Here is a 72,089-nt window from a genome sequence, read left to right as displayed (position 1 = left end):
TCAGTCCGAAGCTGAAAGGGGTAATAACTTCATTGAGCGCATTCAACACATACGCCAATAGGTCCATGATATATTGGACATATCCAATGCTAAGTACAAGCAGTGCCATGATCAACATTGAGTGTCGCACAAGTTCCAGGTGGGCGACAAAGTTTGGCTACATTTGTAGGATCGCCTTGTTGGACCCCACTGCAAGCTTCGCCCACTTCGATATGGGCCATACACCATCACCAAGTCCATCAGTGAAAATTCCTTCGAGTTCAACATCCCACCATTCCTTTCTCTGCACCGAGTGTCCAATGTAGATCGCCTTCGACCATACTTTCCACCATTGTTGGACACATCTGACATTGCAGATCAACTCACACCAACAGAGCTCAACCCAAACTACATGGAACATGCCAGAATTTATCAGATCATGGACACAAAAGTCAAGAATACTCGCAAATAGAGGATAAAGTTATATCGAGTTGTCAATGTAGGCTAACTCCTTACCCAGGGCAAGTGGTTCACCAGGGACTAAGTTCAATAAAATTTCCTCACCTCATGGAAGCTCTGCACGTAATGGGGACCATTTATTCCTAAGGGGGGGGGGGGGGGGGGGGGGCGAATGATCCAGGTGGATATTGGTGGCCACTTGCCTATTCCACCTAGACCCCCTAGTCAGTTTCATGTGTTTACTTGTTCATTTCAACGTTTACTATTTTTATCAGTTTTTCGGGTCCTGAACTTTCAGAGCAATTTTGGCCCCCTAAATGGAATTTTTTTTGGGTCTGCGGCAGACTTGTAACAATAATAGGGGGTCTATGGAAAAACCTATAGTACTCTGCGATACCTTTCCAACAAGGTATTGTATGTGCCAAACGGATATAATATGACCAAGTTACGACCTCAGGAAGTTCGTTGCCCAACTAACCCCAACGGGGCCCACAAACTCTTGGTGTTACATCTCCTGGAATTAGGGTTTTGGTTGTTTAGGGTTTTCTCATATTTTCCAATACTAAATAGGCCCTTGAGCCTCATTGTAACACAATTTAGAGGCATGTATCCACCACATCTCTTCTCAGAGATAACCTACCATCGCCTGAGCTATCTTATTTCCATTCTGTTTGTAAGCATAGTTCAATATTTTTCTATTAATGAAATGAAGTATTTTTCTGCTGCATCTCTATGTTTATGATTATATCTATAAGTTGTTGCATTCTTGTTTAAGTTCAGATCAATACAAAATTACACTTGTAGAAAATAATTGAAAATTTCCAAACCGTTTTCATGCGGTTTTGTTGTATTCTAGTAGATAGTGGGCATTGGTTGCCAGTATAAAGGACACAATGACTCACATGAACATACGAAACATAAGAATAAGAATAGAATAAAGGAAGGTATGTTGGCCAATTATGAAGGACTATGTCGGGTGTAGCCTTATGATGCAAAGTTCATTCTAGCTCTTGCTTTGCTTGAATAAACTCCTGATGAGCATTATGAATCACACTAGAAATTTCTTGATTTCCTTGAGTCGATACCATGTTTTGTAATTTATCTACTTAAGCATTTAAGTGCTTTTTAGAATTGATCAACTAATGTAGAATTTGTTGAAATGAAATAAGTGGATCATCAATTCTAGAAGGACTTTCAATGTTGATATTTTCTATTTCCCGAATCTTACATTCCTTCTAGATCTCCCTTTCTTGTTGTTGTCCTTGTCAAAGCATTCTATTTTTCAATTACTTTCTTTTGAATCTCTTCTTTTATGCTCTTACTGAATTTTCTAGGGCTTTGAATAATTGTCTGTCAGAAGCCTACCTCAAGTTAGTTATTAGAGAGGTTGGTTCTTGTTTTACCTCAGGATCAATATTTTTTGATGTATTCAGTTGGACTAATGGCTCTTGTTTTACCCTAAGAGTAGTGTTTCCATATTATTCTCCTACGTTGTTTTCTTTATTACATCACCCGAACTTGTATGTTCTCACGAGACCTGATCTGAACTTAAACAGGAATGCAAAAAATTATAGATATAACCATAAATACAAAGATATGACAGAAATAACACTTCGTTTCATTAATATCAAATACTGAAATATGATTACAAACAAAATGGAAATAAGACTAGCTCATGTGATGGTAGGTTATATATAAGAAGAGATGTAGCGCTACATGCCTCTGAACTATGTTACAAATAGGATTAGAGGCCTATTTATTATTAAGAAACAATGGAAAACCATAAACATCCAAAAACCTAACCCTAGGAGATGAGGCACCAAAACTATGGGCCCCATTTGGGTAAATTGGTACATCAACTTCTAGGGTCATAATTTTGGCATACGATCTCTGTTTGACGTGCAAAATACCTCATTAAAAATATATATATGAGGACTACAAATTTCGAGTGGCTAACATCAATTAATTATCCATGTTGGCCCCGATTTCCCAAAAAATTTCGTTAGGGCCTCAAAATGGCTCTAGAAGTTCAGGACCCGAAAAAGTGCCAAAAATAGTAAACTGTGCTACAATTAGGAAAACTGAAAAACTGAGAGAAATAGTGGTGGGGGTCCAAGTGGAATATGAGGGTGGCCACCAACATCCGCCTGGATCAAGACTTGTGTTGTATCATCCCGGTTAGTTGGAGTATTATCATGCTTCTCCCTTACTTCAACGATTGTTGTTAGAGATAAAGTAGGTGAATCGACGGCCCAGTCAATGTTGGGAGTCTGATCCTTTTAATTGCTAGGTTCAACCGATTGACCTTGCTACTGTGTCGGTGCTAAATTTCCATTTAAACTAATTTTGGTTGAATCAATGGTCAAGTGAATGTTGGGAGTCGAAGCCTTTTTCTTTCTACATTCAACCAACTAACCTTACTCCTACATGAGTGCTAAATTTCCATTTAATTTTATTTTAGTTCGGGTTAACTGTGGAAGCTCATTTATCTACTATTCTTCCATCACCTTTTGCTTAATATTTTCAATAAATATTTCTTTTTCTTGGCTCAAGGACTACAAAATATCTGGTCCTATGGATGAAGCTAGGAAATTCCATGACTTCGTAGGCTTATTGGATGACTTACCCTTTTCTTGTTTTCTCTTGATAAATTCTTAGGAGATTGGATATGGCTTTTAATGCTGATGCATATCATCTATTAGGATTACCACCAAAATTTCTAGCCAGTTTATAGAAGAAGTTGATGTTTGAGTCAAAGTAGAACTTCATGGCTCTCTGATTGATGTAGAAAATATTTGTAGATTTAAACTGCAGATTGTAATATGCTAAAACAATTGACTTGAATCTACTCTACTCATGAATGAAATGTTGGGATGGGGTCCCTGGGGCCAGCTTTGGGGAAAAAGCCCAAGTTTTGATGTAAAAAGATGTAAATTCTCCACGAATTGTGGACACAAAGTGCAAAATTAGTTAAGCGTCAAAAAGGGTTTTTACCCTCGTTTATGTAAACCCGAGTTAGTTTTTGAAGATCTACCCATGGTCCGTGGACCATGTGATTGTATAAATAGGTGTGTCTCAGAGAGTCTAAGGCCGATCAAATTATTTTGTTTATGGGTAGGACAGAAGGAGTCTAGAGAGTTAGTGCAGCAAAGTAAGTCTTAGAGGGAGGAAAGGTTATACAGTTGAGTGCACAGAGGCCTAGAGTAGTGTCCACAACTGAGTGCGTGGACCCCTACAGTTAAGTGCACAGGGAAGTATTGAGTCTGTAAACTTATACTGAAGATCAATAAAGAAGGTTGTTGTAGGAATTCCTGTGTTTTATCTCTATACGTTTGATTTAATGATTGCAATATATGTTGTAATGAATGATGTATTTATGACATAATGATGTATTGATGCACGAATTTATTGGATTCATCTTATTAACTAAACAAAATTAATGTTAAGTGATTATGCGAAGAATATATTGCCTTATGGTAAGTTTATTACACACTAAAGCAAGTCTATGTGGATTCCGATCTAAGATTAGTCTATGATGCACGTAAGTAGATAATCAATTTGTTAAAGGTATGCAGAAGCCAATCGTAGACCTTCGCGAAGGTCTAGAGGCTGATTGAGGGAAGTTACAGTGCTAAGCCTTAAGGGCTTAGAGATCTAAGCGAAGACAAACCTAGGTCATAGAAATACATCACACTGATATCTGGATGCAAAAGCTTGGTTCCAGCATCCCCCCATACTGCTTTGGGTAAGACTTTAGTCCACGCTACACAGATTGATGCCGAAAGGGCCAATAGTCTAGGGTTTTGTTTGGAAAAACTAACTCTAAACCTAGGTTAGGACCCACTAAGCCAAAAAATAGTTCTGTTGAAGGGACGAGGATCTACATAAAGAGATGTGTGATGTCGCATCATTGGAATTCGACCAAGAAGGAAATTGAGAAGTGGTTGGATAAAAAAATCCACGAATTCGTGACACAAGAGAACAAAAATCATGCATGAAGAAAGAGCAGTGGTTGGACAGATATTTGTACACAGAAATACAAAATTTTTTATTTTTCACCTTCCTGCTTGAACTACATGAGTGGATAGCTGAATTGGCAAGCGACCAAGGAAGTTGGAGGCTTAACGGTCCAATAGTGTGGATTCTAGAGCTAGTGTGGAGTTTGGAAGCCTCTGAAGATAAGATCGTGCACACTATTGACCATTGGATTGATCGGGTTATAGGAGGATTTGTTGCAGAGTTTGCGATCGACACCTCAGTCAGTTACTGTGAAGTAGAGCGATGCTTCTTCAAGGGACCGCGAAGTAAGTATTTGAGATCTTTGAATACCTGGATTAAGATTCTCTTGTGTGAAAAATGAGTTATGCCATTGCCTTGATGTTTGAATCTACGTGAAGTGGACGAAGCTTTAGAAACCAAGAAAAGGTAGGTCCTGAATATAGCCCGTTGATTGGACCTCCTTCAAGTGACGACAAAGGAGTGGTGCAGGTCTTGCCGCGGAGCGTTGTCCAGTTGATAAGTCAGGGTTTTCCGTGGATACATCATCCATCCACATCACCTCCACCTTCACCTCCACAACATACACCTTCACCCACACTGCCACCACCACCACCGCCATTCAACATGTTGAATACAATGAAGTTGCCAATTTTCAAGGGATTAGGAAGTGAGGATCCAGATTAGTTTTGGTTTGTTACAAAGGATATGTGGACAACACAAAAAATTATGGATGATAATATAAATAAGGCATAGTTGGTTACCGCTTTACAAGATCATGCTCTGACATGGTACATTAAGTATTGCACTAATAATCCGTTGGCATCATTAGCAAACACTCAGGCCACTTTGAACAAAGAATTCGGTAAGTCCAAGTCTGACTCACAATCAGTAATTGGATTTAAGGAAATCACGATGAGGGCCGGTGAAACGCCCTGGGAGTTGGATCAAAGATTGAAGTGCATTATCCGTGAAGCTAATATGCATCTCACAGATAGCCAGCACCGCGAGTGGTTTATAGCCTCGCTCATGCCCCACTTAAGGATTGCTTTATCGTAGCAAAAGATAGGAACTCAGGTGGAAGCTCTGTAAATCATGATGAGATTGCACAAAACACCTATTCAAGACACATCTTTGGGAGTCAAACAAATTCACTTGTAGTTGCAAAACTTCTGCTTGGAATTACATAGCTTAACAAAAGAAAAGGAGGCCAGGCTAGAGGTGCACAAGGAAGTTTGGTGCCTCAAGTGTAAGAGCCATGGGCATGATAAATATCATTGCCCTGTCTTCGCGAATTATATCATGGGGGGGACCAATGCCCCTCAGGCAAGAAGCTCCAACAGGACTAAGTACGGGGCACACGCTATGATGTACTATTTGTCAGGTGGCTAGAAAACATGTAATAGATAACTATCATTTGCTGCAAAAGTTTGTACAAACATCACAACATTTTTTTTGCAATTTCTACAAATCAGTGGGCCATGATGAGCACCAATGTCGTAGCTACGAGCTGAAGATGGAAAGAACACCTACATATTGAATGCAAGCAGAAACTTGGCCTTCGGATCAGGCCGTTGGGGGAGCGTGTGGAGGATATCAAGGGAGCAGACGAGGCCGAGGAGGAGGAGCACCTGGTAGAGGCCGTGGATAGGTCATTTGCTACAATTTTGGGACACCAAGACACTACACACGAGAGTGTACGATTCAAACATGCCCGTCATGTCAATACTACACTCAGCTTGAACACACGATCGAAGAATGTTCTGTGCTGATGGATAAGATGTAGGAGAAGAAGGTGTAGCCTTAGCACGCTACCCAGAACTTTCAAATGATGAGGCTGAGCCCCGAGAGGGAGATATAAATGTGAATATCATCTAGAGAAGCGAAATAACGACTGGTGATGATAAAGGAAAACAACCTGAGGAAAGTGGGTGGGTCCATAAGGCCTCTAAAAAGGAGACTGGTTTTGATCTAGAGCACACGAAGGAAACATTTATGGAGGTGAAGAAAAGCTTCGTTGAGGCCTCTACCTTAGGAAGTTATGACAAACTATCAGAAGCCGGCGAGCCTACAGAGGTTGAGCCCTCTATGCTTACTACCTTCTTGGAGACCTTTATGAAACTATTATGCGATAGCAAGGTTGTGAAAGGGCTACAAGAATTAATAAACAAGTGTGATAGTGAGGAAAATTCTCTTGAGGGACACCACATAGTCTATAAGATTGGTAAACATAAGGCAAGAACAAGGGTGTGAGATGAGGCTCACTGCCAAATAGGAGACTATGAGATGGACCATGTTATTTTGGATCTGGGATCTGATGCGAATGTTTTTCCTAAACAGGTGTGGGAGAGAATGGGGAGACCTGTGCTATAATGGTCTCCAATTTAGTTGAGGACAACGAACCAACTGAAGATTATACCTATGGGACGTCTACACGGAATTATCATAGATATAGAAGGTTCGAGCGCGTTGGCTGATTTTGAAGTGATAGAAATTGTTGATGACAATAATCCATACCCCGCGCTCCTTGTAATTGATTGGGATATTGATATGAATGGGGTATCAATTTAAAGAAGCGGACAATGTCATTTGAAAGGAAATCACTCTGTGTTGTAGCACCATTGGACCCTGTAGAAGGACCGCGCTATACTGAACCAGTCCGCGACTATGAGGACAGTGATGATGATTTAGATCAAATCTATAAAATTACAATGCGAGACCAAGACTAGATTAATTCGACAGCTGATGGATGGATTGCATGGGACGTGAAAGATACTGTACCTCAGACTCAGATGAAGAATTAGAGCATTGGCAGAATAGGCTGCATGAAGTATCTGCACTACGTTGCAGCATGATGACTAAATCATTGCATTGTGTGTCATCGGAGGTAAGGAATTTACCTTATTATGATGGTTTAACTGATGTAGATAATTTTTTGGATGCCTTTGAAAGAGAAGTACCTGAGGATCATCACTTTCAAGCACTGAATTTGGTGTTGCATGCTATTCCTGCACACTGGTGGGGTACACACAAGGAAAACTTCGATGAATGGAGCGATTATAGGAGAATGATGAGGTTGCGATTTGGTCGCCTGAAAGTTTGGGTGATTGAGAAATATGATGGGAGCAATGATTCGCGTGATCATTTAGCAAAATGGACTAAGGTTTATGGAATAGAGCCACAACTAGAATGGGTACATTTATTCTGTCACACTTTGGATATAATCCCTATGAATTGGTACCTGGAAACGAAGCTCCGCCATGGCACCGCGAAGTGGGATATATTAAGGGAAGGATTCTTAATGACCTTCAGTTTTGAAGATGGGTTCGAAAGCATTGATGAAGCTCTATAGGAGGTTAAGGCAGTGATCTTCACAATCCCACAGGATCCTTTGGAATTGGTTTAGCCAAATTGGAGCGCCTAGCTGCGCCATGCGCTGGAATGCTATAATGTGACTACTGAAGGGGAGGATGAGGATCCAAGGAATATCAATATCCCAGAAGTGGAAGGCCACCGTGAGGTCAAAGGTTCGCTGAAAGAAAACCCGGATATCACTGCACCATTGAAGACTATGCAAGTAAACATAGGTATTGAAGCGGAGCCAAAATTTGTGAAGCCAAAATGTGTGAAGATCGAAGATTATTGGAATGATGACACAGTGGATAAAGTTGCTGAGCTACTCCGTGAATACTAGGATCTTTTTCCTACAAAATTTTCGGACTTGAAAGGCATCATAAGCGACTTGGGTGTGATGAAAATTACTTTAAATCCAGTCGCAAAACCTATTAAGCAGAGGCCATATCACCTTAATCCTAAATATAAGGAAAAGGTTTGCTTGGAGTTGGATAAGATGCTAGAAGAAGGCATCATCAAACCAATCAGAGAATCTGATTGGGTGAGCTTGATGGTGGTCCAAGAAAAGAAATAGAAGGGAGAAATATAAATTTGCGTATATATCAGGAAGCTTAATGATGCTTGTGTCCATGATCCTTTTCCGACACCGTTTACTAACGAGGTGTTGGAAAATGTTGGAGGACAGGAGGCCTACTCATTCACTGATGGGTTCTCTGGGTACCATCAGATTAAGATTGCGCTAGAAGATAGGAGGAAAACAACCTTCATGATAGAATGGGGTTTTTTTAGTACACGGTGATGCCATTCAGACTCAAGAATGCATCGGCAATATTCTCTCGCATAGTCATTGCAGTGTTCAAAGAGTTTATTCACAAATTCTTGGAGGTATATTTTGATGACTAGAAAATCTTTGGGTTAGTAAAGCACCACATAGCCAGTCTTTGGTTCTGTGTCGAAGGTATTAGATCGCACTTAACTTGAAGAAGTGCTTATTCTGTGTCCCCTTTGGAATTTTTCTCAGTCATGTGGTGTGAAAGCAAGGATTAATGGAGGATCCTACCAAGATCATGGTAATAGTCAATTTGAGGCCTTAAGGAGTGTCAAACAACTGCACGAACCACTGGGCCATACTAGGTATTTTCAAAAATTCATCAAAGCTTATGCTTAGATTACTGTGCATATGGAGAAGCTACTGAAGAAGGATGCTACATTTTGTTGGGATGAAGAATCTCAACACAATATGGATGTCTTGAAGGAAAATATGGTCACCGCGCCGATCCTGGTCCTCCCAGATTGGAATAAGGAATTCTGTGTACACGTTGATGCTTTGTGTATTATGTTGGGAGTAGTGATAAGATAGGATGGCGAAGGAGAGATGGATCACCCTATAGCCTTTGCGAGAAGGAAATTATCAAAGGCTGAGTAGAACTACTCAATGACAGAGCACGAGGGATTGGCTATGGTGTACGCACTCCAAAAATTCAGACACTATTTGCTGGGCAGACATTTCAAGATGTACATAGACCACTTCGCCTTGAAGTACCTAGTCAATAAGCCTATTTTGGGGGGGAAGATATGTAGATGGCTACTGCTGTTTCGAGAATATGACTTTGAGGTAGTCGTGAATCCATGAAGGTTGAATGCAAGACGTGACCATTTTTCGTGGATTGAAATGGGGGAGGAGCCTACTAATTTGGAGGAAGGGTTGCCCAACGTACAGCTCTTCACAGTGTGCGTAGTGGATAACCACTTTACAAATACTATCCACTTTTTGACCATAGGAATGGCTCCAGAAGGATACACTAGTTAGCAGAAGAAAGAGTTAGTAGTATGCGCAACCAATTTCTAGGTAATTGCTGGACATTTATATAATATGGGTTCCAATGAGATGCTCCGACAGTATGTACCCAATTTCGAAAGAAAAAGCATCGGTATAGAGGCTCATGGAGGGGCTGCAGGAGGACATTATGCAGGAAAGGAAACGACGCAGAAGCTTTTGTGCACAGGTTGTGGTGACCTATGCGGCATAAATATTCTAAAGCATATTGTAGGGCACGCGATGCATGTGATAGAATGGGCATACCATCGCGAAGTGACGAGCTGCCATTAAAACCTCAGGTGTCATTGCAACCATTCAAAAAATGGGTAATTAACTTTGTGGGACCAATTTAGCCCTCGGGTAAGAAGATGGGAGCATGCTATATCATCACCATGACAAAATACCTAACCAGATGAGCGAAGGCACAACTTGTGAAGGATTGTACAAGAGCCACAATAGCTAAATTCTTGTTTGAGTATGTGTTAACTAGGTTTGGTTGCCAAAAAATGTTGATGAGTGATTGCAGTACACACTTCCTCAAAAAAATGATCAGCGCATTGACAACAGAGTTCCAAGTGTATCATCAGAAGAGTACACTTGTTGGGGCCATATGTCATCAAAGAAATCATAGATGGGGGCACGGTTAAGCTCGTAAAGCTGAATGGAGAACCTTTTCTGGGAAGGGTGAATGGAAGCCGGTTGAAGCCATATGCAGGAGAACCGGCTCAATGGCTACATGATGATTGAACAATCTTAGTGCTCTAGGAAGCTGTAAGGGTGCGCGGGAGTATAAACTACACTACCCAGTTTTGGGGACTATATGACAGGGGAGCTGCACGAAATAGGGTGATGTCACAGTACTAGAAGCCGGGCAAAGGGAGCTACACTATGGAGGGAGATATCGTGTAGCACAGCCAGAAAATGACCGTTAGAATCACTGTTCATGATTTGACAGCCAGGAGATGGTTAAGAGGAGCGGGTGGGCAGCATTTAAGGCTGAAATCTTTAAAGATCTGCTGCCAAATCAACATTAATGGATGAATTTTGGGGGGGAATAGTCGAATTTGAATTCAAATTCCCCTATAAATTACGCATTCCAATCCAGCAGAGAACAATTTTCGCCCTTAGAATTTTCAAGTTGTGTTGTCCATCACTTATGAATCACAAGTTCTTTGAAGCTTTGATTGCAAGCCCTGCGTTCAATAAATTGCCTGAGTTAGATAGGAAATTCTTTTGCGACATCATGTCAAGACCAAGTCCTGTTGAGATTGCAAGCACTGGAGGAACTGTCGCCTCCGAAGGAGCTACTCCAGAGGTTGTGAGCATGGAGGCTCCAACCCCTGTGCCTATGGCACCGAGGTAGCCTAGGCCGAAGCCTACACTAGTGCGGGAGCCCCAAAAACCGAAGAAAGACAAGCAGAAACAGTCAGTGCCAGTGTGCGAGTCACCTAGGAAGTATTCTATTGCCTAGACGTAGAAGAAGGATAAGCAACTTGAGAAGGTTGTAAATTTTGAGGCTAAAGAGGGAGCTGAAAATATAGATTCTGAGGGTGTGGAGCCCATCACCAAGTTGCCAGAATATATCCCTCTGCGTTAAGGGAAGATGAAGTTCACAAGGGACCCAGAATCAGAGAAATTCGTTATTCACACGCCTATGTTGTCGGAAAAGATAACCTTTGAAGGTCCGCACCTGGCGTGGGTTCCCCTTTTAAAAATGGAAGATTGGGACTTGGCTGACCATGAGAGGTTCCCCCACCTTGCGATGAAGAATTATATGAGGTGAGTGTATTAAAAAGACTCAGTGGTCACTGAGTTGGAGTCAGTTCAATGGCTCTGCGGAGTAGAGAAATCCGGGTTGTTGAACCTACTGTGGGTGCCCCACTACCATCGCTCTAACATTAATACCACCTATAGACAACAACTTCTTACTTTGGTGCACGATGGGTGCTTATGGCTTGGTGTGCCTATCTCCATCACGGATATGATCATCCACAAGATCACACACCTGCTGCATGAGGGTTTAATCTGGCCAAGGAATTTGGCGAAAAGACAAGCGAAAGGGACTTGGTGGAGAGGATGAAAAAGAAATTCGAGCTTATCAAGAAACTGTGCAGCTACTCCATAACCTCCATCAATGATCCCACGGTGAATATTTCCACCCAGATACTAGCCATCAAAGTTATGAGGAAGTGTTGCATAGACAAGGTTCTGACACCTGTGGTGTTGTTGGCTACACAATGCGCGAAGGGCGTGTAGTTTAACTAGTCACGATACTTATGTAGTGAGTTCCTTGCAAATTGTTGTGAGGCCCAAGATGAGAGAAAGACCTTCTACTATGTGTGGTTGTTGCTCTCCATTGTGCTTGTTGCTTGGGATCTGCCGGAGGACAACCAGTTTCCTCCCGTGGAGGCCGAATTGCTGGAAGCTGCACAATTTGCCTCCCTCTGGGCCATGAAGGACCCCGCATAGTTACTAAAACAAAAAATTTATGGATATTGATGGAGTCGAGCTTCCGCATGGCCATCAAATAGCGCCCACGATTGTCCCCAATTGTGTATGAACAATTGTCTGAATATGTTGAGTTCAAGGCAGAATTCCACCACATTTACATCTAGGCACAGAAGGACCCGCAACAAAAGTGGTTCGATTTTCCGTATCCTATCACTGATGATGCCATACAGGAAGTAATCAAGCGCTAGCGAGCAGATTGGCATACTTCGTCTAATTTGGTTGCATGTACTAGCAAAGGCACGGGGAGCTCAACAAAGAAAATGCAGAAGGATGCAGTGAAGCAGGCATCACATAAATTGGCTACGCAGCGAAAAAAGGAGGCTGAAGAGAAGGCCTGAATGGAAAAGCAGTGCGCTGCAAAGGAAAATTCTGAACAAGAGCAGCGCGACTTCAAGCAAATCTCCTTCACCTGAAACCGAGGAGGAAGAGAAGTCAGCGCAGGGCAGTGGAGGCAATAAGGGGTAGAGCACCCCATTTCGGGTAAGGAAGCATAGAGAACAGCAGTAGGAGGGGTATCAAAAGAAGATAAAGGTGACTAAACCACAAGTGGATCCCATTACACTGTCAGAGGGCGATCTCGACGAGATCGGGGACAAAGTGCGTGACACTAAAGTTGAACTATTGCAACAATTTGAGCAAAAAAACATGTAGTCATTAGATAATATTTAGAAGTATCTATGCGAACTGTAGATCTAGACCAACAGAATACAGGTGGGCGCAGGCCAAGTCAGCGCTGCACAAACGAGCCTAGCACAAGGGACAGGTCAAACTGCCGAGTTGGTCAGGAAAGTAGACCTTAAGACAGTTGCGCTGCTAGAAGGTCCCTAAACATGGAATCAGTCGATGACAAGATCATTGTTAGCACCCTGAAGAACATCGACCTCAATATCGTAGTGCTCCCCAACGAATATCTTCACGCACTACAGACAGGTGGAACAAAAAAATTGAGGGCGCGGGAGCAACACACTCTCAGTTTAATTAGCGAGTATAGGGTGAACAATGAACAAATGTTCATCGAGAAGACGCAGGCCCTGAAGGAAAGGGATACAATCCAGGCACAGAGTGCCCAGTTGGCGACAACAATTGCAGAGCCGTGTTGAATAGTACTGGAGTTGCACATCCCCGAGGATGCGAAACTAGAGGCTAAGATCTGAAAATGCGCTGCGGGAATCTGCGATGAAAAGGTATAGGTGGCCAGAGTTCAATTTGAACTCAATATGAAAATCATGGATCTGGAATTCATGTCACAACCTTCGACTCCACCCGAGGTCAGGGAACAACGCAGTGCTGCCATCAAGGAAGGGATATCTACTATGGATGTCATGGTCGTTGATTGCACAACTTTGTTTGAACAGGCCATGGAAGTGGTGACGACCCTACAGGAATATCCCACCCTATAGATATTGAGTACAGAGATCCATGAGCTCTAGCAGCAGTACGAGGAGGTTAGGGCGATAGTGCGCTCCATTGCTACAACGTAGTGCCTCACCAAGTTGCAAGAGGCAAAGGAGCTCCTTGCACAAGTAGAAGCAATGCAAAGAAAAGAGGCAGTGCTTAAGGTATGGTTGGGTCCTTGGTTGGATGAAGCCTACCAAGTATCAGCCTACATTCAGGAAAAACTGATGAACTTGCAGTTCACACAGCAGAAGATCAAGCGAGCCGATGAAGGACCAACTACAGAGCAGTTGGTCAAACAAGTGAAGCAGGTAGCCACATAGAGTGTGGTTGAAGTAGTAGTTGTGCAGGCGGATCTGGGGGATCTTCGCAGCAAGATCATCGCGCGAGTCGAGTGACTCGAGGGTGAGTCATGACCTTTGTGTTGGGGGCCTATTCACATGGGGTCCCTGGGGTCAGTTTTGGGGTAAAATCCCAAGTTTTGATGTGAAAAGATGTAAAGTCTCCACGAATTGTGGACGCAGAGTGTAAAGTTAGTTAAGAGTCACAAAGGGTTTTTACCCTCGTTTATGTAAACTTGAGTCAGTTTTTGAAGATCTACCCATGGTCCATGGACCATGGGAATGTATAAATAGGTGTGTCTTAGAGAGTCTAAGGGAAAACGAAGTATTTTGTCTATGGGTACGACGGAATGAGTCTAGAGAGTTAGTGCAGGAAAGTAAGTCTTAGAGGGAGGAAAGGCTCTACAGCTGAGTGCACAGAGGCCTAGAGTATTGTCCGCAGCTGAGTGCGCGGACCCCTATAGCTAACTGCGTAGGGAAGTATTGAGTCTACAAACTTATATTGAAGGTCAAAAAAGAAGGTTGTTGCAGAAATTCTTGTGCTTTATCTCTATACTTTTGTTCTTTATGATTGCGATATATGCTGTAATGAATGATGTCTTTATAATGATGTATTGATGCGTGAATTTACTGGATCTGTCTTATTAACTGAACACAATTAATGTTAAGTGATTACGCGAAGAATATATTTCCTTCTGTTAAGTTTATTACGCACTAAAGCAAGTCTATGTGGATTCTGATCTAAGATTAGTCTATGATGCACGTAAGTAGATAATCTAGTTGTTAAAGGTCTGCAGAAGCTAATCGTAGACCTTTGCGGAGGTCTAGAGGCCAATTGAGGGAAATTACAATGCTAAGCCTTAAGGTCTTAGAGATATGCCCGAAGGCAGATCTGGGTCATAAAAAGACATCACACTAATCTCTGGATTTGGAAACTTGGTTCCAACATCCCCCCATACTACTTCAGGTGAGACTTCAGTCTGCGCTATGCGGATTTATGCCGAAAGTGCTAGTAGTGTAGGGTTTTGTTTGGTGCAACTAACTCTAAACCTGGGTCAGGACCCACTAAGGCAACTGGAAACAATAAATGATTGATGAAATCATGAAGCATATAAGAGAAAGAATTCAATCACACATAAAACAACAATTTTTTGGGGAAAGCCACAACTAAAAACCCCTTCTATCTCTATATTGCATTAGTCAAAGAATCCAGATGAATACAATATGCTATTCTCAAGCTTGAGCTCAAGCTGCACAATTATTTTTTTCCTCTACCTGACTGACTGCCTTTGGCCAATACAACCAAATTTCCAAGCTTCCAAGCTCCTAATTCCTTACTCTCACAAGCTCCATGCACAAATTTGTGCTTCCTATTGCTTGGTCTCACCAACTCGTGCTCGCCAAAACAATATGAAGCACAAGTTTATGCGTGGATCTTGTGAGGGAAAGGAATTAGGAGCTTGTAGGCTTGGAAATTTGGCCGAGTATTGGCCAAAGGAAGTCTGTCATGAAAAGGATAGAAAATACTTATGCAGGTTGAGCTCAAGGTTGAGCATAACATATTGTATTCATCCAGATTCTTCGACTAATGCAATATACAAATAACATGGGATTTTAGCTGTGGATTTCCCCATAAAATTATTGTATTATGTGTGCTTGAATTCTTTATATTATATTATTTGTGATTTCATCAATTGTTTATTATTTCTGTTTATGAGTAGAGTAGATTCAAGTCAATTGTTTTAGCATATTACAATATGCAATTTGAATCTACAAGGATTTTCTACATGGCTTCAGAGCTAGATTTGTAGAAATTTCTACATGGTATCGGAGATGAAATCACACTAGAAGAAAATGATTCGAAGTATCCTTGCATATTGATGGAGCTCTAGTTCAGGGCAGATCTAGAATACCATATGTGCAGAATTATTAATGGAGCTAGAAGCCTGCTAGTGGGAAAATCAGTGAGCCAATGTTTAGTGACACAAATGGAGTTGTGATCATTAATATTGGTAGATTGAGGAGCAGATAGATTTTCAACATGGAGATCGAAACTCAGAGGGAGTCTAGTTTTATAGGGAGAAACCCTATGGAAGCTAGTACTTCAGGATCTGTGGAGATTAGAATCATTATTGTAGTGGTTGTAGCAGCAGTACGGAAGAAGCAACACAGCAGTAGAAAAAACAATATGAGTAGATCATATTTAGCTCATGCATGCAAAGCCTTGAGGAGAAAGGAAAAGCTTAGAGACTTGGTGGTTAAGAGGGAGCATAAATTACCTCTCAACATGCAACCTCAGAAGCAGCCTCAACAAGTTGTGGAGCAACCACAATTTGAGAAGAAGAAAGGATACTGGGTGGAACCATCCACTCAAGAAGAGACCTCTAGTAGGGGGGAATTTTGATCGAAGTGGGCAGAGGGACCACTTGCAACCATACCTCCAGGTGAGAGGTGGTGTGATGTGAAGAAATAGTACCAAGGGTGTAGAAATTTGGGCATGATCCATTGAGGTGTTTTTTGTCTCATGGATCATTACCTTGCTATGGGACCCCACAATATTTAATAGCAGGAGGATCAATTTTGGTCAGATATTGAGGAGTGCAGAGAAGATTTGACAACAAAGTAGGAGGCTCAGTAGCAGAGTAAGCAACAAAACAATTTTTCCCAGTAGACAGTTGCATACACAATTGACTCGGTTTATTTTGTTTGGATGCCTTTTGGTTATAGATGTTATAGTAGCAACATCAACAGTGACAAGTGTTGCATGTAGAACATTACAAAGGTACTAGATTGGGATAGTTGTGAATTCATTTCTTGTTGAGAGGGAGTGTTGAAACTAACAACAAGAAATGTTAAAAATAGCATCAATAAAGATGCTAATTTAATTTTTCCTAAATTAGGAATAAAATTGTACTTCCACATCCCATGACAACTTGTAATAGTTAACTAAGTTAGGTCAGTTAATTTGAGTGGGGGGTTTAAAGAGAGTCATGTAGGGTGTCTCCTACAATTAGGAGCACTATTTGAGTTTATTTTGAGTTGTAACCTATAGTAGTGGGGTGTAACCTACAGTCGAGTGTGGTGTTGATTGATGTACAATGGGGTGCTTCCTCCTGAATAATGGGGTGTAACATGCAGTAGTGGGGTGCAACCTATAGTAGTAGGGTGCTGCCTGCAATGATCAACCAGTGAACTAAAGATTCACTCTTAATCAACTTATGCATGTCAGATTATAGAAAGACTTGGTTTAGATTGAAGTTCAGGAAAAATGTATTATCAATAGTAAAATCAATAGACGATTATATAGTTGATGGTACACTGTTCTTGAACTTCAATCTCAACTGGGTCTTTCTATGATCTAACAAGCATGAGTTAATTATGAGTCAATCTTCAATTTACCGGTTGATCATTGCAGGAAACATCCCACTACTGCAGGATGCACCCCAGTACTGTAGGTTACACCCTACTGTTTGACATGAAGCACCCCATTGTACATCATGCAACACCACACACCCCACTACTGTAGGTTACACCCCACTACTCCAGGTTACACCCCACTACTCTAGGTTACCCTCCAATACTATAGGTTACACCCCACCACTGCAAGTTACAACTCAAAATAAACTCAACTAGTGCTCCTAATTGTAGGAGACACCCGACATGACTCTAGTTCGACACCAACTTGAATTAATTGAGCTAACTAAGTCAAAATAAATTAGTTAACTATTACAAGTTGTCATGAGATGTGGAATTACAATTTTATTCCCAATTTAGGACAAATTAAATTAGGATATTTCTTGATTCTATTTTTAACATTTTTTGTTGCTATTTTCAACAATTGGAGCCATCTTAGAAGACTTTGTAACTTGTATTGAAAGATAAAATTTAAATGCCCTAGTATATAGTTCTTCTTCCCTACCTTATTCCTGCTCATGGGGTAACAATATGTTTGGTGGTGCTTCCCAAGCCTGAGGTGAAAATTTTAAAATCTTGTCAACCTATCAACTCAGTTATGTGAATATCAAATATGGGCTGATACACCAGCTCTTGGGGGTCTACATCTCAAGACTTGATATAACGTAACCTTGGTATTTTCTAGCCACAATTGAGTGTATGATGAAGGAGGTAACATTATTCGGATGTGTTGCGGTAACCTCCACATATTAGACACTTTTTTTACCTTTAACAACCAATTTTGAAAAATTTTATGGGGCTTAGTGACTTAGGTTTGCCTGAACAACTATGAGAGAAAAATTAGAAATTGTTCATTAAAGGAACTCACCTCTTGGTAAATTATGTTTCCCTAACTGGTAATATTTCTTTCATTTCTAAAAAAATCAACAAGGAGGGAAACCAAATGAATTTACCAAAATTATGGCATTCATAAGAATTATTTTGGACCATGTTAGCGATGTGCTCTACGCAGTTATAAGCTTTACCCGACCTAACTATCTCTCTAGTTTCTTCCAACATAGAGAGCTTCACATCGGAGGGCCTCCTAGAAAGCATGAGACATAGTGCAAAAATAATACATGCCCATTTGGTCACTGTATTCTAAACTTGATTAATTATTAATCTTTTATAATTCTTAGCAGTATTTCCTCTAGCAAATTCATGAAGCCAAGAATTGATAGCACCAGTGGTTTTCAGGATTTTCTCTCCTTTATGAGGGAGAGCTGTGATATTATATGCAACAATAACAGAATTGGAACTAGTTTTTCCAGCCAGAGGAAGCCATTATGAAAGCTACTAATGTGGAATTTCATAGCTTCCTCTTTAAGATCTTGCATGTTTGCAATCAAAGGAGCTTTAATTATATGTTAGAAACCAGTTTTTTTGAGTATTGATGTTTCTAGAATCCATTTATTACCAATTTTAACCCAACTTCGAAAAGCTTTGTTATGCTTCTCCCAAGAAGGCTCAAATATCTTTTCTTGTTTTATGTTATGGAGTCGGATCTCCAATTCTGTTGCAGATTTCTGGTTGAATCTTACTTTGGTTCTTGGCTCCACTGTAAATTATTCATCCTCGAATAGAACCCGTGCCTTAGCCATTCTGAAATATTTTTGAAATTCTTCAATTCCTAGACAGTCAAGCAATTCAGAGTAGTCTGAAATAACAAGACTTTGCAAGTCTGATATTTCTGTAAGATATAAATATGTATTCGGGGAAACTTCCATATCAGTAATTGACAAGTCTGTCAATTTTATCGAGTTAATAGGAATAGAACTAAATGTGTCGTAATTTCTATCTGATGCCACCTTCCTCAAACATCTTGTCACATGCTGATTTAATTTTTCCGTACAATTTGGTTCATGTGAACCACGTGGCTTCCATGCTTCTGAAAATTCGATGGTTGCTTTCATTATAAATTGAATTGATGGATGCCATGGTCCTAACTGCGAGTGACCCTAGGAAGGATTGTTTTCCATGCACTGATTGGACCTATCCACTTGATTGATATGCTTCCATGTTGTCTATTATTATTTCCCATGACACAATCATATGTGTTTTATCTCTCCTCATTAATTCTCCTATTCGATTCAAGTTCGTTTATATTTTTTTTTATCATTTCTTTGGCAAAATTAGTCGAGAATGCATCAATTACTATCAATTTGTTTAGCCCACAGAAATTGATGCATGTTCTCAATTAGGCAGGGTCATGATTTTTTATTTGCACGACCATTGGACTTTCCCATTCTGACTTGTCAATATGGTAGATCACACTAGCTTCTAAAACCCACCCATCTCTTTCTATACATTGGGCTTGTAGTCTAGAAGATATTGCACTTTGGTTACTATTAGGAAGGACAAAATAACTCACATTAACATATGCAACATAAGAATAAAGGAAGAGACACAATGTAGTAGAGAACCAAAAAAGAAGTATATTATATTATGATGTCTTGAGAATCCAATAAGAAATAATACATTGATACATCCATTATCATATATATACTTAGTCAAGATGGTTATAACAATCTAACTATCAAAACTTACTAAACCTATATGACTTAAAATCTCGATTGACTAGAGAATCGATAGACTTTATAATGAATATTCTTGACTCGACTGAGCTAGTTGAATTATTTAACCTATCCAAATTAGACTCTCGACTAAATAGAGAATCGACTCAATTTACAATGCAAATTCCCAACTCGACTGGGCTAGTAGACTAAGTTAACTAGCCCCTCCAATAGGCTCATTTCTCTTTAAATAATAAATCAAATGTCATTGTTGATCCCGTGCCACTAGATTTGCATATGCAATGAGAAAATTAAAATGACAAGTAGAAATTAATCAACTCATAGATCGATACATCTTTAGAACTACTAAACACAATTTTTACTCACTAGTAACGATTATCCATGCCCTAGTCGAATCATTTTTTGCGCCATGTCATTTATTCTATGCATTTGAAAAGTGCCTTCACTTGTTTGTATGGATATGATTGTGGATTTGAGAAATAAAAATTACATTTTTAATATAAACTTTCATGGAATCTTTATGCTTTTAATTATTTTTTTATTTTAATTTATCTATATTTAAACTAAGATGCAGGAGCTAGCAACTATGTAGCACTTGTTTTGGAAATGATTTTGTTATGAATATAAAATTGTTCATATCTTTTTTGGTTCCCATATGATATGTTTGAAGAATTTATTTATTTATTTTTGACACAAATGATATTTTTTTGTATGGATATGATTGTGGATTTGAGAAATAACAATTACATTTTTAATATAAACTTTTCATGGAATCTTTATGCTTTTAATTATTTTTTATTTTAATTTATCTATATTTAAACTAAGACGCAGGAGCTAGAAACTATGTAGCACTTATTTTGGAAATGATTTTGTTATGAATATAAAATTGTTCATATCTTTTTTTGTTCTCATATGATATGTTTGAAGAATTTATTTATTTATTTTTGACACAAATGATTAGGCTGATATTAAGTCTACGCCGCTGTGTAGTAGAAAAAAACTCAGACAAAATTCGACAATAGAGAACATGAAAAAACACCTCAGACCTTCTTCTAAAAAACTATTGCAAACATACAATCTAAGAGCTATATTTTTTTTAGGAAGAAAAAAGCCATCTTTGTATTAAAGAAAATGAGTGTTTACAATATATGTCAAGTAGATCATAGTTCCCAAAAAAATTGTCCACATAAAACATATTGACCATATTTACATTTATATCAAAAACAACTTCCACATGTGCGACAACATTTTCATTATAGTCCCCGTACCCCAGAAAAGACAAACTTTACAAAAAATAACTAGTCCTCAAGTAGGGAAGTCAATAGACATGTTTGACGAGGCTCCAAAATTGTCACTTACTTGATCTTCTTGATTTTGCTGAGCTTGGAGATCAACAATAATGTGATGTAATGCTTCATTCTCATCTTGAAGCTATTGTACACAGGTTTTGAGTTGCTCCACTTCGTTCATGAGAAAGTGAATTGAGTTATAAATATTTTGGATATGCTCATGGACATCATCATCTACTTCATGTTGGGAAACTAGAGGGTGAAGACAAGATTCATAGATTTTGGAACCTCCTAGAACTATAGGGGTAGATCCAAAATGGTCCATGTGTCTTGTTGCATTGAGGAAGGAGCACGAAGTCAAGGAGCGTGATATTTTGGAAAAAAATGAGTGAGATTGCAATTGAAAATCGAGGGAAGGGGTAACTTGACAATCAGAGAGTGCAAATGGAGGAGGGTTGCGTAGGAGGAGGAGACAGGGGAGACTGAGAAAGAAAATATATATAAGGAAGACACTAAATTATCCACTCTTTAGAGCTTCAACCAAGTGCGTAAGGCACATCTATCCAATTGAGGAAAACCTAGTGCTCCAAGGGGAGAATTTAAATTAGAGCAATGAAGTCCTCACATGGCTATAATATTGAAGGGGAAAATTTCCCACACTTGAGAAATCGATTCAACCTTGAATTTCAATGAATTTCCCAACTTTGTGAGCCTCCTATGAGCTTGAGTAAATATAATTTTTTAGAAAAGAAGCATCGTTCGTATAAAAGATCGACATACTTGGAGATGGAGGGTGCATGCCAAGCATGCACACTATCTTATATATTATCCTTGATGATGATGCTATGACGCCAAGGGATATGAAGTTTCCATTCATAGCATGATGGTCCTCACATGGCTATAATTTGGAAGGGAAAAATTTCCCACGCTTGAAAAATCGATTCAACCTGCAATTGCAATGAATATCCCATCCTTGCAACCCTCTTGTTAGCTCATGTGAATATTAAATTTCTAGAAAAGCACCATCATTCGTACAAAGATAGACCTTCTTGGAGAGGGAGGGTGCATGTTGAGCATGCATACTACCCTCTAGATCAACCTTGACGATGATGCTATGACACCATGGGATATGAAGTTACCATCTGTAGCATGATGGGATGGGATTTCAATAAAGGAGGCTCCTTACATTGCCTATTTATTGTGAACTGTACTTAGTTGCGTATCTTTGATTACATATGATTTAAAATTTCAATTAGGTTGTAGGACTATTATTATTTGGTTGGATCCATACGTTACAGTTCTTAGAATTCCAAGTCATGACACTGAGAGATCCAGTTTGGGGAAAAATTTTGGTTTTCAATTTAAAAAAAAAAAACTTTTCCTAGACTATTGTAGCCAACAGTTTAGGATTTTTGAAGCTATGCAAACTTGTCATCAAGATAACTATTCTATTACATATCTCGATTGTGACTTAACTCGTCAAACTGTGGAACACATCTTCAAAACAAGCTGGATTGAGTCCTGGATTTCCATTTAGAAAAATCGAGAGATTTATCAAGGTTAATAACCCACAAAGCACACTTGCCACATTTGAGGAATATCGAGAAGAAATTAGGTTCAAGAGTCTTGTTATGCATAACATAAAGCAAGGTTTATCCTTCTTCCAAATATTGGAGAGATCGACGAATCATATTAGTCAAAGCACAACAATCAACCAAATTTATGGTATGCAGGACCCCCAGGCTCGTTGAATTTTAATGTAGGAGGGGGTTTCAGCATTAAATGGTTTGGAAAAAGTCGATAGTATGAAATATCAATAGTTGATATCAAAAGCGGGACACCCTCCCTCGGACACATTTTAAAAACCACTACAGGGGGCTCTTGGTTAGCTGTTTTTGGTTTTCATAAACCACTTTTGGCTTTTTTCATTTCCGAGCTTGCATTCCCTCCACCTTTGGTTTTTATCATTTCTTTTAAAACATGGTTATATATATTCCAAAATGGTTCAAAAGCCAAAAATCACATGTTTTCTAAAGTTTTGAAAGGGGGGATTTCATATTTTTAAAAATGGATAATTTTAGTATTATATGTGTGTGTGTGTGTGTGTATTATTGAAATTGATTAAAATTTTGTAATTAAAAGAAATTCATTATTTTTTTGATTTTTGTTTTTTTAAAATTAGCAAATACGTTATTATTATGACGTCGATTCCTACACCATAGTGCATCGCAATTATGGAAAATTTATAGAATTAAAAACAAGTCATCGGTACACTGACTTGAACTCTAGTTGGTCATCCAACGAAAGTGCGCATGTCTTGTGATGTTTTTTCTTTTCTTCTGACAATGGTTATGCTGAAAGATAATGTAGAGGATATGGAAATATTGTCAGATGAAAAAACCTCGTGTCAGTAGAACGACCTGACTTTTCCTTGGTCATCTCACAAAGATGTGTAGGTTTTTGTGATGATGGCCATTCACTAGTTGTTGCTAGATCGATGTAATGTTTGTTAAATTTACAACAATTATGGAAAGGGATTTTGATGAAAACATACAACTTTGATGGCCAAGGTTCTGATAATGGTTTGTGTCACAATTTTGATGAAAAGTTGGGATGTCCAAATTTCGACCGCACCATCTGTGATATTTACTGGAATCAAGAATTGTCGTAAATTTTAATGACAGGGGGTCGAAAGAATGACCAAAGGTCATCAAAATTGAGTGAATTTGTAGTAGTGAGTTATAATTAGCTCCATGTACTTTATTTCATCTTTCCTTCATTGATTTTATGCGCTTATGCCATTTTTGAAGTTTTATATAGAATATAAGTATTCTTGTATAAATACATGATTCCCTATAGAATAGACCCCAAGTCAATGTGTTATTCTTTAAGAACTCACATTTTTTATTTTCTGTTAGGTCCCTATAATACTAGTGTTGCCCCCTATTGTTATTTTTGTGCCCATGCAACCCCCATATTGTTATTATTGTTCCCCATAGAAGCCCACTATTTTTATTGTTGTACCCTTACATTATTATTGTTATGTAGGCTCTGATTATATTGCGACTCCATAGACTCCTATATATACGAAGGATATCTTATAATTTGTATCATCCAAGAATTGTTCATTTATATGATGTAAAGGAGGTTCCCCCTCAAAGAGGCTATTTCTTAAGTCGTTGATCTATCTTTTCCTCTGTTTTGTGAGATGGTATCATAAAATTTGGTAACGGAGCTTTGGATTCTAGGGTTTCACTGCTTCAAACATGTAATCTTGAAATTTTCACTATAAATTTTTATATCAAGCTTTAGAAGCTCAAATTTCAACCATGTGGAGCCAAAATCTTGGTGAACTTTGTATAACAATTTCAAATCCAGGTTTGCTACATTTTTTGAGATATGGTATGAAGAAGTTAGGGTTTTTTCATGATCCAAAATTCAGTCTCATACAAGTGACCTAGGAAAAATAATCATAAATTTCTTCGCAAGCATCAAATTTTAATTCCATAAAATGTGGCTAAAATCAAATAGATTGCAGTTTTTTGTGTATCAATTTCAGAACTGAAGGTTGAAAGAATGACATGTGGCCTCCCATACAAGTTTTCTCTACTAAACCATTCCATAATCAGGTCATCGTGGGAGATTTGAAATAACTTGATATTGAAGAATCCAATCTTGGTATGACTTATGGCGTTGGGAAGAAGACTCAAATTTCTACCACAAAACGGAATTTCAGACCTTCGGAGGCTGAAATTTCAGAGATACAATAGTTTCAATATCAAGCTCCAAAAATCAAGAAGAAAAAGGTGTGTATTTTTTTAAATTTTCATAAGTTTTGTTTGAAAAATTAGTCTGAAGTAATTCAAAGGACATAGCAAAGAATATATATAATTATTTGGTTCCAGTATGCCTAGAAAAAAAATGGATACTCCTAGTAAGAAACTAGAAAGATCTTCTATGATACATGAAGAAGAGGCATAAATGCAACATGATATATCAAAATTACGAGACCAAGTGCAACAATTTTCACTATCGCAAAGGGTAACCAAAAATGAATTGGAAGCGATGATGAATGTTAATATGGATAGTTTAGAAGTAAAAATAAAAAGGGACATGGAAGGTTTGAAGGATGGTTTAAAAGCATACATGGAAGCAATGGTGAATGTCAAGATGTAATGGTTGACAAAGTTGCTGCAAGAAAGGCTTCCCAGTGGTGACAATGTAATCCATGAAAATGATGATGAGGATAAAAGGAATATGAATTATTATTTTAGAGACTCTAATTTTGGGTTTAAGACCCAACAAATTCCAAAGGTTGATATGAGGAAGTTTGATGGCAAGGATCCGATAACATGGATACTATAGATGGAGTAATATTTTGATCTCCATGATGTGCAACACACACAAAATTTACACATTGAATCTTTATATTTAGAAAACAATCAGTGTGTATGGTTTCAATATCTTTGTTCTCGTAAACCACTTGTCACTTGGTCAATGTTTACAAAGGAAATGATAACACATTATGAGGATACAAAGAGCAACACCTTCTTTAGCCAATTGATAAATCTCAGACAAAATGGTTCAATGGCAGAGCACATTGAGGACTTCCAAAAACTGAATATTAGGGTAACTAATAGTTCATAGGAGCATAGGATTGATGTCTTCATAGGGAATTTAAAGGATAAAATCCATCATGAGGATTGCCTTTGGGAACTTGATTCATTGGAGAAGGCATTCAGGGTAGAAAGAAAAGTTGAAAGTGAAATTATGGCAAGAAGGAAATCTACCACTCAAAGATATAAAGATGGAAGTGTTTATTCTCCTAACCTTCCACAACCTATAAGGTTGACACCACAAAAATTAGAGAAAAAAAGAGAAAAAGGGGTTTGTTACAGTTGTGATAGAAAATACATTATAGGTCATAATTGTGCTGAGAAGAAATTATTTTACATAGATTGTGAATAGGAGGAAGAAAAGGAACAAGAAGCATCAAAATAGGAGGATATACACCAGGAACCAAACCCAGAGAAAGAATAAATGAATCCAACCATATCTTGTAGTTCATTTGCAAGAACTACCACTCATAAAACTCTCAATATAGAAGGATATATCAAGAAGAAAAAGGTAATAATGCTTATTGATACGGGTAGTACCCATAATTTTAATCAGTGTAAGATAGCCAATGAATTGAATTGCTTTCTATATCTAAGACCAAAGTGTCAAGTAATGGTTTCAAATGGAGTAGCTATGAATTTCTATGGAAAGTGCCATAATATCAAGCTAACCATGTGGGAATATGTATTGAATAGTACAATGCTTTGCATTCCAATGAGTGGTGCTAATGTTGTATTAGGAGTCCAATGGTTACAATCTTTGAGGATGATAGCTTTTAATTTTCAAGAACTTTTCTTGAATTTTTTTTGGGAAGGAAAGTAAGTTGAATTATGTGATGTTACAGGGAAACCAGGGAAGAAAATTAGCTCTAATGGAATGACAAATATTCTGAAGAAAGAACAACGATACGTAATTGCACAATTATGCTAACTAGAGGTTCAAACATCGAAATAATCTATTTCAACAGATCTCGAAAAAGTCTTGGATAATCATTCCAAGGTATTTGAGAATCCAAAATGTCTCCCACCTATTCATAATCATGATCATGCTATTCATTTGATTCCAAGAAGTGTTCCTCCAAACATCGTTCCTTACAGAGATCCCAATACCCAAAAGAGTGAAATTGAATGTATGGTTGTAGAAATGTTAGAGGCTGATATAATTCGACCTAGTCAAATTTCTTTCTCTACTCCAGTAGTATTGGTGTATAAGAAGGATGGATCATGGCATATGTGTCTGAATTATAGGAAGCTAAGCAAACTCATTATTAAAAATAAATTTCCCATTCCTGTCATTGATGAATTGTTGGATGAATTACATGGAGAAATTTACTTCTCCAAGATGAATCTTCATTCATGATATCATCAAATTAGAATGAAGACTAAATAGATTATGAAAACAACATTCATAACTCATGGAGGTTATTATGAATTTTTAGTCATGCCTTTTGGCCTTATTATCGCACCTTCCACATTTCAAGGTTTGATGAATTCCATTTCCAAACCCTTCCTTAGAAAAATAGTGTTAGTATTTTTTTATGATATACTAATCTACAACAAGTCTTGGAAGGATCATGTTCAACATATTGACAGGGTGCTCAAACTATTGGAGGAGAAGCAATTATATGAAAAAGCCTCCAAATGTTTGTTTGGAGTACAAGAGTTGAAATATTTGGGTCATATTGTATTTCATGAGCGTGTTAAGGTAGACCCTAATGAAATTAAATCCATTAAGGAATGGAAAATCTCCACAAACCAAAAGCATCTTTGAGGATTTCTCAGGTTGACAAGGTATTATTTCAAGTTTGATAAGAATTATGGGAGAATAGTAACACCTCTAAAAACATTACTAAAGAAAGATGCATTTTTTTGGACTCTAGAAGCAACTAAGGCCTTTGAACATCTTAAAGAGGAAATGTACCAAGCAACAATCTTAGCTATGTTAGACTTCACAAAAAACTTTATTATGGAATGTGATGCCTGAGGAAATGGAATCTGTGTTGTTTTAATGAAAGAAGGAATACCCATTGTTTTTGAAAGTTGTCCAATCAAGGGAAATTATTTAAACAAACCTATTTATGAGAAGGAAATGTTGGAAATACTACATGCACTAAATAAATGGCGACCTTACCTAATGGGAAGGCACTTCAAGGTAAAAACAAATCATGATAGTCTTAAATAATTTTTGGAACAAAGATTATGTTCAGAACAACAACAAAAATGGGTCACATCGATGTTGGGTTGTGACTTTGAAATCATATACAAGGAAGGAAAACAAAATCTTGTTGCAGATGCACTCCTAAGAAATGATGAGGATGTGGAAGCATTGCTTTGTGTCATTTCTATTATCCAACTTGATTGGATAACTGAAGCAAGGGATGAATGAAATAATGATGAAGAGGTGTGGACACTCATTCAAAAGTTACAACAAGATCCCAATGCATATGATGCATTTATTTGGAAAAATGATTCATTATGGTACAAATATCACTTATATCTTCATAGAATTCCCAACTCAAACAAAATATTATTTTGGAATTTCATGCTGCCCCCTTAGGAGGTCACTCAAGTTTTTAAAAACATACCACAGGGTCATGAAGGAATTTTTTTAGGGCAACCTTAAATATGATATTCAAAAGTTTGTGGAAGAATGTTTTCTTTTCCAACAAAATAAAGTTCAAACAATTAAGACCCTAGGTTTGTTACAACCTTTATCCATTCCAAGTCAGTGTTGGGAGGAGGTCTCAACGAATTTTATCATAGGTTTATCCAAGTCTAGAGGAAAGAGTTTCATCACAGTAGTAGTTGATAGAATTACCAAGTATGCACACTTTTATGCATTATGTCATCCTGTTAAACCCAATAGAGTTGCTACTACGTTTATGGAAACAATTCAAAAGCTACATGGAAACCAAAAGATTATTGTAAGTAAGAGAGATCCCATTTTCACTATAAATTTTTGGAAGAAATTATTTTCTTGTCTTGGTAGTCAATTAGCTCATAGCTCATCTTATCATCTTCAATCTGAAGGGAAAACTAAGACAGTGAAAAAATGTTTGGAAGAATATATTCATTTCTTTGTATCTGATAAACAAACATAATGGGTCAAGTGGCTACCTCTGGTTGAATAGTGGTATAACACTTCCTTCCATACCACAACAAAAATGACACCTTTCATTGAACTTTATGGATATCATACACCATCCATCACATAACATTTAAGATAAAATTCTAAGGTTCAAGTAGTGGAAGATCACATAGAGCATCAACAACAAGTTCTCCAACTCTTAAAGGATAGCCTCACTCTAGTGAAAAATTGAATGAAACAACAAGAAGATCAACATCGCAATGAAATAAGTTTTGTTGTAGGTGACTGGGTATTTTTATGGCTAGAACCATGCAAAAAAATGTCCCTCAATCAAGCTAAGAAGGATGATAAATTATCACCCAAGTACTATGGTCCTTACAAGGTGTTGCAAAACATTGGTACTATGTCATACAAATTGGAGCTTCCTGCATCTTCTCGAGTACACCCATATTTCCATGTTTGATGCTTAAAGAAGGTTATTGGTGACAAGTTCGCAGTTCAAACACAATTTCCAAAACTTGAAGAAGAAGGAAAAATCATATTTGAGCCTAAAGCAGTCATGAGAACAAGAACCCAATAGCTATGAAATCGATTAATTTGAAAGTATCTCATTAAGTGGAAGAACTTACCCGCTGAAGATTCCACATGGGAGGATGATAATTTTATACAAAAGCATCCATAACTACTTAAGCATTGAGGATTTTTTTTTGAAGGAGAGGGGCATGTGAGTTCCCTATAATACTAGTGTAGCCCCCTTATTATTATTGTTAGTGTAGCCCCTTGTTGTTATTGTTGTGCCCCATAGAAGCCCACTATTGCTATTGTTGTGCCCTTACATTATTATTGTTATGTAGGCTTTGATTACATTGTGACCCCTTGGACTCATATATATACCAAGGAGGTCTTATCATTTGTATCATCCAAGAATTGTTCATTTATATGATGTGAAGGAGGTTTTCCCCTCAAAGAGGCTATTTCTCAAGTAATTGATTTATCTTTTCTTATGTTTTGTGAGCTAGTTGCATAACTTTTTCAACAAATCTTACTTAGTCAGTATAACATGGTTAAGTGAATTGAGAGGAAATGAAGAATATGTTTTCACATTTGTACAATTGCCTATGGGATCATATATTGGCTTATTTCCTTTTTTCTGAATGTAATACTTTACTTGCAACATAATATTGTTTTCCTTGCAACATTGTGTACTTCCTTGAGTTCCATTAGAGTAGTTTGAGCTATTGCAATATTTATTTCCATCATTTTTACTTTTATAGCTTTGTTTCCTTCTACACCTTTAATTTTGCAATTTCAATTCCAACACTTAGATTCTTGAGTCATATCTCCTGGAAGGCTAGACCAATTAAAGTGATAACTGATTAAGTTTACCACTTTGTTTGCTTGATCAAGAAAGTCATAGTTCTCATAGATTAGTGTGCATTAAAAGAAAGGAAAAACTGTAAATTGCAAACATAATGCATGATGCCTCTTACATTTTCACGAACCTTGGCTTTGCTTATTAAAGTTGAGACCCTCTGGGCTACAATATTGTTTCAAGAATACTGAGGGCCATCACCTATCACATATATTCTTACCAAAGGTTAAGAAATAACTAGATAAGCTAAAAAATAAGATGAGGAGAAAAGAGACAATACCTCTAGAGACCAACCAAAAAGATTCAAAGTTGAAACCTTGAATACAATATTTTCAAGGAGTAAGGACATTAAATATTCGAATATTGTTGATCTGTATGGGTATGTTAAGAATATAACTTCTCTAAATGTTGATGTAAAAGGTATCTAGAATACCAAAATACTTAACAAACTAGACTAGTTAAAAAATAAACTTGGAAATTTGATCAACACCATTTGTGGGCTTGAGCTTGGAAGTGAGGAGACAAAGGATGCATGGAAGAATAAAATGGTTGAGGAAGAGAATTAGGGATGGGAAATGAAAGGGGAAAAATAATTAGAAGAAGTTGGTAGGGCCATCAATGGATGTGAAACTCACCCTTTCTACACCAAAGTGAAGTCACACTCTACATTTGAAGATTTTCCTTTGTTATTCTAGGTCAAACTATTGAGTTTTTTTTTTTGTATTATGTAATCATTCCGTGGGATCATTTCTCTTGGAGATTGCCCACTTGAGGAGGAAAGTGAAAATATCTCTCTATTTTTTATTTATTAAAGATATCTTTCTTAGGGTTTATCTCCATTTTTCTTGTGCTCCTAGGCTTTTCACTTATGTGAATTACATTAAAAGTGGTGTCAAGATTCTTTATTGGGCATGCAGTGTGAGAATTTTTAGGCAAAAATTAGGATCAACTTTTTTCTTTTTTGTTTTCTAATTTTTTATGGAAAAGAAGAGGATGAAATCATTCAGGTTAATTTTTGAAAATTTACATGTAGAATTCAGATAATCCAATCTGATAACTAAATTCCTATAGAAAAAGTACCCAAAAAAATAAAAAAAATCCTTGTATAATCATAAATACGTATTAGGGGAAATTTTAGGTCTAAAATGGGCCTCCTAAGGAAAATAATAAAATATTAGTTAAAATAATAGAATAAAAGTTATGAATTTTTAAAGAAAAAGAAAGGAAATTACTTTTTTAAGTTCAATTGTATATTCGACTTATCTCCTTGAAGCTTTACTCAAATGTCAAATGTAAACATCCATTGGATGTGAAATTAAATTCCACATCCAATTCATACCCACTCTGCATACTTTTGAGTAGACCCACATAAAAAAATTGAAAATACATGACAAATTGTGTTCACTCTGCATACTTTTGAGTAGACCCGCATTGAAAAATTGAAAATACATGAAAAAATGTGTTCATGTGTTTTCGTTTTTCTTCACTGTGAGTCTACTCGAAAGTATTTAGAGTGGGTATGCGTTGGATGTGGAATTTAATTATGCATGCAACGAGTGTCTACACTTAAAATTTGAGTAAACCTATAAGGAGATAAGATGGAAATATAATTAAAAAAGTATCTTTCTTATTTTCCCATGAAAATATTCTCCCATGGGGATGAAATCACACCATCTTGAATCCTATTGGTTCTTTTAAAGTTGATTTTGTCAGTACATTTTTTTGTAGGCTCATTTTTTACCTCAAAATTCCCCTAACAGATAACATCATTCTAGTCTATGTTGTGATAACATTCTCCCAATATTCTAAATATTAGAGCACTTGGAATACTAGAAATTGGAAAATTTGGATGAATGATGTTTATCTATTACTAGTTTTCCTTCAACAATGTTTCCTTTGGTGAAATTTTAAAATCATACAACTTTTCAATTAGAATAGGTGGAAACACCTTGATTTTTATTCAATGGTGTGGTATATATCCATAATTTTTGGTAAAGAATAGATATTTACCTTTTAAGTTGGAAGAAATGCTCCCATAGGTTCCCTCTACATCTTCAAGGGTGTGTCCCATAAGAAAGAACTGAAAATCAATAGTGACGAAGACACCAAATATAGTTGAAAGTGATTAGACCATGAATAAATGATGATTCTTATGAACACTTGTTTTATTGTTATAAAAAAAAATGTGGAGGACAAAAAACATCATATTTTTTGGTCTTCCATGAGATAGAACACCCTTCTTATACACTTTACAATTTTAGTAAATTGAGGTGTCAAGTGATTCATCAAAAAATATATTTTCCTAAACTTCAAATCTCATAAACGATATCGTAATACATATCAAGGCATGGAGCTTCATGACTTTCCAATTAATTATAAAGTAATGTAATGTTGAATTTGATTCCATCTATATAAATGGTATGGAGGAATGAGAAAAATATCATGCCTTATCTACATATATTAGCATAAATATTAATGAAGAACTATTTTTTTTGTTGGGAAAAATACGGACAGGGAGGGTGAATCAATATTTCCAAATCAATAAAATTTTTAAGTTAATTTCATGATTTCTGTATGCAACTTTACATAAGGGAACCCACGTGTGTACGCGACTATTCTTAAGACAACTAGCCTATATCCAGTAAACTTACCTTGCAGTGAATTCATCTTCTATTTATTTTGGTACAGTGCACTAATACTTCATTAAACATTAAATAGACAATAACCATGTGCAGTAAGAACAAAATAAACCATCACACATAAGTAACACACATGAACACTAGGATTTAAGGTGGAAACCCAATGCAGGAAAACACCACCTGTTGTTGTTGTCTCTATCTTCTTTTTAATATAAAGAAAATATTTTACATTATTGAACTAGCACAGACTCGTACCAGTATGTAGGCACCCACCCAGAGAAGGCTACAACCTTCGCTCATTCTCCTCCTCCCACTGGAAGGGAGCTCCACCCCCTTTAATCTTGTACTGGTGTAAACTTATACTAGTATGTAGGGACCAACCTGTAGAAGCTTACAACCTTCGCTCGTTCCTCAACTACTACTAGAAGGGAGCTCTAACCCCCTGAACTAATTTACTAGCTACCAATGGAAGGAATCTCCAACTCCCCCATCTCCAGGGAGCACATTTCATACATTTTCGTACTGGATCCACCTGCTAAAACAAATCATAACTTGTAGGCCAAATTTCATCAAATTTTCAGACTGGACCCACTACCAAAATTTAATCTCAAAACAAATCATCAAACTGAAACTTATCCCTGTAACTCAACCATTGACCCAACCAATCACTGAACCAAAATAACAAACCAATCACTGAAACCAAATCACTGACTCGACCAATCAATTAGATCAATCAGATCACTGTAACCAGAATACTAAACATCATACTTCACATTACATAAATTAGATTTTGTTACAACAAACCCTAATCAACCATCTGTCAAAATATGTATGCTACGCTGTAGTAGCAAACCCGAATCTGTACACACCTTTCATTAAGCATATCCACATATAGATCTTCAACCACTGAAACCTAAAAACTAGATCATTGTCACTCTGAAACAAACATTGAATCATACACAGATTTACTGCAACATTCTGAAAGAACCACATAACCTTCATTGATCTTCAATCATAATCAGCAAGTAACTTCAACATTATTCAATCAATCAATCCACAATAAAAAATCACTATTTAAACCTAGATCATCAAGAAGAATTCATTGACAGATAACAGAAACACATAATTACTGATTAAACTTACCAGGCGTCATTTTCATCAAAACCCTGCTTTTTGTACACGCTTTCTTCAAAGAATATCCGCGTGTGTACGCGCTTTTCAGGAAGAAAACCCGCGTGTAGGTGACTTACCAGAACCACCCTAGCGTGTGTACGCACCTTGCGGGCTATAAAACCTATGTATAAATCTGTAAATTCATACTAAAATCTTCACTGCAACAAAAAACTTCTAACATACCCATATCTCGATATACATAGAAAAAACACGCGTTAAGACACTATCAACACAAATCATAGAATCTTGTAATCATGATGTTCATCTCAGATCTATTGGATTTGATCCATCATCAAACTCCTGGGTGCATACTTAGTTTAGATCAAGCAAAGCATCAATAGCCCATTACATGCATATTTGCTTCATATCTAACTATTCATAATATTTCCATCACTTGCACACATGCTGTCACTTTGATCTTCATATCATTATATAGTTGATCCCTTATCCAATACCATAGGTAAAAACCATACTCCAGTAGATGGTGTTCTTAAACAAGATCAAAACATCTATTTCTAGGCTCAATACCACAGGGAAATACCATGGTAAGGACCCTTGGTATTTAGAATACCATGGTGTGGAAAATGTACACGCCTTTGCTTCTTCATACTCACATGTATACACGTATTTGCTTAATAGAACCCACATATTCTTCTTGAAATTTCAACTTTATCATACCTCTACCTCTGAATTGTTATCCCTTTGTCAAAACACTCTGTCATATCTGTAAAGCACTTTGTCACATCCTGTTTACATCTTCAACAAATAGGTTTCCATCAAGTAGGTTGCCATTCATTAGGTAATTTTCCATGAAGGACAACACATAATTCATAATGCCAAAAATTTTGTTACCACAACAAGTTTTACCTTGACTTGCAACCTTGAAATTGAAATATTTTTATCTAATTTATATTGGATAATACTCAAATACTCCTTTAGACATAATTGAAACATAATCATGAGGTCATAGTGGCAATATCTTCCACACTAGTGATATTATTATTTTTTCTCAATCTAGCTCATGCCTTTTATTCCAACTTTTTTGTGGTTACCAACTTCATATGTGATTTTAACATAGTATATTCACTACATTCACTAAATTCGACGATATTTGAAAGTACTAAAACTTAAAAATAAGTATTCCAAATATTTCTCATTAATGGTTGTGATATTAATGAGAAATTGAAAATTTTGAGACCCTCATTTATTTCTTTTAGCAAATAGATTTGTGTGTAAGTCAATGATAACAATCTTAGATTAGAAGAAGCATAATACCCTAGTTTTGACCCTTTGTTCTTGTTAGATCAAATTATGTATAAATTGTAACTAAGTGTCTATAAATATGAAAATAGTCTTATGATTTTACACAAAATGACCTTGTGTGTAAATGATATAAATATGTTGTATGTATTTCTAGTATGGAGTTGAAGGCATAGGTTCGGCTAGTGAATAATTAGACATGTAATTGTGGTAAATATTATTTCTTTATACCATGTGGCAAACCATCCATGGTATGATCAAGATATGTAAATATTATTATGAAAAATTAATATAATGTTCCAAGATGGCCATAGAGAGTAGAAGAGGGACTATGAATCCATTTAAAGGGAATAAAAAATGGGGCCTATAGTAGTAGCAACAATCATATGTTGCCTAAGAAACCCTACATTTTATCATGTGCTTCATCAAAACCTCAACCACATTCTTCTCATTAGAATCCAATTGTTGAATGCATGGTGGTTGGTGAGGAAGTATCCCTCACATACTTATGAATTCATTGGGGCTAGGTTCAGTCACCATGGTTAAGTGTAAGAGACTCCATCCTCATGGAAATTTCAACCTCGTCTACTATCATGCACTATACTATTCCCATGTTGTTACATACCCTAGTTAATATTCCCTCATTAAAAATAATTGTAATCAATTAAAAAGGCTAACAGAAAGGGATCCATATTATAGTTTCTTGGGAGGAATATTTCTTGAGGAATTGGTGATTTTAAATGTATCATCCATGGGTTATATGAGAATTTTAATGGGATAACTATGCAATAAATTTAACTGAAAAAGAAAAGGATAGACCTACGTGTCCTTTAGCTCTAACAACAAGCAAATAGGACAAAACATTGAATAACAGGATGGGTTTCACTATCCAAGGAGGTTTATTGCGTGGAGCCTTGAAAAACGATGGACAATATCTTTGTTGGGCATGCATGAAAGAAATTCAATATGCCAGAACTCATTCACATATGCACATTAGAGAGGTAGAGAAATAACTCTCTCATGCTTGTGCAGTGGAATGAATGCACATTGGTAAGTGTTGGAAGAAATTCCTCCAGCAGATGGAGGTGTGAATAGAAAACAATGATCAACATCATAGTGATTGAGCTATGAAAAGGAGGGGAAAACTGAGGAACCATCAAAGAGGCTTGTTGGGTTGAAAAATTATAGAGAGTAGTGGATTTCCTAAAGGCTGAAGAACCCACTGGAATCTTAAGGATTGATGAACCTACAAGATTGGGAAGAGATAATCAAGTATTTGTGAGATCTGGTTAACCACTAGGAGTTTCCTTGGGTTGAAGCTATGGTGCTTGATTCAATGGTGAAGTACCTAGAGAGGTGATCTATTATCCATCAGTATATCCACTAGTGGACCTTCCCTTGATTTGGATTATCTTCTCTTGAAAGTGAGCTGAGACTCTCATATCTTGACTTGGAAGTTAATCTTGTATGAAAAGTATGGAAAGACTAAGTGGAAGATTTTGTAGTTGGTGGATGAAGGAAGAGTGACCTTGTGTCATCCTATTTTAGATGCTAGTATTGGTTGATTTTCCTCTCAAAATCACTCCACGTCAAGCACTAGAATTTGGCTCGAGGGTGGCAACTGCAAGTAAATGTGGTTGTAGCTTGTCTAAGGTTGGGTGGAGAGTTAGATTCCCAATGTAAGTTTCCAGATCTATTTATAAGATAAGTATACTCTTATGACCTTATGCATGTGGTTATCATATCTCTGTATATTGTGTTGAAATAATGTCGTTACAATATTGAGGAGTGTTGTTTCCCTACATGAATGAGGAATGTAAGTAACTTGTGTAAAGATGTTAACAAATGGTTCATTTCTTATGGATGTTATGAACTTGAATTTAACCTAAGATTGCCTAAGCATGAAGATATGGAAATATCTATTAATGAATCATTTTCACTAACATATTGGTATATTTGGTCATTTTGCTAATGAACTATTCAGGTTAACACTAAGCAGTGAGACTTTCTGCGTAGAAGTGTTCCTGGAGGTTTTCCTTAGGAAATGGTTTATTCTTGTATCTATCTTAAGTCTGCAAATTTGTCTAAAGGACATGTATATGAAGAGGTAGTCAACTTCTATTAATTAATTGAATGATTATATGAAAATGATGAAGCCAGTAGGCCTTGGTTTATAAATTGTAAGCTTAAGAGGGTTAGAAATAGTATGTATATATGAACGTATGTGTATAGTGGCTTAAAAGCCATGGTCATGTCTTAGTAAAGCTCTGAAGGGGTATCCCTGAAAGTCCTGCATATACCCTTATACGTTTATAAGCTATGCATCAAAGGCCTGGGCGAAAGGGCCTTATACATGAATTAATAGTTACAAGGCACAAGGCTGAAATTCTTAAGTTTGATGCACATGAATTCGTAAGGAAATGGTTTAACCTTCTTCAACCTTGTGACTAGGCATGGTGAACAAGCTCTTAAACAAGGAGATACCCAAGTCATTGATGGACAAGCATTTATGGCCATTAGATGACCTCGACACTTTGTAATCGAAAGTCTTGAGGGGAGTCCCAAGGAAAAATCACATGATTTTATCCTCAAGGTGACTTGGCATAGTGGGTCTGATTGAATTCCTAGTGCAAAATGATGAAGGGAAGACCCCCAATTAAATAATATGGGAAACCTCTGCAGTGGGACCCATAGTTACGTGGCACATGACATCGAGAATGTGACAAGGGATAACGTCACATCAACATTTAGGACCAGTGATGTCACCCTGGAGTCCAGACCTTGAAGATTTGGACAAAGGGCATGGTAAAACCTGTCGATATCTATTTCCCAGGGTAACTTGGTTTGTGGGGCCCGTTTAGTGGGGATGAGGGCTGTGTGGTGTGAACATGTTCATTTATCAGTCAAGGGGGAGGCTAAGGCTTAATGTGGAGTATATGTTTCCACGTAGCCCAAAAGGTCATTCCTGGTAGTTTCAACAAGGAATAATATTGAAACTTGTTAGGATTTATTTCTTAGGGTGATGTGGCCATCAAAGGCCCACACCTGCATACATCGTATATGTGTTGTAGGTTGGTCGTGTGGACAATAGAAATAGGGTTATACATAACTTGGTATGAGCTGGTAGGCATTTTTCACTTGGTATGACATAGTGTATGAATTGGATAGCCACATGGGTGCCATGTGGGGACCACATGTGTTCCATGTGGAAAGTTAAATGATGTGGTATTATTTGATAAACTAGTTTTAAACAACCATATATGTTGATTTAGGAATCATATCAAGGAAAATTTTATATCATTTGAAAGATCTCGATGGGCAGAACGTGGTGAATTTATCCATATTGAGTTTTAATGAAGTCGAATAAAGTCAAAAAATTTAGACCCTATTTCCATAACTGAACTTTGGAGGTTGGGTTAGCTTAGTAACTACCTCCTTCTACCCTTAGTTAGGGCTAGGGTTAGTAGGGGTATGTTACAGGGTGGTATTAAATATTCCAGGTTCAACACTTAGATTGGATGGGCTCTATCACAGAACTAATAGAGTGAAGGTTCAATACTAGACCTTTGGAGATCAACTGAGGCCTTAAATCTTTGGGATAAGAATTGGAAACCTCATGGTTGTGTGAAATAATTGTATGAACTTATTTTGTGTATTGATTTTGATGTATACACATAGTGATTCGAACTTATACAGGAATGCAACAGATTACAGATATAACCATAAATACAAAGATGCAACAAAAATAACACTTCATTTTATTAATATCAAAATACTAAAATATGCTTACAAATAAAATGGAAATAAACTAGCTCGGGTGATGGTAGCTTATCTCTGAGAAGAGATGTGATGGCTACATGCCTCTGAACTATGTTACAATGAGGCTCAAGGGCCTATTTATTTTTGAACAACAAGGGAAAACTCTAAACAACAAAAACCATAAACCCAGGAGATGGAACGCCAAGAGTTTGTGGGCCCTGTTGGGGTTAGTTGGGTAGTAAACTTCTCGGGGTCGTAACTTGGTCATATTATCTCCATTTTCCATGTACGATACCTTGTTGGAAAGGTCTCTCTAAGTACTACAATATTTGTGGTAGGACCTTGCCAATGAAAATGGGCCTACAACGGACCTCAAAAAAATGCTGTTTAGGGGGTCAAAACTACTCTGGAAGTTTAGGACCCAAAAAACTGCTAAAAATAGTAAATGCGGAAATAAACAAGGAAACAGATGAAACTAACTGAAGGTCTAGGTGGAATATATGGGTGGGCACCAATATCCACCTAGATCAATCCTCCCTCCTTAGGAAGCAATGGGCCCCATTGCGTACAAAGCCTCCATGAGGTGAGGAAATTTCTGTTGAACTTGGTCCCTGGTGAACCACTTTCCCTGGTGAAGGATTTGGCCTGCTTTGCCAACTCAATGTAGCTGGATGCTCTACTAGAAAGTGTTCTTGATCTGCATGTCCATGATATAATCTATTGTGGCATGTTCCATGCAGTCTAGGTTTAGCTCTATTGGTGTGAGTTGTTCTGCAATGTCGGATGTGTCCAAAAATGGTGGAAAGTATGGCTGAAGGCGGTGTACATTGAAGACTGGGTGAAGAACAAGGAACAATGGGATGTTGTTCTCAAAGGAATTATCCCATACAACCTTGGTGATGGTGTATGGCCCATATCAAAGTGGGTGAAGCTTGCGGTAGGATATAGTGAGGCGCTCCTTCTGCAAATGTAGCCAAACTTTGTCACCCACCTGGAACTTGTGTGACACTCGATGTTGATCATGGCACTTCTTGTACTTAACATTGGCTCTTTCCAATATATCATGGACCTGATGGTAGATGTGTTGAATGCAGTCAATGAAGTTATTGTCCCTATCGGCTTAACACTAGATGTGAGCCGAATCTTCCTGAGTAGATGCAAATGGTATGGCTACATTAATGGGACATAATGGCTAAAATCCCAACCCTACTTGAAAGGGGCTATGGCCCGTTGAGCTATGGAGAGATCTGTTGTAGTTATACTAGACATAGGGAATGCTTTCATCCTATGTGTGTGGATGCTTTGAGTTGTACAAGCGCAAAATGTGTATGATCATCCTGTTGAAGACCTCTGTTTGGCCATTAGTTTAGGGGTGGAACATCATGGACTTAGTAAGTTTGGTATCCAAAATCGACCAGAGACTTGACCAAAATTCACTCAAGAATCTGCTATCCCAAGCTGAGATAATGGATTGTGGGATCCCAAAGTGTACCCACACTCTCTCAAAGAAGAGCCTAGCAGTGGCCTCTATTGTGATACTCTTCTTGTAGGCTGTTGTGATGGGAATCTTAGAGAATATATCGACGACCATGAAAACATAGTTGTTGTTGTGCTTAGTAGAAGGAATTCCCAACATGTAATCCATGGAGATGAATTCCCAAGGTCGACTAGGAGTAGGAAGAGGAGTATATAGTCCTTACTTCTTGATGGTTAGTTTGGAAATAGTGTAGGCGGTGTAGGATCTAATATACTTCCCAACATCCTGATGAATTTTTGGCAGTAAAAATACTTCTTCAATAGTGCCATTGTTTTCTCTACTCCAAAATGTCCAGCGACCCGAATGTAGTGAACCTCCCAAATGATCTTTGCACGCTCCCTTGAAGGAACACATATGTGTCCCAAGTGGCATAAAAGTGCATCCTAGAGGTGAAAATTTAGAACTTTCTTACCTTCCAGGATTTTCTGGTATGTGCTGCCGAATTCTGGATCACTCTTGTAAAAGTGTGGCCACCTCAAAGGATTGTGCCTAGAGGAGTCAAGCATGTTAGGTTGTGTTATATTCTTTCCACGACTAGCCCACATAGTTAAATGAGGGGTTAGAGGGGGGGCAGAGCCCCCCCTTTGTTGCACTGATTGTGTAGCGGGGGGGTCACAGGGGGCTTGAGTGGTGCAGGTAACCCCACTCTATGGGGTCCAGGGCAGCGCCCTGGAAAATTTTGGTTTTAGAAGATATGTTAGGTTGGGTGGACCCACCTATGGTTTTGTGCATGATTTTCGCACATGTTTTTGGACGCGATGGTTTTTGGTCCATGGTTTTGGATGCGATGGTTTTTGGTCCATGGTATTGGATGCTTCGGCATGTATAAATATGTATTATAACATTGAAAGGGACTTAATGAAAAATCAAGCTGGTAGTCCCGGTTTTGGGATCCAGGGGAAAATCTCTGTGTATATGTGTTTTATGTGTTATGTTCTCGCATTGTTTATTTTCTGTGTTTTAGAATTCGTATGCAGGTAATTTATGTACGGGGTTAAAACCTACATTTGGTATCAGAGATATTTTGGATTCAAGGGGACACCTTTGCTACTGAGGGGTTTCGCTCAAGCCTGTGGGAGACCTTGTTCATTGGGAGATCTATGAGATCGATTCTGATGGTGAAAAAATATGGCGAGCAGTGGAAAGATAGAGATCAAGAAATTTAATGGTCAGAGTTTTGAGTTGTGGAAACTCAAGATGGAGGATCTGTTTGTGGGTAAAGATCAATGGATCGCCGTAGATCCAGGTACTAAACCAATGGGAGTGTCCGATGAAGAATGGAAGAAGTTGGATTAGAAGGAAAAGAGCACAATACGATTGTGTGTCTCAGATTCAGTATTGTTGAATGTATCAGGGGAAGCTACGACGAAGGCTTTGTGGGACAAGTTAGGGACTTTGTACCAATCTAAGTCTTTGGTGAATAAACTGTTCCTACAGAAAAAGTTGTATAACCTAAGGATGAAAGATGGAGACTCGGTGACAGAGCATCTAAATGAATTTAATACTGTGGTAAGTCAGTTAGCATCTGTTGATATTAAAATTTCAGATGAAGATAAGTGCATCAGTTTGTTGTGTTTTCTACTAGATTCGTGGGGTAGTCTGGTTATTGCAATAGGTAGCAATGAATTTGCCTTGCAGTTTGATGTAATAGTCCCATACTTGCTGACGGAGGAGATGAGACGGAAAAATATAGAGAGCCAGAATGGTGATGCCTTGTTTGTAAGAGGACATTCCCAGAACAAAAACAAAAATAAGTCATCGAGTGGGAGATCTAAGTCTAGAGGGAGATCTAAATCTCCAGGAAAACCTGTAAAGGTGGTGTGCTGGAAATGTGGAAAGGAAGGGCACTACAAAAGGGACTATAAATCTAAAGCTCCTGATAAAGGAAAGGGATCTGATGATGCTCCTTCTGTAGAGGCAAAAACCACCTCAGATGAAGGTGGGGATGTGTACTTGGCTTCTTCAAGTACACATGTAGATCATGAGGCATGGTTGATTGACTCGGGTGCATCCTTTCACTTCACACCCCATAGAGAGTGGTTCTGCGAGTATGAGGAATACGATGGTGGTGATATCTTCTTAGGGGATGATAGGAAGGCTAGAATCGTTGGTCATGGAAAAGTAAAGTTGAAATTACAAGGTGGAAGGGTTAGAACACTTTCGGGTGTTCTGCATATTCTTGCATTGGCTAGAAATCTGATTTCTGTAAGAAAGCTGGATGATGCAGGTGTAAAAATAGTGTTCGAGAAGGATACATGCAAGATGGTTCAGGGAGCATTGGTATTGATGCGAGGAGTTCGGATTGGAACTCTGTACAAGCTGCAAGGTAGCACTGTTGTTGATGGGTGCAACAGTTCCGTGGTTCTTGAAAGTGGAGCAAAAACTCTAGTGGTCTCTGGAGAAAAGACCATGTTGTGGCATCAAAGGCTTGGACATATTGGAGAGAAGGGCCTTCGAATACTTCATGGTAAAGGTATGGTAGAAGGTATGAATAATAGCTCTCTGGATTTTGATTTCTGTGAAAATTGTGTATATGGGAAGCAGAATCGGGTGAGTTTCCCCTCTGGTGGTAAGAGGGTGAAACAAATATTAGAACTTGTGCACAGTGATGTGTTTGGACCTGTGAAGGTTCCATCACTGGGTAAGTCTGTGTACTATGTATCATTTATATATGACCTCTCAAGGAATACATGGATATATTTCCTTAAGAAGAAATCTGAATTCATTGACAGGTTTAAAGAATTCAAGGCTCTGGTGGAAAAGAAAACAGAGAAGAAGATAAAGGTGTTGAGGACAGATAACGGTGAAGAGTTTTGCAGTAAGGAATTTGAAGAATTCTATAAGAAGTGTGGTATATCATGACAAAAGACTACTCCATCTACACCTCAACAAAATGGAGTTGCAGAAAGAATGAACAAGATGTTGATGGAAAAGGCATAAGCATGTTGAGTGGTGCCGAGTTAGGACAGGAATTCTGGGCAAAGGCAATGGAGACAACATGTTATGTAGTCAATAGATCACCTTCATCAGTGTTGGAGGACTCCACAAGAGGCATGGATTGGTAAGAAACCATCTCTTTCACGTCTGAGGGTATTTGGATGTGATGCATATGTACATGTTCCAAAGGAGAAAAGAACCTAGTTGGATAGTACATTTGAAAAGTGCATCTTTATTGGGTATAAGGATGGTTTAAAGGGTTATAAGCTTTGGAACGTAGTAACAAGGAAGGTTGTGTACAACCGAGATGTGGTGTTCAGAGAGGTGAAAGATGTTATTAAACATGAATTCCAACCAAAGGAACCTGAGAATATAAAGTTTGAGCTTAAGGAGGAAGAATCAGACTCTACAGTAGAGGAGGAATTAGAAGATGCAGAACTAAAAACTCCAGGTATGAGAAGATGAGTTTGAGAAAGAAGGAAACCGGAAAGGTATAGTCCATCTGCTTTTTGTTCAAATTTTGCTTTATCTATTACTGATAATGGTCCTAGAACTGTGAAGGAAGCAGTAGATTCAGAGGAAGGAAAACTCTGGAAAGAGGCCATGGTTGATGAAATGGCATCTTTGCACAAAAAAGAGCCTTGGGATCTGGTGAAGTTGCAGGCTGGAAGGAAACCCATTGGAGCAAATGGGTGTTCAAGAAGAAGACAAATGCAAAAGGAAAGGTGGAGAAATACAAAGCTCGATTGGTAGCAAAAGTTTATTCCTAGGTGCCGGGAATTTATTTTGGTGATATTTTTTCTCTTGTTGCCAAGGTAACTTCTATTAGATTACTTTTATCTATTGCTGCTGCTTTTGATTTTGAGGTAGAACAGATGGATGTGAAGACATCATTTCTTCACAGGGATCTGGAAGAGGAGATCTACATGAAGCAACATGAATGCTTTGCGGTGAAGGGTAAGAAAGAATTGGTATGCAAGTTAAAGAAGTATCTGTATGGGTTAAAACAATCACCAAGGACATGGTATCAGAAATTTGATACATTTATACGAGGACTTGGCTTCACCAGAAGCAAAGTAGACCACTATGTGTATTTTAAATTAATTGGTGACCGTGTTATTTATCTGGTCTTGTATGTGGATGATATGTTGCTGGTTGGAAATGACAAATACATTATCTAGGGTTTGAAGACCCAATTGTCCTCCAAATTCAACATGACAGATCTTGGTGCTGCAAACTATATTTTGGGCATGGAAATTAAAAGAGATCGGGCAAAGAGGAAGCTTTTGTTAAACTAGAAGAAGTATGTCGAAACAATACTACAGAGGTTTAATATGAAAGATAGTAAACCGGTGAAGGTTCCTATTCTTGTAGGTGTAAAGTTATCTATTGAACAATGTCCCAAGACACAAGAAGAGGAAGAGGATATGTCCCATGTTCCATATGAAAGTGCAGTCGGTAGCCTGATGTATGCAATGGTCTGTACTAGACCAGACATTGCACATGCAGTGGGAGTATTGAGCAGGTTTATGTCAAAACTAGGGAAGGAGCATTGGATAGCAGTGAAGTGGGTTTTCAGGTATTTTCTTGGCACTAGTGATTATGGTTTGTGTTACCAAGGAAGACTAGAATTGGACAAAGTTTTGGATATTTGTGGCTTTCTTGATGCAAACTGGGTTGGAGATCTGGATTAGAGAAGATCTATGTTTAACCTATTAAGAGGTGTAGTAAGTTGGATAAGTAAGAAACAATCTGTAGTGGCACTATCAACTACAGAGGCAGAATACATGGTAGCCACTCATGCAAGCAAGGAAGCAGTTTGGTTGTAGAGATTGTGTTCAAGTATGGGGTTAGTACAGGAAGATATAAGGATAGATTGTGACAGCCAAAGTGCAATTTTCTTGGCAAAGAAATCTGCATATCATTCAAAGACAAAGCACATTGATGTTGAGTATCACTTTGCGAGGGATATGATAGAAGACAAAAAGGTGTTGCTAGTAAAGGTGGACACTTTGAAGAATACTGCAGATGCATTGACAAAATCTGTGAGCTTTGAGAAGTTCTCTTGGTGTAGAGAAACAATGGGCATTGTAGGGCTAGATAAATGACTAAGCTCTCTTGTGGCCTCCTGTGGAAAGAAAACAACAAGTGGGAGAATGTTGGGTTGTGTTATATTCTTTCCACGACTAGCCCACATAGTTAACTGGGGGGTTAGAGGGGGGGTAGAGCCCCCCTTTCATTGCGTCGATTGCGTAGCGGGGGGGTCACAGGGGGCTTGAGTGGTGCAGGTAACCCCACTCTATGGGGTCTGGGGCAGCGCCCCATAAAATTTTGGTTTTAGAACCTATGTTAGGTTGGGTGGACGCACCTATGGTTTTGTGCATGGTTTTCGCACATGTTTTTGGATGCAATGGTTTTCGGTCCATGGTTTTGGACGCGATGGTTTTTAGTCCGTGGTATTGGATGCTTCGACATGTATAAATATGTATTATAACATTGAAAGGAACATAATGAAAAATCAAGCTGGTAGTCCTCGTTTTGGGATCCAGGGGAAAATCTCTGTGTATATGTGTTTTATGTGTTATGCTCTCGCATTGTTTATTTTCTATGTTTTAGAATTCGTATGTAGGTAATTTCTGTACGGGGTTAAATCCTACAGAGCATAGTGAACAACGCCATGACTTGTGGTCAGATGAGGAATTCTGCAACATTATTGGTGCTTCCCTTCTTATAATTAATATTCAAATGGAACTGTTGTAGGTATGTGGACCATTTCTGATGGCGATAATTATGCAACTTCCCTTGAGTTGGTATGAACTGCAGGTGTCAGTGGTGTGTGTAAATGACAATTTCCTTGATTTTAGACATTTGTGGTTTTATTTTCTCAGTTAGTATCTGGAGAACCCACAGTGATACCCATATTCCGTCAACGTTTCAAATCCCAACAGGGATCCATCATCATGACTTTTTTTCCGAACGTTGATAGTAGAAGAGCTAAATTACTGAAGCTCTTCTTGCTATCTTCACTCTAAAATTTTCAAGTAAAATAATTTCCCTCCATGTATCCCATCCGTACAGGGAAATGATTCTGGATTTTAGACATCTGTGGTTTTTATTTTCTGAGTTAGTATTTGGAGAACCCACAGTAATACCCATATTCCGTCAACATTTCAAATCCCAACAGGGACCCATCATCAGGACTTTTTTCTGAATGTTGATAGTAGAAGAGCTAAATTGCTGAAGCTCTTCTTGCTATCTTCACTCTTTTTTGAGTAAAATAATTTCACTCCATGTATCCCCTCCGTACAGGGAAACGATTCTGGATTTTAGACATCTATGGTTTTTATTTTTTGAGTTAGTATCCGAAGAACCCACTGTAATACCCATATTCTGTCAACGTTTCAAATCCCAACAGGGATCCATCATCAGGACTTTTTTCCGAATGTTGATAGTAGAAGAGCTAAATTATTGAAACTCTTCTTGCTATCTTCACTCTAAATTTTTCGAGTAAAATAATTTCACTCCATGTATCCCCTTGGATTTGAAGGTAGCCTTGCAAACATTGGAGGGTTCAATAGGCACCTGGTGATAACCGGACTTTAAGTCAATCTTTGTAAAATATTTGGCCCCCTTGAGCTAGTCTAGAAGGTCATCAATCCATGGGATTGGGTATCTATTACGGACAGTGATCTTGTTCAACGCCCAATAGTCAATATAGAGTCTCCAAGTCCTATCCTTCTTCTCTACCAATACAATCGAGCTCCCAGAGGGTGATGAGCTTGGCCTGATGTACCCTTTCTGCAATACCTCCTGAATCTACCTCTTGATCTCATCGTTCTCCAGAATAGAGCATCAATAGATCAATGCATTGGGTAGTGGTGCGCATGGGGAAAGATCAATGGAGTGCTTGACCTGACAGTGCAGAGGTACCCCTACAGGTGAGGAGAAAATGTCCCTGTACTCCTTCCCTACCTTGTCTGTCTTCTGTTGTTATGTGAAGGAGCATTGTCTAGAAGCCGTGGCCATAACCTTCTTCTTGCCTTGAGGGATAATCATAAGGAAAACAAATTTCCTGGTCTAGGAAATGATCTTACTACATTTCTTTGTAGTGATCAAAGAGATGGTGGTAGGTGGGGCTACCTCTAGTATCCTGTACAACTTATTTCCCAAAGTAATAATCACAGAGCAAGGTCTAGACTCATATACAACATGTCACTTCCGTAAGTATGGTTTTCCTAATAATGCATCACAAACTTCAAGAGGAGAAACATCACACATTACCTCATCCGTGAAGGAATTTATATTGTAGGGAAGGCGCCACTGTTGGCTGACATAAAGATCTCGTCCTTGGTGAAGCCACCCGATGTTGTACTACTAAGGATGTGTTGTAGTGAGGAAGCCCAAGTGCTTCATGACCTCTGTTGAAATGAAGTTCTTTTGGCTCCCGTTTTCGATAATGAACTACAACGGAGAACCCTTCACCCACATATGTGAGTGGAAGAGGCATTTCCCCTCCTATGGATTTTCAGGCTCATTTTTCTAGATCTTGGTGGTGGCCATGGTGGCACTGAGCTCTATGTTAATGATCTGCTTCCCTTTGTCATTCCCCTTGTCAGGTTCTAACTCAGATTCAGAACATATGTCTAATTTAGAAGCCTTTAACTCAACCACCATTGACAGTTGTGTTGTGAGTGGAGATGTTATGGAACTCACACCATTTTCTTGTGTCCTTCTTTGTCTTTGCGGTGATGTTCTCTGCTTGCTGCTTCAGTGGGTTGTCCTGGGTAATCCCAACTTGGCTTTTTCCTTTTCTCTATGGTTTGGGGGTGAGTTTTCCTTGCTTCAGATTCATAGATCCAAAGTCTCACCTCTTATGTTTAAACTTCTCCTCAATCTTAACATCGTATTGGTATGTTGTGCCAAGCAAGGAGATGTCCAAGAACTCCATCTCATCTTGGATGTACTTGTGTAGACATCTGCAGTACTTGAGTACCAAATGCTACTCAGAATCCTTGATACCCAGCTTCGTACGAAGTGTATGGAAAACATTTGTGAACTATGGCACATCTTGGTCCCTTCCCTACCATAGCATGGTCCACCTGATGTATTTATCTTCATAGCTCCTGACAGGGTAATATTGTTCCTTGATGGCGTCTCAGAAATAATCCCAAGTGGGTGCGGCTGAAAATAGTGAGGATTCCCTCTCGTTCTATTGTTCACAGTAGGTTTCCCACTAGTCCTTGACGTGTGGGGAAACTTTGAGAAGTGAAAAATTAATCTTTTCCCAATTGGAAATTTCATGAACTAAAAAATATCCTTCCAACAGATTTAGCCATTTATCTATGATTCCTGCATCTATCTGGCCCTCAAATATGGGAATATCGAATTTAACTTGTACCTTAAAAGGAGTGTCTCCTCCAAAGTGACTGCTAGATGAAGATGCATTGCCTGTGGGTAGTCATCGAAGGATCTGGGCAAAGTTATCAATCATCGAGTTCCTTTGTTGCTTATGGGATTCCTCGAGCATTATTTTGAAAGGTCTTCTACCCCCTCATCTTTCTTTTATTCCACCATGGAAGGCCATCGGGGTTTGCAAGGTTGGTGTTGCAAATGTTCAACCTGTTCGATCCCTAACTCCTTATACCCTTACCTCATTATGGACATGCAAAGAAAAACTGAGAAAGAGTAGACCACTCTAATACCATTGATCTGAACTTAAACATGAACGCAAAAAATTACAGATATAACCATAAATACAGAGATGTAGTAGAAATAACACTTCATTTCATTAATATCAAATTACTGAAATATACTTACTAATAGAATGGAAATAAACTAGCTCGGGCGATGGTAGCTTATCTCCGAGAAGAGATGTGAAAACTACATGCCTCTGAAATGTGTTACAATGAGGCTCAAGAGCCTATTTATTTTTGAACAACAAGGGAAAACCATAAACAACCAAAATCCTAACCCCAGGAGATGGAACACCAAGAGTTTGTGGGCCCCATTGGGGTTAGTTGGGCAACCAACTTCCCAGGGTCGTAACTTGGTCATATTATCTTTGTTTGGAATATATGATACCTTATTGGAAAGGTCTCTCTGAGTACTACAAGAGTTGTGGGAGGACCCTAGTTATGGCTATGGGCCCATAGAAAAATCAATATAATGTCGTGTAGGGGGTCAAAATAGCTCTGGAAGTTCAAGACCCAAAAACCTGCTAAAAATAGTAAATGCTGAAATAAATAAGGAAATAGATGAAAATGACTAGAGGTCTAGGTGGAATAGGTGGGTGGCCACCAATATCCACCTGGATCATGTAACATGGTGTTGATAATTGGATATGATTTTATTGATACTGATGTGACAACTAAGGTGTAATGTTGTAGCTATCTTTACATCAATAGATTTCCAACAACAAGCCAAAGTGATCATTTTTACTATGCATCTGATACTTGTTAAACTATAATAGTTATGTGTGTGCATGATAGCACATGAAGCTCAAAGAACGCATGAATAATAATGGATAGTATAATATAGAACCAAAGGAGCAAGGAATTAGTAACAAGATGGTACAATATAGTTTTGACCAGTCACAACATGGATATGAGGAAGAAAGGATAGTTGAATAGGAAAGGCCAATTAAACAATGAGGAGGTATTGAATCTTCTGACTGAATGGACACATTAAGAAATTTGAGAACTAAAATAAGGAGTTGTAAGGCTAATAATGAAAGGCTTGTCAGAGCACAAGATAAACAAGCATAAGTCAATGCAGTCATATTGCAAAACCTGTCAGACTTACAAAGGCATAAGCAACATGAGTCGGGAATTAATCATAGAGATAGGAAGAATCCTTTGGGATAAGAAAAAATAACTAATGGGGTAAATGAGAGTAGATCTATAAAGAGATATAGGTTATCAAGTGAAAAACTATGAAAGGAGGCACTCTGCTCAGTACTTTTGAAAAGGATTTAAGAACCAATGAACAATAAGATAAGGACATTAACAGGAGGCCACAACATCATCATGAATATCACCATCACCATCATGAGAAAAGAAGGGAGAGCGAATGTGTATCGAAGGAGTTTAATAAGGCAAAACCCGAGGCATGTCTCCTTGGGATGAAAAATTTCTTCAGGATTCATAGCTATTCAGAGCACATGAAAGAGAAGGTAGTATTGAAGAAAATGTAACTAGGTTCGGTCTTCATAGATGTAATTTTGAGATTTCTACTTGTAAAAGAAAAGAAATATTATTTTTGTAAATTATAAAATAAGTTTCTTGCTCATTACATAGGTCCATCACATGTTGAAGTGCTATAGGAAAGTCAAAGAGTCAAATAAAATGTTAAAGATCTCTTCTTGAGCATATATGTAATGCATATGAGTTAACCTAGTGTCTTGAAGAAGTCAACAAGCTAAACGATGTAAAACACAGTCATGTCAACCTGCAAATGAATTAAATAAGCAAAAGACAGTCATGTTGGCTCAATAAAGAGACACAATGATTCACATTGAAACATTGACTAACTATGGAGAAAAATAACTATAAATACCCTGCTAGGGTCACCAAAGAAAACACATATTTCATATGTTTGTCTGAACTTCGGATGGCACAAAAGCACGAGAATATCAGACAAGAGCAGGAATATAGGAACCTTAGACAAGTTCAATGGACAACATTTTTGGATGGTTATAGTGGTACAAAATCTCGGATAAAGTACAATGATTCTATGTCTCTTGGAAGTCACTGTCCTGGTGTATTGAACAACTTTGGCATAACTATGATCCCACAATAATATACTTGGCATACTAGACAAGATCATAATGAATCTCTCGGTGCTTTGATAAAAGGCATGGAATCAAGGTCATAATGAAGATCTCAATGAAGGAAAGAGACCTCATTGACATGGTGAAGCAACATTAATAAAGACCTCAAGGATGCAATAGTGATGACCTCAATGGTGCAACAATGATGATGATCTAAGCCGCAATGAAGAAGAGGATTGGTGTCTTGGTCTTGGAGTGACATAATAGGTCAAGGTTCATGGTCTTGGTATTCGTCAATTAGAATCTCTATAAGAAGGATTTTATGTGGGTTTTCCTCTCCAAGAGGGAGAGGTTTTGGCCCTGGAAGAAAGCAAAACATCTTGTGTTCTTGTCTCTTTTTTTTGGTAGCTATTTGATGAACTAAAGACGACACTCTAATAATAAGGAAATATTGTACTAATAAGAAAACTTGACAAATAGTTTTCATGCTAAGAAGAATCACATTAAATTCACTTGCCCTAGATTCTTCAAAAGGTAGCTACTTTCAACCTAAAGGGAAAAGTTGACATTTGGTGGGAAGATATGAAAAATGTAAAGGGAATAAGAGAAGAAGAGTTGTCCTTGAAGGAATTTGAGGAATATTTTAGGAACATGTATTTATCTTAGGGATAGTTTGAAAACAAGGCTAATGAGTTCTATGAACTCAGATTGGGAAAAAGGTTAGATGAGCAGTATACCACCAAATTATTAGAGCTACTAAGGTATGTTCCCTACATTAAGGAATACAAATAAAAGATTCAAAGGCATGTTAGTGGACTGGCACAATTCTTTAAGGATAGAATTGAGTTTGATGAACCCAAGAAATTAGAGGATGCAATTTGAAAATTGAAGCATTGTTATGAGAAGTCTAGGTGTAGGCCTAAATATAAATCATATTGGAAATTCAAAGGAAATTCCAGGTTTAAAGGAAAGAAGAAAAAAACAACCAAGAGAATGAGTACAACCCCTGTTAATCAAGAACACCAACAAAGGTGCAACACTACCAATAGAGACTACTCTACTCAAGAAGAAGCAAAGAGTTATGAGAACGGTCCATATAAGTGATATAATTGTGGAGGGAATCGATTAAGGAAGGATTGGCCACAACACAAGCACATTGGCCCAATACTATACAACGAATAGGAAGCAGAGTCAGTCAAGGATGTGGCACAAAATATACCTATAATATATGCAACAGTGGATAATCATCAAGTCAATCACCAGACAAAAATTATAGAAATGGGAGATATGCTCTATGACCAAAACATTTTAGTTTTGATTGAACCTGGTTCACATTTTAGTTACATCAGTCCCTTGTTGAAAAATGTGCACTAAAATAGGAAGTGCATACTAAGCCTTGGCTTAGTTCAGTTAGCCACAAGGATGAGAAGGAGAGTCGAGAAAATAATAAGGTCATGACCAATTGAGATATATGGCATGCTCACTATCACCAATTTCAATGTACTACCACTAAGAACATATGGCACACTGTTGGGTATGGAATGGTTGTATATGCATTGCACCAAGGTTGATCATGTTGAGAATACCATTGAATGCCTTGATGAATCTAGATAATGTAGAATGTTGCGGGGAAAATCGAAACCTACTTATGTGAGATTAATTTCATCTATGCAAGCGATTAGAAGCCGCATAAAGGGATGCATTTTATTTGCTATGAAAATATCTCGTAGCACTAAAGCTAACTGTAACGCTAGGAATGGAAACAATGATGTTTCAAGGAAATACCTTTCTTTAAAACAATTTTTAGATGTATTTCCTAAGGAGATGCCTGGGTTTATTCCTCATAAGTAGGTTGATTTTTATATTGAATTAATGCTAGGATTAGACTAAGCATCAAAGGATCCATATAGAATGAGTACTTAAGAGTTAATTTAGTTGAAGTTGCAACTCAAGGACATGCTGGACAAGGGCTACATAAGGCCAAGTGTGTCTCCATGGGGATAAATAGTTATATTCATGAAGAAGAAGGATGACATAGTTAGGATGTGCATTGAATATAGAAAAACTAACAAGGAGAGCATCAAGAATAGGTATCCCTTGCCACAAATTGATGATTTATTTGATTAGTTAAGGGGAGCAACAATTTGATTGATATGCGATTAGGATATCACTAGGTGCACATTAAGGATGAGGATATCCATAAAACAAACTTCATAACAAGGTATGGGCATTACGAGTTTGTGGTAGTGCCCTTTGGGCTGACTAATACCCCTGAAACTTTTATGTGCCTTATGAACAATGTACAAAACCCTTACTTGGATAAGTTTGTAGTGAATTTCGTAGATGACATTTTGGCCTATTCAAAGACTAAGGAGGAACATGAAGATAATTTTTTTGCAGTACTACAACTGCTAAGGGAACATAATATTTATGAAAATATTGATAAGTGTGACTTATTCCAATCATAGATCCATTATTTGGGAGAAATTATCTCAAAAGAGGGAGTAGCAGTTGATTTAGAGAAGGTCAAATCCATCATGGAGTGGCCAACACCTAAGAATGTGGCTGAAATTACGTCATTCATTGGAATGGCATGCTATTATAGGAGGCTCATCAATAACTTCTCCAAAATTGGCCACCCAACTACTGCATTGTAAAAGAAAGGGAATAAGTTTGAATGGATGGTTGATTGTGCAACAAGCTTCAATCAGATGAAGCAATTGTTAACTAATTCAGAAGTACTAAAAGTAACAGGCACTGAGAAGGATTTTGTGGTTTGCATAAATGCCTGCAAAGTGGGGCTTGGTGGAGTCTTGATGCAGTAAGGTAAAGTGGCCTGTTATGAATCTTGAAAATTAAATGAACATGAGTAAAACTCTGCAACTTATGATTTGGAATTATATGCCATCATTCCATGCATTGAAATGTGGAGACACTACCTTCTTGGAAGGAGTTTTACTCTAATGGATAATCATGGAGGGCTGAAATATTTTTTTGATCAACCTAAATTAAATGCAAGGCAAGCTAGATGGATGGCCACATTAAGCGAGTTTGATTTTGAGATCAAATACATTAAAATAAAGGAGAATGAAGTGGTAGATGCATTCAATAGGAGAGCACAAGAGAACTATACAACAACCATAAGTTCATATGGAATGGATTTGGAAGAAAGGATCAAAAGTGCATGAAAAAAAGATGAAAAATATCAACAACTAAAGGAGAAATTGCGCAAGACTCTGAGGGTGATTAGGACAAGGAATATTTCCTCTCAAAAGATGAGTTGATTAGATTTAAGGATATAATCCATGTGCCAAATGAGGGAAATATAAAGAACCTAATATTGAAGGAGTTTCAAGCAAATCCATATTTGGGTCACCCGAGTTATCAAAAGACTATTACAGCCATCAAATTTTTTTACTATTGGACCGACTTGAAAAGGGAGGTGGCTGATTTAATCTTTAAGTGCATATAATTTCAATAGGTAAAGGTTGAATGCAAGCACCCAACTGGATTATTGCAGCCAATTCCCATTCCAGAATGGAAGTGGGAGGTGATTTCTATGGACTTCATTATAGGGATGCCAAATAATTCTAAACAACATGATGCAATAATGGAAGTGGTTGACAATTTGAGCAAAGTGGCTCACTTTGTAGTTGTTAAGTATACAAATTCAACTAGTGAGGTGGCTCAATTTTTCATAAAGGAAATTGTGAGATTGCATGGAGTTCACAAGAAGGTTATCTATGATACATATTCCAAGTTCACTTCAAAGTTATGGATAGAGTTGTTTTCGAGATTGGGAACTAAGCTAGCATCTAGCACAACTTTCCATCCATAGACTTATGGGAAAACATAAATAACTAACATAATTCTTGAGGAGATGCTAATAATTTACATTATGCACCAGCCAAGGAAGTGGGAAGAATATCTTCTACTTGTAGAGTTTTCATATAACAATGGGTAGTAGGAATCACTAAAGATGAGCCCATTTGAAGCACTTTATGGGAGGATTTGTAATACTCCTATTAGTTGGAATGATCTAGTAAATAGGATCCTTATTTGGCATAATATGTTGAAGGACATGGAACATGAAATAAAAACCATCAGAAGGAATTTAGAGGTGGCATAAGACATACAAAAGAACTATGTGAATCAACACATAATGCATAAATAGTTCCAAGTTGGGGAACATGTGTTCCTACGAGTTAAATCCAAGAAGTGCTCCTAAAATTTGGGTTACATGTCAAGTTGGCACCATGGCTTTGTGGGCCATTCAAAGTGCTTGAAAGGATAAGGCTAGTGACCTATAGGATGGACTTGCCTCCATAATATTTCATGATGTCTTTCATTTTTCATTGTTTAAATGATATATGCAGGATGCTAATCATGTAATTGGTTGGTCCTTGTTGTAGATAGAACCAAAGGGAGAGTTTTAATTTAAACCTGTATGCATCATGGATCAAAGGAGGCTCATGCTTTGGAATCGAGCAATAGATAAATTCAAAGTGTAATGGAGGAACTTTGGGACTGATGAAGCCACGTGGGAAATGACTGACCAATGTGGGCAACATATCATTGCTTATTTTTTGAGTAAAGAAAATGTAAATACATTGTAAATGTTGTATAAAGTTGTATGTATAAAGCTCCATATAACACATGCTTAGTTTGTAAGCATGTGTTGGTTGTATATGGTCATTGAACATCGAGGATGTTATTCCCCCAAGGGGGACGGGACTGTGACATCCCTTGGTTAATATTCCCTCATTGTAAATAGTTTTAATCAATTTAAAAGGCTGAGAGAAAGGGACACAAATTCTAGTTGCTTGGGGAGGGAGATTGCTTGAGGAATTGGTGATTTTAAATGTATCATCCATGGGTTGGCTAAGAATTTTAATGGGATAATTATGCAAAAATTTTAAATAAAAAAGAAAAGGATAGGCCTAGGTGTTCTTTAACTCTAAAAACAAGAAAATATGACAACACATTGAATAACAAGATGGGTTGCACTGTCCAAGGAGGTTGATGGCATGGAGCGTAAAAAAATGAAAAACGATTAGTCTGTTGGGCATGCACGAAAGCAAGTTGACATGGGAGAACTCATTGACGTATGTGTAGTGGAGAGGCAAATAACTCACTCTCTCATGCTTGTGCATTGGAATGAATGCACAATGGTAACCACTATAATAAATTCTTTATGGGGATGGAGGTTTGAAGAGAAAACAACGATCAACATCATATTGATTGAGCTTTGAAAAGGAGGAACTAGCTGAGGAACCCTCAAATATGCTTGCAGGGTGAACACATTATAGAGAGAAGTGGCTTTCTTGAAGGTTGAAAACCCCATTGGAAACTTTTGAATTGATGAAATTGATGAACCTACGAGATTGGGAAGAGACACTCAAGTATTTGTGAGGTTTGATGAACCTCTACGAGTTTACATTAAGCTGAAGCTTTGGTGCTTGAATCATTGATGAAGAACCTAGAGAGGTGATCTCTTATCCATCAACAGTTTATCCACTAATGAACCTTCCCTTGATGTCAACTCTCTTATCCTAAAAGTGAGTTGAGACTCTTTGAACTGTGGTATCCTCTCTTGGATGTTAGTCTTGTATGAAATGTACGGAAATATTGAGTGGAAGCTTGTGTAGCTAGTGGATGAAAGAGGAGTGACCTTGTGACATCCTATTTCAGCTATCAGTATTGGTTGAGTTTCCTCTCAAAATCACTCCACCTCAAGCACTTGAATTTGGCTCGGGGGTGAGAGCATCAGTAAATGTGGTTGTAGCTTGTCTAATATTGAATGGAGAGTTAGTGTCCCAATATCAGTTTCTAGATCTCTTTAATATATAAGTATACTCTTATGACCTTGTGCATGTGATTTTCATGTCTCTGCTTATTGTGTTGAAATAATGTCATTATAATATTGACAAGTGTTGTTTCCCTGCATGAATGAGGAAGGTAAATAAATTGTGTAAAAATGTTAAGGAATGGTTCATTCCCTATGGATATTATGAGCTTGAAATCAACTGAAGACTTCCTGAGCATGAAGAGATGGAAAATTCTATTAACGAAAAATTACTTGCACTTACTTGTTAGTATATTTGGTCACTATGTTAATGAACTATTCAAGTTAACACTAAGGAATGAGACTTCCTATGTAAAAGTGTTCTTGAAGGTTTTCCTTAAGAAATGGGTAATTCCTATATCTATCATGAGTCTTTAAATTTGTCTAACTGACCTATGTATGAAGAGGTAGACAACCTCTATTAATTAATTTAACGATTGTATGAAAATGATGAGGCCAGTAGGCCTTGGTTTAAAAATTGAAAGCTCAAGAGGGTTATCAATCTCTCTCGCACACACACACACAAATATCTCTCTCTCTCTCTCTCTATATATATATATATATATATATATATGTATATATATATATATATATATATATATATATATATATATATATATATATATATATATATATATAGATATATATATATAGATATATATATATAGATATATATATATGTGTGTGTGTGTGTAGATTAAAATCCATGACCGAGTCTTGGGAAAGCTCTGAAGGGGTAGCTCGGAAAGGCTTGGATATACCCTTGTATATCAATAAGATATGTGTTGGAGGCCTAGGCAAAAGGCCCTTATACATCCATTAATAATTATAAGGTGTGGGGTTGCAATTCTTAAGTTTGATGTGCAAGACTTCGAAAGGAAATGGTTTAACCCTGTCCAAACCTATGACCAAGAGCACTAAACAAGTTCTTAATCAAGGGGAGACCCTGAGCCATTTATGAGCAAGAATTTATGGCCATCATATGTCCCTAACACTTTCTCCCTGGAAGTCTTGAGGGGAGTCCCAAGGAAGAATCACGAGACTTAATGCCAGGGTGACTTTGCATAGTGGGGGTCATTTGAATGCCTAGTGCAAAATAATAAAGGGAAGACCACCAATTAAATAATATTGGAAACCTCTATGGTGGAACCCATAGTTATTTACGTGGCACATGACATGGAATATGTGACAAGCGATTATGTCTCCCCGACGTTTTGGACTACTGACATCTCCTTAGAACTCAGAGATTTGGATGAAGGTAGAACCTGTTTGGACATATTTCCCAGGGTGACTTGGCATGTGGGGCTCATTCAAAAGGGAGAATTGTAGTGTGGATTGAAATATTCATTTGCTGGTCAAGGGGAGGCTAAGCCTAATGTGGAGTGTGTGTTTACACATAGCCTGGAAGGTCGTTCCGAGTAGTTTCAGTGGGGAACAATATTGAAGCTTTCAAAGATTTATTTCCCAAGGTGATGTGGCCATCGAAGGCCCACACCCGCATAAATCGCATATGTGTTATATTTTTGTCATGTGGACCATAGAAATGAGGTTACACGTGACCTTCTATAAGCAGGTCAGAAGCTACCACTTTACATGACATGGTGTATGAATTGGATAGCCATGTGTACGCCATGTGGGCATCACATCGACACCATGTGGCAAGTTAAATGATGTGGCACTATTTGATAGGCTAGTTTTAAATGGCCATATATTTTGATAAGAGAATCAGATCGAGACAAATTTTATATCATCAAAAGTATCTTAATGAGGCGGACGCGATGATGTTATCCATCTTGAGTTTTGATGAATTCGAAGAAGGTCGAAAAATTTAGACCCCATTTCCATAACTAGACTTTGGTGCTTGGGTCAACTTAGTAACTACCTCCTTCTACACTTAGTTGGGGCTAGGGTTAGTAAGGGGTATGTTACACATTCTAATTCAAATGAATTTCTTTTGATTTATGCTTCTCCTTTTACACTTTTTAACTTTATAAGTTTTAGCCTTTCATTTTAATTTCATATTTTTTTCTTTTATCCCCATCAATAATAGCATAAAACTAAAAGATGAAAGCATTTTAAAAATATATAAGCTAAATACAAGTTCCCATTGAGTCAACAAATCAATAATAGAACTTGGAGAGTTCTCATTTTCCTTCTAATTGATGGATCATAATGTGAAAATATTGATCCTATGTGTGAAAGCCCTTCCAACACTTACCTTGGTCTAACATATAGGAAATGACCATTTTTATGGTTGTAAAATAATTTGGTAAAATTTGAAGTCTAAAATGGGCCACTTAAAAAATGATAAATTAACAGTTAGAATAATAAAATAAAATTTTTGAATTTTTGAAGAAAAAGAAAGAAAACTACTTTTTTTAATCGTATTTTCAACTTACCTCCTTACAGGTTTACTCAAATGTCAAGTGAAGCCACTAATTGGATGTGGAATCAATGAGTTCCTACACTTGACATTTGAGTCAACCTATAAGGAGATAGATAAAAAAAATATGATTAAACGTATTCTTGTTTTCCCTCTAAATTTTTTTCCCCAGGGGATGACCTCATCTCTTGAATCCTATTGGTTATTTTAAATTTTATTTTGATAATATATTTTTCATTTTAATGCCCATTTTTTACTTCAAAATTCCCCTCTTCGAAGTTTAACAAAGGTACTACCAGTCATAATGTTTTGGTAACTAGTTATATTTAAGATATCACTCGACTTGTTGAGGGGACTAGGTTCGAGAGAAGTTGGAACATTCCATATCACTGAAAACAATATTAATGGGATGCACTAATACATTTGATCTACATTTTAATATCTCAGATTTTAAACATTTTTTATATAGTCTCTTCCAAGTACTCAACTTAGAAATAACATGTTAGATGATTTTTTTTTTTCACAAGGTGGGAAAACCTATCATAATTCAGTTGTCAAACCAACAACGAGGACAACCATCTCTGATGCTATCCACAAATACAGGCCGACTCATCATTGTTATTCAAGGAAAACCACACCACCTGGAATAACTCGATGGTGATCTGTAAGGGGGTAGGATTTCACTCCTACCAGATGCCTCTGGGTCTTGGGCTGTTAACATGTTTCCTTACACCCGAGGAAGATGAGATATTAGCCAAGAATAAGCAGTTTTAGGGCATACTTCGAGCCCAATAACATTCTAGATGATGATTTCCAAGTAATTTATTTTACTTTTATTTTCTACTCACAAGATATAGTTTCATTTATTTACAATATTTTATTGAGTCTAGGAATACTCACCCTTGTTTTCTATCTTTCCATAAAAAAAACAAGCCCACACATTAGGTCCCTACTACTTTATTTGTTCTACTTTTTTACATGCCCATTGTGTGGATTGTTTTCCACTTATTACAAATTTGAAATAAGTCATCTTTCCCTTACTCCTTTTCATGGTATATTTACTTTTATTTTACAACCTGAATTTCAAATTCCACATCATAGATTATATCCTCACTCAAATAATGAAGCCTATAGGGGCTAAGACTCTCATGTTTATATTTTCCATTGAAATCTTTATATTAGGATATATGAAAAACTTTGTGAAGGTAAATTAAGGTGTGTAAATAATATATTTTATGAGTAATTCAAAACAACAAATAAAAGTACCAACTATTGGAACTTAAGATGATGCTAATCCATTACACCTTTGGAGCTTCTAGAGAATCATCTTCATACAAGTAGGAGTGATTTTCGTTATGAGGTTTGGAAGAAGTTGAGGTATATTTTTGAAAAAGTTAACGAAAGTTAGACCATCTAGTTATAAAAAGAATTTAACTCCCTTAAACCCAATGCCTTTGAAAGGATTGAGTCATGTCAAAGAGCTACATTTAAAGTTGGGTGATTGTGGGAATAACTATTCAAAGAAATATGGATACCTCATTGTACTAGTCCTAATGAATATGAGGGAACCTTATGATGTGTTTTGTTACTTATTTCATTCCAATTAGAGATCATGCAAATAATATGGAAATGATTACACCTTTAATACCTTTTGTGATTTGTTAATCAATGATTAGTAGATGTTTCTTAATGAAGGAAAGCTTAGTAGTAAGCACTATGCTCATCTTCTCAAAGGGGAGGGTAAGTTGGTGCAGAAGGAAAGTTGAAATCAATTTGAGTGTCTCGACCAGAAAGCTCAAGGAAAAAGTGATTGGTTTGAATCAACTAAGAAAAATTGAGAGAAGAAAACATGTCATTACTTTGGGAAGGCAGAACATGTGGAGAAATCATATTTCAAGAAGAGAGATGACTTGGAATAGAAAGCTAAAATTCTTGAGAACGTGTTAGATGAAAAAAATGATGAGTTGATCTATTGACTATTTATCTTTTTAGTCATACATTTAGAAAAACATTCCCTAACCTAAGGTTAATCTCTTGGATCTCTACTTAATAGGTCCAATAAGAAATCTCTCCACTATAAGTAGGTTGACTATGCTTGTTGTTAGGATTGGGATTTGGTTGAGCGGGCATATGAGGTTTCTTTGGATGGACACTTTGGGTTACTTGTTGTCGTTGAGGAGGAGGCATTAGAGTAGGTGGTTGGGACAATTGAGGCCTCCATCCTTGTAATGGATTACCCGATTGAGGAGGTTGGTTGGAATATGGCTGAAAGGGAGGAACAACTAGTTTAGGGGAATGCGGATAAGGAATGGGCATGGGTTGAGGTGAAGGATTAGGAGGGAGCTAAGGTTGATATTGAGCATTTTAATTATGTTCAAAATGAGAAGGGATATTTATACCTTGCTAAAATTTTCTTGGGGCTTCCCATCTTTTCTGATTGATGAAGCATAATTTCTCCATGCTCTCTTCTGTCCCTTGGTAAGCAACCTTAAAACTTGGACAAGATAGACATTTTTTAGTGGAATTATTTTCTTCACATGTAGAACAAATTTATATAACATTCAAAATGACATTTATTCCTAGGGTGTCTCTTTGTGCATTAGGGGAAAAACACAACCAATGCTTTTTCTTGTCTTTTCTTAATTTGCAATGTATCCATCTGCATAGAAAACATATGTAATATTTCTATATTCATATCTTCTAATATTCCTCTTGTTTAATTTTTAGTAAGCATAGAGGAAGAAGAAGGGCTTACCAAACTCTTTACTATTCTACCCTTTTTCCTAGTGGCTGTAGAATGATTTTTAAAAACCTGGTTAATCTCATCATAGGTGATTTGGTAAATATCTCCATTCGCCAATAAGTTGAGATTTTCGATCAGATCCTCTTTGACTCCCCTCGTTATTATAAGCTTTAAATAATCTAGTCCCAAAGTACAATTGTGTGCCCTTCTGTAACTTAGTTAGGACCTTTCCTCATAGTCCTCTAAGGACTCATTTTCCTCTTGAGTCATTATGCAAATCTCATCTCTAGTGTCCCTTGCTCTATAAGAAAATTGATGTTTATTATTAAAATCTCGTTGCATTTGATCCCAGGTGATATTATTACCTTCAAGGCTCATGAATCACCAAAGAACTATGTACTTCAAAGTGGAAGGAAAAAGCTTGAGATTTTCCTCATTGATGGTGTAGTCATAAGTTCTATACATAACAACAAGCTCAAACAGAAAGGTGTCAGGATCTTCTATGATTAGGCCATGTAAGAGACATATGTATCTTCATTTTTATTTTCTATATTTCTCTATAATGTGGAATACAAACACTTTAGGCTATCTTTCTTCAACCATCGTAGTTGTAGGAGTTGAAGTATTTTATCCTCCCGCAAGCTCCTTGCTTGCTCACTAAAAAGGGCCTAAAAGGTCCCCGTGGATAGGGCAAGAGGTTCACAATCAACTAAAAATGATTGGTCAAAGAAAATGTGGATTATGACACTTGGAATGCATTCAAAATGATTATCTGATGGATAAATACCTATCTAGCATATTTGTAGATGGTTGCAACCCTTAATTTAATGATTAGTCAACACAACGTGTTTACTCAGAAATTCATCTAATTAGTTCAAAAATCCCTATAATCAGTTCATAAATTCCTATAATCAGTTCAGAAATTCCTATAATGAGTTAGAAAAATCAACAGGTTTGTCTCCAATAGCTGGAATTCCAATATCAAGGCTTGAGGGTCAAGATTTAAAGTCAAATAAGATTAGCAAAAATTATACAACATCACATGAGATCCCTACTATTCATTAGATATATTATATTTGCATAAATAGGTTGAACTAAACCCCATTATTGATCAAATTCGGTTTGATCCGAATTTAAACAAGAACACAACAAATTACAAATATAACCATAAATATAGAGATGCAACAGAAATAACACTTCCTTTGATTAATATCAAATAATGAAATATGCTTACAAATAGTATGGAAATGAGACTAGCTCGACGATGGTAGCTTATCTATGAGAAGAGATGTGGTGGCTACATGCCTTTGAACTGCATTACAATGAGGCTCAAGGGCCTTTTTATTGTTGAACAATAAGAGAAAACCCTAAACAACCAAAACCCTAACCCTAGGAGATGTAACACCAAGAATTTATGGGCCTCGTTGGGGTTAGTTGGGTAGCCAACTTTCCATGGTTGTGACTTGGTCATATTATCTCCGTTTGACACGCATGATACCCTGTTGGAAAGATCTCTTCGAGGACTACAACGAAAAAAAATGACTTATAAAAGGTTTCTAGCGGTAGATTGCCAAAAAAACATCGTTTAGGGCCTCAAAACAACTCCGGAAGTTTAGGACCCGAAAAAATGCTAAAAATAGTAAAATGTGCTACAATTAAGGAAACCGAAAAACTGAAAGAAACAATGGTGGTGGTCCAAGTGGAATTGGCGGGTGGCCACCAATATACACCTCGATCATGATTTTATCATTTCTAATTGATCTTTTATGTATAAATAAATCCTCATGAAGAGAGGAAGGAGTTAGTCAATCATTGTTTTGCATATGCTTTTTCAAGCGAGGACTGTTATTTGTATTAAGGATAAAAGTTGTTGTAATAAAAAGACTTCTTTTGTGACATGGTGTAGATTTTTTCTAAAGCTTTTGAGCATTTTTCACAACATATTCCAAAAGCGCACTCTCGTATGTGTTGTCTATTTGATTTCAATTGACTTAGAAATGATTAATCATGTTTAAATTCACTCCATTAGTCATTTTCACTAATTACCCAAAATTTCTTCTAATTTTGCTTTGGTGATCATGTAATAATATAGTTTTGATATCAAAATGTGGGTAAAAGATAGGATTTATGAGAAATTGATTACTATTGTGATATAAAGATATTTATTAGAATTAGTTACAGTCAATAATGCTTAAGTTAATGATTGAAATCATAGTTGAAAGATTTGTGTTTTGAATTTAAGAGTGATTTTCATTAAATTTGTATAAATTTGCTTATAAACTTAGAACACCGATTTCATTTAAAGTTCTTTTTCATTACTTTGAAACCTTTTTTTACCAAATAACTATGATTTCAAAAAGAGTGTTTATTGTGAAAGTGTAATGTATTGGTTTGTCCTTTATTTTTTCATAGGAAAACACCTAGGTAGCGAGTTTACACATATTGTGTTTCACCTCGAAGTTTACCTACCCTAGATTGACAAATAAATGTTCATAAATATAGCCCACTATATTACTTGAAAATCTCCACACACAACTTCATTAATAAGCCACACTTAGACATGGAGAAAACTGCTCATTATTGATCCCTTAATTAAAGGCAAACAATTATAAAGAAAAAGGGAGAGACCATGCCATTACACTCTGTAAAGCCACATAATTGATGAGTTAACTTATTCCAATTTAAGATTTGATGTTTATTAATATTATTTAATTTTAAAAAGTAAAAATAAAAAATAATAATTATTAGTAATTTTAAAAGTAATATAATCAATAAATTAATCTATAAAAATCGATTATAATAATTTAAAGTTTATATATATATTAGTTCTAAAATGAATATTCTGATAATTATTGACTACTATTTGACAATGCTAATAGAATCATCACAAAATCAGGGAAAACTACAACGGTAATAATTAACAATGGATTGGTGGATTGTAAAAAGACGACTCTCACTCCTACAAGCTGTTTCACAAGCATTATTCAAAAAAAAAGTAAAACCAAAACTATAATAAAGTGTGTCAAATGTTTGCTTTTGTACAAAAAAAAAAGACTACCTCTTAGTCCAAGAAAAATAGTTTTAAATCACACTTTAAAACTATTAAAAATTATATTGTTAAATTGATAAGTCTGTCCGTTTTGGAATATAATTTCTGGAATTTTTAGTTTTTGAATAAAGAAAAGGGAAATTTAATAAAGAAGTATGTCTTCACATATAAAGGGATGATATTACACTCTAATACTAGTGGGAAAATATATTATAATATTTGAGTTGTAAAATTCAAAGAAAACCACAAACACGTAATAATTTGCAATGGTGGATGAGAAAACTGTCAAAATGTAGGCTCACACTCCAAGGAGTTGACTCACCAAAAAAACTGGAATAGTGTGTCAAATATTTGCTTTCATTAAAAAAAAATACTACCTCTTAGTTGAACAAAAAAGGGGTTTTGATTCATACTTTAAAACTGTTAAAATATATATTCTCATATTGATAAGAGTTCCTATTTTGGAATATAACTTTTAGGTTCTTTTGTTTTTTTAATAAAAAAATATTTTTTTTTAATTTTTTAATAGATTTAATAAAGAGAAAATGTGATTCACATACATTAGAGTGTATCAAATATTTTCTTTTTTTCAAAAAAGAATACTTTTTAATTGAGTAAAAATAGTTTTAAGTCATATTTTAAAATTATTAAAAATTACATTCTTACATTGATAGCCGTGTTTATTTTGAAATAGAATTTTAGAATTTTTTTGACCGACATTTAATAAAAAGAAGTATCTTTACACATAAATGATCAAATTAAACTTTAATCCTACTAGAAAAAAATATTATAACAACTTAATTGTAAAATTAATATTAAGATAATTATTATTGATTGTTATATGAGGATGTTAGTAGAATTCTCAAAATATTTAAAAGAAAACACAACGCTTGGAATAATTCACAATGGTGGTTTGGTGTATTGTAAAGAGGCAGAGTCACACTCCTATGCGATAATTCAAAGTAATATTGAAAGAAAATCAAAACCATTGTAATTAGGATAGAGCATGTCAAATGCTTGCTTTTATTTTGGAATAGGATTTTTAAATTTTTTGTTTTTTTGTTGTATTTTTTTAAATTAAAAAAATTGTAAGTGATATTTAACAAAGAGGGTATGTCTTTACACATAAAAGAATCAGATTAAATACTAACTTCAATATTATTTCAACAATAACATATATGTTGTAAGAAGAACTTCGGCGTAAATCACATGAGGAAAGACGTTTGTCGACACGTTTCGAACCAACTAGTGTGGTTCATCGTCAGGACAAGTTGGTTGCGTCGACAAAGGTCTTTCCTCATGTGATTTACGCCGAAGTTCTTCTTACAAATATTATGGATCACAGAAGCCTCAATTCAATAACAGATATGTTCTTCATAGCTATTGTTATAAACAAAAAGGTAGAATCAAAGAAAGTGGGATAGAGGCCTAGCCATTTAAATTATTTGGCTACAATAATAAACTAGTCCAACCATATAAATTTAATGGCCGATGATGAATGCAATACAATAATTACAGATCTAAAATGTAAGTAACTTAATAAAATTAATCAAAACATTTTATTAAATTTCAACTACAAAAAATATTATTTTAATTAAATTTTGAATATATTTATAATATTGTAATTAGTAAATCCATTTTCATATTAAATTAATAGTTTAATTTATTTAATTTACAAAATAAATAAAAAAGGTAGATTTGAAATGACTTTTTTCAATGCATTTTTTTTTGGTTAATTTTCATTAAAATCTGGCAAAGCTTTTAAAAAGTTGAGTTTAAGTTGGTTAAGGTGCCAAATCGATTTATGCATTCAAAAATGTATTTTAAATAACACAAAAATCACAATCTTACTTAATATTGTATCATCAGATTTTGGTGAAAGTTATTTCATTTACACTTAAATAATAATAATTTAAATTTACAAAATAAATTAAAAATTATATAATTAACATAGAAAATAATAATTCCAAAAAAAATTCAAAATTACAAAATTATATATAACTAAACTCTAAAAATGATAAAACGTGCACCACTTAAATCTATAAAATTCTCTTATTACCCTCTTGTAAATTTATTATGCATAGATATATAAAATTTACTCATAAATCTCTTGAAAGCTTTTACTGACTTCATAAATCTCTTGAAAACTTTTACTGAGTCCACATTCTCATCCCAGACACAACTTCGGCATATAACACTTCCTCAAAAAATCTGGGACTGTGAGACTGCCTTGAAGAAGAGGTGAATCACCACAACTTTGGGCACATAATACTTCCTTACAAAGAACTTGGATTGTCAAAGCAGTTTGGAGAATAAGTAACTAACCATCAGTTTAATAATTATTGTAAGATCTCTCCCTCAAAAAATCTTGGACTGTGAGACTGCCTTGAAGAACAGGTGAATCACCACAACTTTGGGCACATAATACTTCCTTACAAAGAACTTGGATTGTCAAAGCAGTTGGGAGAACAGGTAACCAACCATCAGTTTAATAATTATTGTAAGATCTCTCTTTGGCAAGAGCTTCATATGTTTTGGTTCCAAACTGTTATACAACTTTTATGTGTATTGATTAGTTAATCATGTTAAAAATTGAATCATGGAAATGCCCATCATTGTCTTGATAGTTTTATATCTTACGGTTATTAAGGTTAAAACAATTCTAAATTTCTTACTTGCAGACCTACAATATGAAACCTGGATGTCCTGTTACTTTTGATGATTTACGTTGTCCAATATGTCTGAAGCTGTTGTCAGATCCTGTTATTTTGGCGACAGGAGAGGTCTGAAATCTTTTACCTTACTACCCGTGACACTCAATGATAGCTTCCTTATTTGAGCCTATGAAAACAAAAAAAACCAAATACAGATTTGTACTTTCTATGTGATATTTATATTTTTTCCGTTGTCTGGATTGATGGCTGCTTACCATCGGCTTCATGCAGACATATGATCGGGTTTGCATACAGAAATGGATGGATTCGGGACATAGAACCTGCCCAAAAACACAACAGATGTTGCCAGACACTAAATTGATACCTAACTGTGTAGTAAGAAGCCTGATTGAAGAGTGGTTTGGGTCTAATGGTGCTGATCTACAAAAGAGATCAAGAAACTCATTTGGATCTACATTTGATAGCTGTAGTGATCAAGCAACTGCGAATGTTCTGCTGCAAAAGTTGTCATGTGGATCTCCAATGGAACAAAAAGCAGTGTTCTTCTAGCCAAGACAAATGCAGATAACATGATTTGTATTGCAGATGGTGGGGCCATTCCATTGCTAGTTAATCTTTTGTCCACATCATCAGATTCTACAACACAAGAACATGCTATGACAACTCTTCTTAACCTTTCCATCCCTGAAAGCAACAAGGTTGCAATAGTCATGGCTGGGGGAATTGGTCCCATTGTTGAGGATCTGAAAAATGGTAGCATGGAAGGAAGAGAAACTGCTGCAGCAATTCTGTTTAGCTTGTCAGCTTTTGATGAGAACGAGATAACTATTGGTGAATCTGGTGCAATACCTGCTTTTGTTGGTTTGCTTTGTGAGGGTAGCCAGAGAGGTAAAAAGGTTGCTGCTACAACACTTTTCGTTTTATCAATCTATAGAGATAACCAGGCAAGGGCTGTGAGAGCTGGTGCTGTGGTCCCTTTGGTGCAATTGCTAATAGATCCCAGTGCAAGGATTGTTGATGAAGTCCTGGCTACACTGGCAATTCTTGCAGGCCATCCTGAGGGTATAATGGCTATTGGTAACGCTGAGGCAATCCCAATATTGATAGATTTAATCAGAAATGGTTCACCTCGAAACAAGGAAAATGCAGCTGCTGTCTTGCTTGTATTGTGCAGAAGGGATCCAGGGTATCTTGTCGCAGCTCGAGAACATGGAGCTTGTGAACCCTTGTCAGATCTGGCGCAGAATGGTACTGAAAGAGCTAAGCGCAAGGCTAGTTCATTAATGGAGCACATGAGTGAGCTAAAGAGACTTCCAAATAGCTAGGTACAATCCTCGGAACAGGGCAGCAATTGATCTTTGGTTTTGCTACATTCTTTTTTGCTAGGGTGCCCAAAGTTCATTTCCTTGTGCTATTGTGTTTTTTTTTTTAATTGCGACGACGACTGTCTATCATATTACTTTTTTCTCTCTTTGGTGAGTATTCATCACCTGTTATGGTATGGTAAAAAAATATTATTTCTTGGTATTCTTTAATCTTCATGCAAGAATTGATGTTTTTGTTTTTTCTTAATGTTGAGTATTGGTGAGTATGGGTGGTCTGCCATTTAAGAAATTAGACCAGTCACTTGGGAAACTAGATTATAACTTAATCATGACATATCACAAAGTCCCCGTGGTGCCATAGAGATACATAAATTTAAACACAACAAAATATAATTGCAACCTTGGGGTGGAGCTCTAAGCTTATGTTGCAACTTTGGAGTGGAGCCCTAAGCTTATGTGGATTGCTGATTAGCCAAATATTGGGCAATCAGATGGATATGGGTGACCACGCCCATGTCTGTCTGATTGCAGGGGAATCAGCAATCGACATAAAGATAGAGACACATAAATCTAAACACAACAAAATTGCAACCTTGTGATGGAGCCTTGAGCTTATGTGGATTGTTGATTCACGGAATATTAGGTAATCAGATGGATATGATTGCAGAATATTTAACGAATCAGCAATCGAGATAAAATGCCCCGTGGAGATACTTAGATTTAAACACAACAAAATTACAACTATACTTATTGTAACCCATTATAACAATATACTTGCAAATACTTTGAGATGAGCTGCCAGAAACAAACAAAAAAAACAAAGCTATAGCACTGGTTAAGAAAGCTATAGCACTGGCTAAATAGAAGTGGAAACATCTATCAATACTAGAGTTCCAGGTATAACAGAGCCCCATTCAAGAATTGAAACTTGTATCACAAGTATAAGGTGAAATACCAAATAGTTGTGACACTAGAATAGAAGGTACAGTAATATTGCTTTTGCTATATGTGAATGTTATGAGGTGTGAACAAAATTATTGAAGCAGTCCGTCCTTTTGCAAGTCATATATTTGTTTCTTTATATTTTAAGGAATTGATATCGTGTTTATTTTCTGTGTAATTTACAGAGTTGAGTCCTTCAAGATTTGCAAAATTTTATCTAATCAGTATTTCCTTTCTGTCCACCGGATCTTCAAAATACTTCCTAATGTGCAATTAGGTTAAATTCAACTAATCACAACTAAACTATACAAGGATTAAACAATCATCTAAGTTTCCAATTCCTTCATTTAAACTCAATAATTAGCAAATCTTAATTGTATTTTTTCCTTCATATTGGAGGGAATTTAGGACTTTAAGTCCATGCATTTTACAATTTTGGAGCACAGAAATCTTTTAATTAGCAAATCTTAATTGTATTTTTTCCTTCATATTGGAGGGAATTTAGGACTTTAAGTCCATGCATTTTACAATTTTGGAGCACAGAAATCTTTCGGTACAAAGTGACAATATTGGTCTTGACTCTTTTCATGATTTTATCTGTGGGTAAAAATATCATGTTCAAAACAAAAAAAACTAATCTCAATGGACTTGAGCACATAAATCTTTCGGTACAAAGTGGCAATACTGGTCTTGACTTTTTTCATGATTTTATATGGGGTAAAAATATCATGCTTAAAATAAAAAAAAAAAACTAATCACAATGGACTTTCATGAGCTTGACTATATTATGTAAAATAATTTTACAGGTTGGGTTTTTGTTATAACAGATAAAAATAGGTAGTAATAGGTTTTAACTGTCCCAATCCTGATTAAGTTTGGAAGAATATTTGGCAGAGCCCTTACTGGATGAAAATAAAATCATTTAATTAGCTAGTTCATCAAAGAAAAATCTTAACTTGGGAAAACCTCCTGAAAAAGGCTTCACTGGACCATCCAAATGCTACCTTTGCAACTGAGGAGACGATGAATCACCTTCTTAACCTCTGCCCTTTCACCTCCACTGTGTGGGACTGGGTGGCAACAATCTTTAAACATACTGATAGGGACAGACTCAGCATCTCCAACACTTTGAGGAACTGGAGGAAAAACTTCTCGGGGAATGAAATTATTAATAGAGCCTGGACCCTGGTTCCAGGCTTTGTTATCTGGAATGTATGGAAAGAACGCAACAGTCGGATCTTCAAGAACAAGGCTAGCAAGCCCCAGCACATAATTGACCAAATTTTAAGGCAACTTAAAGACACAGTGAATAGCTTGCTTAATACTTTGCCTAAGGACCCTCCTCTACCCCAAGATGTGAGTATTCTACTATAGTTGGGTCTTCAATCCATAAGCTCACAGGGCATTATCAAGGGAGTAAGCCAAATAAATTCAGATATAAACATTTGGAAGCCTCCTCCTCATGGTTTTTTAAAGGTCAATATAGATGGAGCATCTAAGGGCAACCCAGGGTTAGCTGGTTTTGGAGGTGTTATAAGAGATGAACAAGGGCAAATAAAGAAAATCTTTCATGGCCACTTAGGGAAGGCCACTAGTCACATGGCAGAACTCATGGCCCTAGAGCAATGCTTGGAAATATTGGTGAATTCATATTCACATAATATAATCATTGAAGCAGATTCAGAACTGATTATCAGAGTGGCGAGGAAAATTTGCAATGGTATAGCATCGAATAAAGTGTTGAAACACTAGAGGCTCTCACAAATATTTCACTGTATTCACTCCCACCTACAAACCTTAAAGACTCTAAGCTTTGTCCATGTGAAGAGAAAGGCTAACATGGTAGCA

At 36.9% G+C, this 72,089-nt stretch overlaps 1 pseudogene; it reads left to right on the top strand.

Moving 5' to 3' along the window:
• The first annotated feature begins 13,344 nt into the window (after positions 1-13,344).
• Positions 13,345-69,405, top strand: LOC149150437 (uncharacterized; annotated as a pseudogene).
• Positions 69,406-72,089: the final 2,684 nt, after the last annotated feature.

Source organism: Pinus tabuliformis, chromosome 9 (genome assembly GCF_031772625.1).
Source record: "Pinus tabuliformis cultivar Carrire ecotype Pingquan chromosome 9, CPIR1, whole genome shotgun sequence".
Taxonomy (NCBI): domain Eukaryota; kingdom Viridiplantae; phylum Streptophyta; class Pinopsida; order Pinales; family Pinaceae; genus Pinus; species Pinus tabuliformis.
This window is presented reverse-complemented; position numbering and strand designations above follow the sequence as displayed.